The 72,089-nt window shown below is 43.5% G+C and overlaps 1 protein-coding gene across 1 annotated transcript; it reads left to right on the top strand.

The window, feature by feature from the left end:
* Positions 1 to 48,451: 48,451 nt before the first annotated feature.
* LOC133894950 (zinc finger CCCH domain-containing protein 43-like) lies at positions 48,452 to 64,150 on the top strand. Its single transcript, XM_062335149.1, has 8 exons — positions 48,452 to 48,522; positions 48,604 to 49,209; positions 54,428 to 54,511; positions 54,679 to 54,864; positions 54,973 to 55,035; positions 61,686 to 61,790; positions 61,942 to 62,208; positions 63,472 to 64,150. The coding sequence occupies exons 2-8, from the start codon at positions 48,673 to 48,675 to the stop codon at positions 64,009 to 64,011; spliced, it is 1,782 nt and encodes a 593-aa protein (XP_062191133.1). The 5' UTR covers positions 48,452 to 48,522; positions 48,604 to 48,672; the 3' UTR covers positions 64,012 to 64,150.
* Positions 64,151 to 72,089: the final 7,939 nt, after the last annotated feature.

Genomic DNA, 72,089 nt, shown 5'->3' with positions numbered 1-72,089 from the left:
GAACCGACACTGATACATCTTCAGTATCGATTACTATTGAACTGGCATTGATGAGACGCTATATATGTGGTGTTCTATAGTAATGAGACCTACTTTCACTACTACAAAACCTATTTTCCTAGACACCTACTGAGAAAGTGACTGCGGCCCCGTGCGGCTGAGGACTACCTGTGAAAAGTAATTTCCACAGGCGGTTCCTTATGTGCACCGCCTATGAAAATGGATGTCATTTGCACAGGCGGTGCACATTAGAAACCGCCTGTGTAAATTAGTTTCCACAGGCGGTTTCTTATGTCGACCGCCTGTGCAAATAGTCCATAAATGCTCCTTCTTCTCGGCCAGCTCCATTCAGACAGGTTCGAAACAGTAAGCATTTACTGTGGCGACCGATTTGGAAAATAGGTGGGGAAGGTTTTGTTTTTGATTTCCTTGGAGAAGCCAAATAAGGTATGTATATCTCATCCCTAGCTTACATTTTTTGAAGTTTAGATTTAGATTTAAGGCTAAATTAGAGTTTCAATGTGATCTAGAGATGCTCATGGTTCTTGCCATTTAGATCATCAAATTAGCTCAAATTTGTTGCAATATTGATTTAATTGTGTAGGTTCACATGATTCTAGTATTATATTTTAAAAATGTAGCTAGAATGTGATGTTTTTTTAGCCTTAGGAGGTTTCATCATGAATGGGGATTTTTTCTCTAGATCTAGATCTAGATCTAGGGAGAGGGAGTAATGAATTCACATTATTTTGAGTCATAAATTTACGTTAATGTAGATTCAATTGCGTAGACATATTATAATCATAACAAGCCCATGTTTTCCTTTTGTAAAAAAAATCTTTTTAATTCTGATTTTCATGGTTGAAGTTAAAGATGGACAAAGAATGGATGTATGATGCGCCAAGACATGGAGAAATATACATCAAAGGACTCTTTGTTTTTATTGAAGCCGCAGAGAATGACGCTTTAACTAAGAAGAAAAAGGAAATATATTGTCCATGTTCTGACTGCAAGAACCAGAAATTGTGGGACAAATCAAGTATAATCAAATCACACTTGATCTTGAGAGGTTTTGTTGAGGATTACAAATGTTGGTCCAATCACGGCGAACCACGTACAAGCAAACCAGACCAGGACATCGCTGCTGATCAAATAGATGGTGATGATGAGGGAGCAGTCGAAGGCGACACTGATGTTATGATGGATGATGATGCCGATTTTGATCTGGATGATGATGCTGACTTTGATCTGGAGGAAATGCTGCGCCACGCAGAACCGCATGTTTTAAGGGACACGAGAGGTTTAGATAATTTCGAGGCGTTACAAAAGGCATCAAAGGAACTTTTGTATGAGGAATCGAAGGGCTGTGATAAGGAGTTTACGGTTTTGCATTCGGTGCTTGAACTTCTAAGGTTGAAGGCCAGCAATGGATGGTCCGACAAGAGTTTCTCGGATCTGTTGAGTCTCTTGGCAAACATGCTTCCGAAGCCTAACTCCTTGCCCACCACCACTTATCTGGTGAAGAAGCTTATCTGCCCGTTGTCATTGGATGTGCAAAAAATACACGCGTGTTCAAACCACTGTATCCTCTACCGTAAAGAGTACGAAGCCTTGGATAGATGTCCAGTGTGCAATGCGAGTCGGTACAAGAGGAATGATGATTGTGAGGACGAAGATGCTTCCGCCAACATGAAGAAGAAGAAGAGTAATGCTGGTCGTGATGAAGAAGACACTTCTTCCAACGCGGAAAAGAAGAGAAGAAGTCATGCGATGGTGATGTGATACCTACCAGTGATACCCCGCTTGCAGCGCCTGTACTCGAACCCTAGGGACTCTGAACTGATGCGTTGGCATTTCGATAAGCGCAAGAAGGATGGAACTAAGCTTCGACACCCCGCTGATACTAGGCAATGGAGAAAGTTCGATGCCATGTATCCAGAGTTCGCTGAAGAACCAAGGAATGTAAGGTTCGCATTGAGTACCGACGGAATGAATCCTTTCGGTGACATGAGCACCTCACATAGCACTTGGCCAGTGGTCCTGGCCATCTACAACCTTCCTCCATGGCTATGCATGAAGCGGAAGTACCTTATGCTGTCCATTCTTATCCAAGGACCAAAACAACCGGGCAACGATGTAGATGTGTTTCTGGAACCATTGATGGAAGATATGGTGAAACTGTGGAACGAGGGGGTCCGGGTGTGGGATGAGTTCCGACGATAGTACTTCACGCTGAAAGCAATGATTTTTATTACCATCAATGATTATCCCACCCTTTTTAACCTATCGGGACAGGTTAAAGGGAAGCAAGGATGTGCAGGGTGCTTGGATGAAACCGCGTCTGTGTACCTTCCGTACTCACAGAAGGTAGTGTACACGCGACACCGACGGTTCTTACTCGGAACTCACAGATACCGCAATATGAAGAAACATTTTGACAACACGGTTGAGAAAGATACTAGCCCGAAACCTCGCAGCGGGGCATGAGTGTTTCAAATGGTCAGTAGCATCAAGGTTGTTTTTGGGAAGCCGCCGAAGGGTAAAAAGAGGAAGAAAAGTGAGACGCTGACCAGCACGCTGTGGAAGAAGATGCCAATTTTCTTTAAGTATTTTCCCCGCTGGAAGGACTTGGACGTCCGTCACAGCATCGATATCATGCACGTTGAGAAGAATGTGTCTGATAGCATCCTTGGCCTCTTACTGGACATACCAGGCAAGACAAAGGATGAAATCAAGTCACGTAAGGACTTGGTGCATTTTGAAATTAGGCCAGAGCTACACCCTGAAGACAGACCAAATGGGAAACATTATCTTCCGCCGGCTAGCTACTCTCTGACACTTGAGGAGAAAAAGGCACTGTGCAAGTGCTTACGTGGGGTGAGAGTCCCGACTGGCTACTCATCCAACATTAAGAACCTAGTCTCGATGAAAGATTTAAAGCTAATCAGCATGAAGTCTCATGATTGTCATGTGATGATGACGTAGATGCTCCCTATTGCAATCAGGGGTATCAAGCCAAGATACATAAAGGTGACCATCACACGGTTGTGTCACTTCTTCAACGCAATTGCTCAGAAGGTGATCGATGCTGAAAAACTTGGTGCTCTACATAGTTACTTGGTAGAGACTTTGTGCCAACTTGAGATGTGCTTCCCTCCATCCTTTTTCGATATCATGGTACACCTCTTGGTTCACATCGTGAATGAGATAATTGCGTTGGGCCCTGTATTCTTACATCAAATGTATGCATTTGAGTGGTACATGGGCATTCTCAAGGCTATGTACGGAATCGTGCTCACCCAGAGGGTTCCATGATCAAGGGCTACAGTACCGAGGAAGTTGTTGAGTGTTGCATCGATTACATAAAAGATTCTAATCCGATTGGTGTACCTGTATCTCGACATGAGGGAAGGTTGTCTCGGAGAGGGACCAAAGGAAAGAAAAGATTCAGCGATCATGATTACAAAGCAATGGAAGAAGCACATTTCACCATCTTGCAGTAGATCCAGTTAGTGGCGCCGTACATCGAGCAACACCTAAATGAGCTCTACACAAAAAATCAAGGCCACTCGTATGGTTGGATCTTGAAAGAGCACAAGCGTCGCTTCACCACATGGTTCAAGAACCAAAACCTTCTGGATGGTGAATCTGTAGATTAAAAAAATGTGAAAATTTTAGCTTGTGGCCCATCAAGTTTAGTTACGTCATGGCAAGCGTATGACATTAATGGGTACACGTTTTATACCAAAGCAAAAGACAAGAAGAGCACGACCCAAAACAGCGGCGTTCGAACAGAAGCCTATGACACAACAGGGGAAAAGGTCACCTACTATGGGTTCGTAGAAGAAATCTGGGAACTCGACTATGGAGTGAATCTGCAGATCCCCATCTTTGAGTGCAAATGGGTCAAACACCCAAATGGCGTGGCGGTGGACAACTACGGCTTCACAATTGTCAACCTTAGCATTGTAGGCCACAAAGATGACCTATGGGTACTCGCTGATCACGTCGCACAAGTTTTCTATATAATCAACCCCGCGAATGAAAAGAAGCACGTAGTTGTTGCCAGAAAACAAAGAATTGTCGGAGTCGAGAATGTGGAGGATGAGGAAGAATACAATCAGTTCGACGACGTGCCGCCTTTTGGAGATCCAGAAAAGATCAAACTTGTAGAAGCAACCCTCGATAGATCTGTGATGCCGTACATGCGTCTGGATGGTGTAGGGAAAACAGTTCAAGGCAAATAGTGCCATGTTATGCGAATTATTTTCCAATGTGACAGAACCCTGAAATTTGTATACAATTAGGATAAGCTTTAATTTGTATTAAGGACTTGTATGCATTTAAGATGCTTTAATATGTAATAGAATAGTATTTCCCAAACAAGGGCCTCTGTGCCGGGGAGGCCTCTATTGCTACATCTGACATCCTGCTTGCTTCTGGTTTCTTAGGGGTTACTGTCCTCTTCTGCCCCATGGTACTTACTCGACCACTGGATTATTGTTTCCTAGAAAAAACTAACAAGTATGCAGGAGGTCGGATAGGGGCCCAAGCCCACACCAGCCGTCCTCCTTCGACAGCAGCAAAGCTTGGGCTCGTATCATAGCTTGAGCCCTGTTCTGTGCGATCGGGAGATCCGACGTCGGGAAAGTGACAACGAGTACGATCCCGCCGAAGAGGTATTTAGTTGAGTCAATGCATTTTATACTTCTTAAATGGAGGAATATCTTCTATTCATGTCAACTCTCCTTTTTTTTCTCTCTAGAGGGTGAGAGTGCAAAGATCTTTGTGTCGATCATCTGTGCCACAACATTCTGCGCCACAACCCACCGCTACATCTATGCCTGAAACTTCGGGTCCCTTTGGGCCGACGTTGAAACAAAGAAGGGGCAAGCGTAGCAGAAACAAGTTGCCGCCCGGCATTTATACAATAACACAGGTCGGTGTTGAAGGGGAGCCTGTTGCACCTCGTGAGGCCTGCGCCAAATCCTGCAACAGTTGCGGATTCCTTGTCAAGGGGTAAGTCCCAATCACTGTAACTGATTGGCGGTCGGTGTCGGATGAGACGAAGGAGTTCTTGTGGGCAACATTGCATAGAACCATCCGATTCCCCTCGGGAACAGAGGAAGCAGCCAAACAGAATGCATTGAAAACTATGGCAAAGAGCTTCCGGGGCTGGAAGAGTGAGCTCAATAAGGAATTCGTGAAGAAGAATCTGGTACCCTTTAATAAATACGGAAAGATTACGTCAGAGCAATGGGCAGAGTTTGTTACGCAGAAGACCACACCTAATGCCATCAAACTGGGTGAATCGTTCAAGCACCTTGCGAAGAAGAACAAGCACCACCATCACCTAGGCTCGTCTGGGTACGCCCCCAAAATTCCTGAGTGGAGGAGGCAAGAAGAAGAGGTTGCCTGAGCTGAGAAACCCAACCCTTTAGAAAATTGTGACGAGCGAAGTAGGAACTGGGTCCATGCTCGGTCACAACGAACCGAGTCTGGGGACATAGCCTTCAATAGCCCCGAGACCATGGAGGTGACCCAGACCATCCAAGGGCTTGCTAAGGATGGGTCTCTAGAGCCCGACAGGGAGAATGACCTGCTTACCAAGGCCCTGGGGAACAAGGAACACCCGGGTCGCACTCGAGGCATCGGATCAAAAGTGGGCTGGAAGCATGGGTTCCCAGACGCTGCGGGCTAGCATAAGACCCGTAATAGATATAAGAAGACCCTAGAGGAACAAATACAAGAATAGGTTGAGGTCAAATTCATGAAGATGTGGAATGAAAATGAGAAGGAAAGGGCGGCATTAATGCTGATAGAGCAACCAACCAGCCCAGGATTTCGGAGTAGCGTCGGGTCCACTCGATAGCCAGAGATATCCTGTGGATGAAATCACAGAGGCTACCCCTTGCATTCTTCATGTTCCAGTCGGCAATGGAGACTTCACTGTCAAGGCTACCACTGGCTAGGCCATTCCAGGCCGTGTGTTTCGTAGTCAAGATATTCTGGCCGGTTATGCCAAGGTACAAGTGGACTCGGTGCAGCCGATTTTCATGAAGTACAAGCTTGAAATCAGCACACCTGAGGGTATTGAGATTCTCGATGAGGTTGTTGGCAACTTCATTCTGTGGCCTAGATGGGATATCATATTCAGCTGTCAGAAGTCACAATCGCCAGCGTCACACCTGTCCCAGCGCCCAGCATCTCTACCTCAGGCACCTCTGCCCTAGAGCCAACCCACTCCGACTCTGGCACCTCTGCCCCAGAGCCAACCCACTCCGCCTCAGGCACCTCTATCCCAGAGCCAACCCAGTCTGCCTCAGGCACCTCAGCCCCCGCACCAACCCTCTCCGCCTGAGGCACCGTCGCCCCCGCGCCCGGTATCTCCACCTCAGGCAACTTCGCATCGTGCTTCACCGTCTACAACTCCGGCACCTCTGCCTCCAGCGTCTTCGCCTCCGGCATCTCCGCCTCCGGCACATCCATCACCTGAGCATCGGAGAGTTCCTACAATGATTACCCCATATGAGAAGATTGATCTACCTGATCCGATGAAGAGGTGGCTTATGTCCTCGTCAAAACCAAAGGCATCATCCGCTCAGGAATCTCCAGTGAAGGGCGATCTCACAAAAGAGATCGTCAAAGCATTAAGTACCTCACAGATAGATTTCGTGCCTACACTGGATGTTCCCGAGAAATAGGAGCATGGCATGCCATTTCTGCCATCGTTTCAACTCCAAGAAGGTCCGTGGGAGATGAGGAAGTTCCACGAATGGTACATGAGGGCATGTCACGCGGGGCTCTCCGTAATCACTGCTTCTGTCCCCGCTATCGTTTATCTAAGCGGAGATAACTACCTCATGTTGGATTTTAAGGACATACACGCTTTGTTCTGCCTCGACAACTTGACATCAATCTCATAAGCGTGTGGTGCCTGTAAGTGTCAACAATCTACCCCTACGTTCATATATGTACCAATATATGCTATAGAAGCTAATGACTATTGACTTGTTCTGTAGATGCAATTTAATGATGCGGAAAAGTTAAAGAGGCCTGTCGGATTCATTGATCCGCAACGAATTTCCCAGTCCAACATGGTCATGAACATAAGGACTGATGACCCTAGGATTAAAGGGGAAGAGTAAAAAGGATAAAGCACGGGTCATAAAAGAAGCAACCAAAACAAAAAGGCTCGAAATGTTAACCTACATAGGAAGGGCTATGCTAGAAATGCAGAACAAGGGCTGCATCTTCGCTCCCTACAAATTTAAGTAAGTGTGATACGTTATGAATCTAACATAAGTGTTCGACTTAGTTGATTGATCAAGAATCTAACATAAGTATTCATGTAGCGATCACTATATTTGTATAATGCTGATGCCGAAGTCGAGTAGACTCGTGGTCCTTGACTCTGCCGATTTCTAACAAAAATCCTACCAAGATTTCATTGACGTTATACAGAGGTAAAGGAAATCCCCCATACTTAAAATTCTTATACATTATTTATGAATTGATAATTACTTGTTGGCATTCGAATAGGGCCTACAAGTGGTACGTAACGAAAGGTGGGATACAAGATGCGGACAAGTCGGATGCGTTGACGGTCTGTACACACTTTCCGGTAATAACACAACTTCTAATTCTTGTATCCCACTATTAATGACGAAGAGTTTTATTGAACTAACGAATATATTGCGTTTTTATTTTTAGTGCCACAAGCAAGGTTTCAATAGCGTTCTTTGTGGATACTATGTTTGCCAATTTCTTAGGATAAACGGGAGATACACAACGAACCCTGAGGACGTAAGTCATCATTGCGCCTGCACATTCTTATTTGGTTATGCTTCCGTTGTCAGTAGTGTTTTAACTCTTTTAGTTGTGTTTTCAAACCAGGCAAGGATGATCCAATGTGCCAACCAAGCTCTCACCGATAAAGAAATCCAAAACGTCCAACGTGACATGTGCCGGTTTATTATGCACGAAGTCATCCACAAGAACGGAAGATTCTTTGATCACGGAGGTGAATTAGCTAGCCATCCGAGACTTTGTGTGTGGGAGAGCGACTCTTAGCTATATAGGCTTGTGATGTTGTGAATATTATTGTACTTGTGTTAAATATTGAAATATGTGATGCTATTCATATTGTTATTGAAACTGTGTGAAATCTGGATGGAATAAAATATATTCTAATTATTTTTTTTGAAAGAAATGCATATCACAGGCGGTTCTCTTACGGAACCGCCTGTGGAAATCTTTATATCTAAGGCGGCAGCTAATGCGTACCGCCTGTGAAAATCGATTTTCACAGGCGGTTGACATAAAGAACCGCCTCTGGAAATCTATTTCCACAGGCTTCTTAAGCCAACCGCCTGTGGAAATAGATTTCCACAGGCGGTTGACATTAGGAACCGCCTGTGAAAATCGTTTTCCACAGGCGATTCTTTATGTGGACCGCCTGTGGAAATCGATTTCCACAGGCGGTCACTTTTGCGCCTGTGGAAATCGTTTTCCACAGGCCTTCAGTCGCAGACGGGTGCGCTAAACGCCTGTGAAAAGACGTTTCTACCTGCCTGTACAGTATCGTTCTGTACTACTATTTCATTATAGGATGCATGTCGAAGGTTGATGATGACATGCACGTGAGCATCGGAAAATCTCCTTGTGAGAACTTTATGCCCTTTTTTGTGCCGAACTTAGAAGCCAAGTGATCATAATGTTCAAAGCTCTCACTTGCTCGTCAATGATCAGGAGCAATGTCCATTCTTTATACATAAAAGTACGAGCCAAGGTGTGAATATGTTTCACAGATGACAAGTTCTGGCAAAATGTCTTTGCATCATTGCATGTGAAAAGGTCTTGGCAATGTATTATTTGTAACGTTGAAAAGATTTTGTCCAAACATGTATTGAAGCCCAGAGTATATATTGGATTCATGAAATCTGGACCTGTCCTATCTGAATGGATAAAACCCCTTTCTCTTATTGTTTTCTAACAATTCATGGCAGATGACAAAGCGCTATGAACTGGACTTCAGAGAGAAGGCAGGAAGGATGGGGTACAAGGTGCAGACATCAGTGAAGAACTTCCCGATGTACTGCTGGCGCCGATGTAATGGTGTATGCTAACGGCTACGCTCCCGCTTTGCTGTTGATTGCGAGCGTGAAGTATATCAGTATCGTCGTACCCACGCTCTACCTGTTAGGACAAACAATATCTGGTCAGACTTTGATATTGTCAGTAGTAAAACACAAAGGCAAATGTACCCCCAATAGCTTTCCTTCAGTTTTATAGATGCTACTGTTGATATGTGGATGTGATACATGTCAACAGACAAAACTGTCTGTTGGTACATTCAGCTTACATGTTGGGTCATGCATTCTGACTAATAAATCCAGTTAGACCGAAATCGAAGTTGTGCACCAAATATTGAGGCAGACTAAAATGACCACTAATGATAAGAAAACACATCAGGTTCTTCAAGTGCAATTGATCTGCACAGAGTACGGGCAATATGCTGGAAGCTGGACAAGTGAGACTATTAGATATCAGATACATGAGATCAGGCATTTTCTTTGTGTACATTAACCACATGAGTATTCATCCCATGAAAGAGGGTATTTATGGCATGTAATCTATGCAACTAATCTCAGACCAACCAAGGAAGAATAACCACCGACAGAATAGCATGACATCACAAAGAAGAAGCCACTTACAGCGTTGCAAAGAAGAGAAGAATTTTATGAGGGTTAATAGATGTGAATCGGTTAAATATTTTGCTCCTGCGTTCCCCAGAATCAACAAGAACAGGTGTGCAGGGAGTACAAAATGGAGCAACCAGAGACTTGTTCTGAACCAGGGCCTGCTCCAATTGAGATGGCACAACTGTGGAGAATCATATTCAGGAAAAGCATAAGCACCAATAGTTGCAGCTGTTGCATACAATCTCACTACGTGAAAAACAGATAAAGAGACATGAAATTAATGACGAATCGTAATATGACACGTCGCTTATGATAATAGTGATGGGTCGTAATCTGTCACTTATTATCAGTCATAAGTGACAGGTTATTCTATGCCAGTCATAAGTGACGGGTCAGGTCAAGTTGTGACCCGTCATTAATGACCAACTCATCAGTGACGAGTTATCCTAGAGAGTCATTAGTGATAGGTCAAGTTGTGACCCATCACTAATGACCAGTTTGATGAAACAGAGCAGATGAAGAATTTTAATTAATCAATCACTAGATGTATTAGTCAATTAGTTTCCTATCATAACTTAATTTTTTTCATATATAGTAAATATGTACATAGCATGAGGCTACGATTTTTTTTCTCACCTCAGCAGCACTAGAATAGGAAGTATTGTATATTTCTGCTCAAGTTTGATGTAAGGGGTGGTGGACATGGACACAAACACTCATTCCAAAAACGGTGTAGAAACTTCAGAGGGAGAGAACTCAATCTTCTAGGCTATTTTTGACCTCAAAAAATTCGCCAAACTCGATAAAGTGAGGGAGAAACGGATGTAACTTTTTCTATAGATATTCATATAATCGAAAAACGTTGAAATCAGAGTCTGTATGAAAAAGTTTTATCTATTTTACCAAATGTCACTCTAAGTCACCTATCAAATTACAATCGAGCAAAAAAGCAGTCATAAGTGATGGGTCATAACCGTGACGCGTTACTTATGACATTCGGTAAAAAAAATATTAAAAGGATAAAAATAATTTGGCAAAAAATGGTCATAAGTGATGGGTCATGGTTATGACCCATCACTTATGACCTTTGGTAAAAAAATATTAAAAGGATAAAATATCCGGTTTCTTTTAGAATGCACACGAGGGTGCGGTGGTAAGGAGGTTGTGCGTGTGAGGGGAGGTTGTGGGTTCGATTCCTATAGAATACAGAGTTTAAAAATAGTGTGAAAATAGCATGTGACACGTGGCGAGTGGTGACGACCACTGCGTTGGGATAGCTCGGGTGAAAAATTATTTTTTGACTTTTTTCGTGTCCAAAAAACACAAAAAGCATTAATAAGTGATGGGTCATAACTGTGACTTTTTAAAAGTGACAGGTCACTTATGACCCATCACTTATGACCTTCATTAGTGGTGGGCTAAGTTGTGACCTGTCACAATGATCTCCCTTATGACCACTACTACAGAACTGGTCAAAAGTAGCGGCACATTAGTGCTGGTTGTACAGTAACCGCCACTGAAGATGTATCAGTGCCAGTTCTTAACCTCCCGCGACCGAACAGTGATGGAGCCACTATCAGTCCATATCAGTGCTGGTTCGTGTTATAAACTGGCGTTAATACAAACGATTAGTGTTGGTTCTAGTCACAACTAGCACTGATAGTTCATTTGGTCCTGAAATTTTAATCCATTCTAATTTTGGCTCGACCAAACATCTGGCTCCAATTATCATTGCCGGTTATAGTCACAATTTGCACTAATAGTCTCTATGAATCTGAAATTTTATTTCAATCTGATTTTGGCTCAATCAAGCCCAGCTCATCCAGATATTTTTCTCTGCTCAAGTCTGGCAGTCTCTCTCTCTCTCTCTCTCTCTCTCTCTCTCTCTCTCTCGTTCCCCACCGCCCCTCTCAGATCTTGATCTCTCCTCTCTTTCTCGTAGTTCATCCCATCGCCGGCCTTGTCCCCTCTCCATCTCCTTCTCCCTCCCACCGCTGGCCCCTCCCCATCCCTCATGGCTGGTCATCGCGTGGGACGGCGGGATCCAGCTCGCCGGCGGCCGGATTCAGCTCGGGAGCGTTAGGATCCAGCATGGAGACTGCTGTCGACCACGTGCTGGAGGACCCCCTAAGCACCGAGCATGGAGGCTAGAGGTCTAGGCCGCATCGGGCATCCGCCGTGCTGAGGTTCATGGCATAGGACGTGGGCATCCACCATCGACCACATCGCCATGCTGAGGTTCCACCTCGGCGTCCAACGCGCACTACAGTCCCAGCCATGGCGACTAGCGAGGGCTCTAGTGGGTAGCCACCACCTCCCAAAGGTCCTGCGTGTGGAGGCCAGAGGTACAACACACAGAGGCTGGAGCTCCACAGGCACGGCGATGACCCAAGCACCCTCCAAGTCCAGCATGCATGATATTCGTCGAGTTGATTTGTTCTTTTGTTGTGTTCTTTAGTTGAGATGAGATGTGATGAGTACTGCATGCATGCATCGTCCAGTTCACACATTGACCATTAAATGATCTTGAATTGAGATGCAGGAGATGAGTACTGAAATGTTCTTGACTTATGATCTTGAGTTGAGATGCATGAGATTAGTACTGAAATGTTCAAACTAACATGAATGAGATGGACGAGATGACTCAATTTGAGAATGCTACGGTGGCGGCGGCAGCAGGAGCACGACGGCGGTGGCAGTGGCTGGAGTGGCAGCCGAGCTGGCTCGTTTATTTTTTTTGCTTGGGAACCTATTTTAGTGCCAGTTCTAGACCCGCCACTGATAGTTAGTGACTATCAATACCGAGTAAAGAGTGCCGACTGAAGCCATTTTTCAACCAACACTCTTTATGACTTTTTGCAGTAGTGGACTAGTCATCAATGACACGTTGGGGTGACCGGTGCGAAACTCGTCACCCATGACGGTTATCACCCATCCCTTATGACCCTTTTTGACGTAGTATCTGAAGTAGACTAGCTAAACAAGAAATGAAAAATACAGAATTTTTATTCACGAATTTGAAACCTATTTTAAAAGCAGGATAAGTTAGTTCGTTTGGTAGCCATAAGATAGACATAAAACTTGTTTTAGCGTAGGTGGACCAAGCCAATATTATGCTGGCTAAACGTATAGCTGTAGATGGAATTAGGTAGATCTCAGACTGAAGGCTAGGATATAGACATATAGTCAAAAGCAATAGATCTTCTAGATGAAAATACAAGTTATCTTACTTAGGAAATAGATGCGCTGGCAAACAGGATGATGCTAGATACAGTGAAAAAATGACCAAGATCAGCAGGTGTAGGACAAAGATTTTGATCTTTGATCTAGAGAAAACACATGCTTGGATTTAAGGTGCACATAATTAACCAATGCCACCGGTCCCCAGTCATCAGCGCCTCCTTCAATCTTCAGGCGACTCCATCCCCTGCACGAGTTTGTAGCTAACACTGATTCCCCATGAGGAAATCGGAGACGGAGAAGGGAATATGATCATCTAGAAGGACTCAAATGGAATCTTGAGGATATGCACAACCGATTAGATGCTCTATCCAAAACCGAACCCCTTTCAAATATAGAAGCCGATGCGGATAAAACTCACCGCCATCAAACCATAAAACGAATCGATCTTTGTCCCTACCTCATCCCCGAGTATAAATAGATGGCCCATCCTTCCCAAGGGCTTCTCCCCACCCCAGCGCCTTAGAACCCTCACCCGAGAGCCACCCCGACGCCGCCCGTAGCTTGCCTAAACCTCTCACCGTCACCACGCTGCTGAGGAGTCATCCGACGCCAAAGACCGTATCAATCGAGTTCTTTGTCACCCATAGGTCGTGTTCTGCCGCTCGTCGGAGAAGATCACGCTGTGGAACGTGATTTCGATGAAGTCTGGTGAGGAGCTGCCACAGGGAAGCTCGCCGACACTTGTTGTCCAGTCGGTGAACAAGGAGGAGAGCCACAGCCGTTTGATAATCATCATGTGTCCTAGATTAGTTCATCGGACTTAGGTGAGCAGGTGGAGAACAATAAGCATGACCTGATATACAATTTAAACACATCTATACTAATCTGTATTACACGTGAATTATACAAAAAAAATAAATTTCTTTAACATATTTGCAAAGTGAGTCTGAACCATGATGGCTGTATTTCATTGCATAGTTGATGTGCTATGTTTGAAGATGAGTAACATATAATTAAGTTCAGTGTGCCAAAAGGACCAAAATCATATATAACATTTTTATATATAAAATTACAGTTTCAGTGCAATGGTTAAAAATAGGAATTGTGGTATCTACAAGATGAAAATTAGGTTGGGAGTGTTAAAAGTGTGATATACAGTATTCTCTTAACGTAGAATGATTGTATGAGTTCTTGATCTGCAGGAAATGCAGATACAAACTTGTTAATTTTCTTGGTCAAGATAGAATTAGTTGATAAAATCATCTTAACCTGAGAAGTTTGCCACACTAAAGATATGAAACTTACCTGCCATGAATCGTAGGCTGCCACTACTACAAAACTGACCTTATATGCTGGCCCATCACTGCCGGTTCCTAATGGGCCGGCAGTGATGGGGCATCACTGCCGGTTCATAAGTCGCGCGGGAAGAATCAGCCGTCTTGGCTTATGAACTGGCAGTAATAAGGGTCATCACTGTCGGTCAATAGATTGAGCTGGCAGTGATGCACTGCTCCCTCATCACTGCAGGCTTAATCCACCGACCGGCAGTGATAGCATAACATCATTGCCGGCTGGTTAAATGAGCCGGGAATGATGTCCTGGCTATATAAAAGTCGCCCTCTCCTTCCGCAAGCTCGAGGACAACAAAGAGGAGCTCTGTTCTTGCTCGGTGGCTGCCATTTTTGCTCACCAGGATCTTAGTGGCTTCAAAATTTTGAGAAATCCTCATGCACTAGGTGTTCCAAGGTGTGTAACTTCCTCTCTAATCCATTTCTATTTGAATTTTATTTGCTAAATTGCTCTAGATTTTGAAATGATGGAGATAAACCTATGGCCATGATGTTTTGAGACAATGTAGATGCAATTATACCTCATTATGATATGGAAGCTTCAATTCTGGTGGAAAGTTTCTTTATTATTGATTTACATTAGCTATATGTATGAACATATTTATTTTTGGTTTTTAATGAATTAGAAAATTTAGCCATGATATTAATGTATATAGCAAACACCAATTATATATTTTATATCTTAATTAATTAGCAAGCTCCAATATAGAAACTTTAGGTATGAGCATACTTATGGTTGATTTTTAGTGAATTAGAAAAATTAGCCATGATATTTAGGTATGTAGAAAGCTCCAATTATATTTTTTCTATTTTAATTAATTATTATGTTCTTAATATGGAAACTTTAGGTATGAGCGTATTTATTTTTAATGAATTAGAAAAACATTTCATGATATTTAGGTATTAGTAAAGTACAATTATATTTATGTATGAGCGTATTTATTTTTGATGTTTACTTAATGAGTCATAGATAAGGTGTTGAATAATAAAGAAAATTTCTAGGGATGGCACCAACAAATACTTAGTGCTGTAATTGAAGGCAAGCAACAGGTGGTCTGATACAAGCTTCACATAGTTGTTACTGTTCTTGAAGAAATTGCTTTCAAAGGAAAATGTGCTACCAAGAAACATGTACTAGGCCAAGCAGGTTGGGTGCCCATTGTGGTTGGAAGTACAGAAAATACATGCATGTCCAAATGATTGCATGTTGTATCACGGAGAGCATGTAGACATGCAAGCGTGTCTCGTCTGTGGTGCAGCACGGTACAAGCGTGACGGTGATAATATCGATGGTGAAGGAAAGAAGAAAAGGCGTCCCGTGAAGGTGATGTGGTATTTTCCTATAGTCCCCCGTTTGGAGTGTTTATTTGCGAACAAAAGGCATGCCGAACTGATGCGATGGCACGCCGATGAGCGCAAGGATGATAGAATGCTGAGACACCTTGCTGATTCTACGTAGTGGAGAAACATCGATAGGAAATACAAGAATCCCTTTGCTGAAGATGTGAGGAATATAACATTTGGGTTGAGTACGGATGGGATGAATCCATTCGGCAATATGAGCAGTAGTCATAGCACTTGGCCTATGACTCTATGTATCTACAACCTTCCTCACCGTTGTTGATACCAGGGCCGAGGCAAGCTGGCAACGATATCGATATCTACCTGAAACCATTAATGAAAGATCTTGTAATACTATGGAACGATGGTGCGCAGGTATGGGATGCATACAAATGAGAGAACTTCACCCTACGCGCAATGTTGTTCGTAACAATCCAAGATTGGCTAGCCCTTGGCAACCTATCGGGCCAGACTGTCAAAGGCTACTGTGCATGCATGCATTGCTTGGATGAAACAAAGATCTTGTGGCTGAAGAACAGCCGAAAAATGGTGTACTTAGGTCATCATAAATTTCTTCGCAAGGATCACCCGTACCGCAGAAACAGTCCTTTTGATGGGAAAGTTGAGACTCGATCACCTCCTAACCATCGCACTGGGAGATAGGTATATGAGATGGTAAATGGACTTAGGGTTATCCTTGGAAAGGGACGCTGGAGCACACTGGTTCCGAAATATAATCTTAGAGCTCCTATGTTCAAAATGAAATCTGTCTTTTGTGACTTAGCATATTGACCAGATTTGGTGGTTTGACACGCAATCGATGTCATGCACATTGAGAAGAACGTGTGTGATAGCTTGATTGGTACATTACTAGACATACCAGGTTAAATAAAGGATACACTCCAAGTACCGAAGGACCATATTGATTATTTATTATTGACCATATTGATTTTTGATTTTAGGTATATACAAAAATTAATTTTGGTATATAGCAAGTTCAAATTTAAATAAATATGTATTAGGTCTGCTTTGTCAACTTAATGTTAATAAATATAGATAGTACAAACTCAATCGAAATCACCTGAGTAGCTCAGTGATTTGTTCAGTCTTGGTTGGTGTAGGGCTTGGGTTCGAGTCTCTGTGCGTGCATGCGAAGCTAAAACAAATTTTTTATACCCCGCGGTACCAATAGTGAAAGGGGTTTCACTGCAGGTGGATATATTGGGCCGGTAGTGAAACTACTTTCACTGTCGGTGTACTTATTGAGCCGACAGTGAAAGTAGTTTCACTGTCGGTTGTCCTAGTGAGTCGGTAGTGAAGGTACCATTTCACTACCAGTGGTCATATTGAGCCGACACTGAAAGTCCTCACCTATAAAATACCTCCACGCCTCGTGCCCTTTGACACTTAGAAATTTTTTCCCGTTCCCTATGTCGTCCACCAAAATGCCTCCCGAAGCTGAGGAGCCCACACCACCGGAGTTCCACGAGCCCGTGTCATCCTCCTCAACACCGTCGTCCTCCTCCCCGCCGCCGTCGCCGTCCTCCTGCCCGGTGCCATTCCCATCCTCCTCGACGCCATCATCCTCCTCCCCGCTGCGGTCATCATCCTCCTCCCCAGCGCCATTCTCATCCTCCTCGATGCCGTTCCCTATCCTCCCTAACGCCAACGTCCTCCTCCCCGACGCCGACCCCATCCTCAGTCCCCAACACCGCCTTCCTCGGAGTTGCCTGCCTCTACGCCGCCGCCCCGTCCCCGAGGCCACGTTCATCCACGCGGTTGTCCCCGTCGCTGTCGTCCTCGAGCTCCAATACATCATCATGGTGAGTACTCCACTGCTCACCATCTCCCTCCACCTCCCAGACGATGTTTGTGGTTGCTACGAAGTGATAGGTACATTGAGGTTAATGGTTGATTTGGTAATTGAGTTCTGGTTTCACCATTGGGTGGTTTAGTCAATTGAAATTGAGCCGAGTGAGCTCGGTTCTAGTGTTTAGAACTTTGGTGCTCAGGCAATCGATTGGTGGTGGTGCTGTTTTGGTGGAGGTGCTGTGTTGGAGGTGCTTATTAACTATATTGATTTTGCCTTCAGCCGAATTGCACTGTGAGTATTTCAGTTTTCTCCTCCCTTTCATTTCTGCTCTCTGGACGGCTTGGTGATATGCTCTGTGATGATCAAATGGAACACTGAGGTTAGGTTAGATGTCTAAGTGCAATAGGTGCTAAATCTGTTTGTTCTCTATTGTTGGATTGGCATAGATTGCCCTGATAGTAGTGGTGCATTCCATTGTTCATTCCCTGTGCTTATTTTTGGTAGTCTGTTCATTGCCAGTTAGGCTTGATTCCTGGACTAGGAGGTGCTTTATTTGTCAATTCAATTAATCTTGTTTTGATTGAATTCTGGAAGAGCAGGAAAACCTTTGGTACTGCTCTGATATTTTGCTACTTGGTTAGTGTTTGTTTCTCAAAGAGTAATCCTCTCCCTGTCAGCTTTTATATCTAGCAGCTTTGTCCAGGAAGAAAGCTCAATTTCAAACAATATTTTTTTAGTTTTACATCTAGTTGTAATCTTAGCTTCTAGCCTAGCTTGTGATGTGTCAAATGGACAATTAGGGAGCAGGATATCGTAGTCCTGGGCCATTTGTTATATTTATCTGAGAGAAATTTTATTCAATCATCCATAAGTTGTTCAGTTCATTATCTTGCTTGATGGGAGGTGGTTTTGCTTCTATACTTATGGTACTTACGTGTATGTTCATGTTCAGTGTATATGAACTACTTTGTTTCTTGATTTTTATATTCAGGTGGTCCTCAAGCATATTTTGCAATCGCAAATGATGAAAGGAGATAACTATTTACCATACATATGACTGCAAAGCTCTACTAGTTTGGTTATTACACATGCACCTTGCATGTCTTTTCACTCTCCCAGTCGAGCTTGCAATCGTATATAATTATCTCCACAATCTGAAGTGGATCAATCAAATTATAGACTCTTTGTTGGATGGTGGATGCATATGATGGTGGTGAATGATTTTTGTTTTTATTTATTGCTTTTCTTCTTACACCCTAATATATAGATACTGATGCTATGCTTATTTTCGTACTGATCAATGCACCCTAATGTATAGACAACCTCTCTCCCTCCCTCGTCAGCTTTATCTCTACCTCCCTCCTTTCTCAGCTCTCTATATGTATACTACTCAACCGCTCATTGTCATCGCATGCAGAACTTCCAGGAAGGAATGGCACCACCAACCACCGATCCGGCTCAGGTGCCAGAAGGAGATGTAGTGCCGCCGTCAAACATTGAAGAAGGTAGCCCGAGCCACTACCTCAACCTGGAACAAATAGGCGCATGTGGAGTCGTTGAAGTAATTCATAATTAGATGAATGCATCTCTTCTACATATTATCGTATAGGTTCCCAATAGTTTTTTTGAATCTGCGCAGATGCTTGATGCTCCGGAGGGTCACGACAATGAGCAATCCCAGGCATGGCATCGTGTCCGAGATCCCTCGAAGATCCCTACTAGGCGATTAGTGATCACAGAGGTCTCTCCAGCAGGGGAGCCAACTACACCTGAGAGAGTTCTGGGGCCATACAAGTCAATTTGTAGGATTGCTGTTAAGGATCACGTGCCCATCAGCTACAAATTGTGGACTGGCGAACGAGGTGATCCGCATGTGGTTCCTGATTCGATCAAGAATGACATCTTGTGGCCCAAGATATTAGAGAAGTCGGACTTCCCTGAAGAGATAGATACGGAAGTAGTTAAGCGTAAGATGCTAATGATCATGGGCCTTTCATTTAAGAACTGGAAGGGCACACTGAACAGAACATATGTGCAGAAAGGTACAATGCCAGATTTTCGCTAGTGGTTGCAACTGGAAGATCATTGGAAAATCTTTGCGGAGTACAAGTCATCGGAAGAAGCACAGAGGTTGAGTGCGGTGAACAAAGCAAACTCAAAGAAGAACCTCTACCCCCACAAAGTCAGTAGCCGTGGGTACATGAGGAAAGAATGGCAGTGACAACAACAACTAGATCAACTGTGAGAGGGAGGTGTCGCACCTGAGACAGAGGACTGGAACGATCGATCGACTCACTTCCTTCTTCGGAGGGGTGCTTCTTACTTGTTTGATGGAAGCTTATGCTTTACAACCTCGAAAGATCAGGAAGTGATGCAAACGTTTGCAAAAAAGCTTGTGGAAGCCCACGAGCAGTCTGCAAAAGGCTCTTTCAAGCCAAACAGGGATAGGGACGAGCTCACTTTAGCCCTAGGAAACAAGGAGCACGGTGATAGCACATGAGGCATTGGGGTGATGGGTTGGAAATATGGATTCCCCGACAAAGTCGATAGTTACAAGATCCAAAAGAGATCCCAAGCAGAGCGAGATGCAAAACAAGAGGCAGAACAAGCTAGGATGATGGAAATGCTTGAACAAGTACTAAAAAAGGAGATGGAACATACAGAAGAAAAAATAGCACAAGCAGTAGCACAAGCCCTCATGCGTGAATGAGGCACCATTGTGAGCCAACAGGAATGGCCGACAACATCTCCTGAGGTTGTGCGCTCTAGCCCCGGTGATCGTCGAAGTAGCTGTGCGTCCACGGGAGTTCTGGGAGCTAACTCCATCACTTGTCTCGTGGACCTCATCACAACACGGACACCGTGTGAACTACACATTGGTTCTAGGAACATTACCATCAAGGTGGCTTCCAGCGTGGCTTATCACCGTGGATCCCATGAACATTTCCATGGACGTCTGATACCGGAGGGCTATGCTGCGGTCGAAGTAGATGAGGCAGTTGACTAGTACCGCCATGTTGAGGTGGACTACCCCGCAGAGGAGGGGGCGAACACTATAGGAGAGAACGAGCACACATTCATCGCCTGGGAGAAGGTCTACATAGTGTTTCCACCAGGGACAGCTCCCGAGACTCTCTACTCTCCACTACACCCTGGTCCGTCGTCGCTTCAAAGATCTCCCTCTCCTCAGCCATCTCCCAAAAGAAGTCCACCTCCTCAGCCATCGCCTCGAAGAAGTTTATCGCTCAAGAAGCCAGCACCATCAAGAAGCTAGCCATCAGCTCACGGAAAACAAGATCTGGTTCTGCAACATTTAAGTAGACGACATCATCTAAGGAGTCTGTGGCATCTAAGAAGTTGGCGGAACCCAAGGATGTCTATTCACTCACTGCTGAGGAAACAAAAGAAGTTGTGGACGTCAATGTCACGTCTCATTTCCATCCTCCACCACCTCCATCGAAGCCTATTGTGCCTGAAGATACCTTGAATTTTTTCATGAAAATGCCCAAAGCTAAACAGACCGGGTCGGCTTCAAGTAAACCGCCGACTGACTATGAATGCATTAGCAAGATGCAGGCCAAGAACAAACCATGCCCAATCATTAAGGATGCTCCAAGCATTGCGGACTTCCTGGCTTCTTCTAGATTAATAGCAGAAGAACTAGCACGACTTACTGTGGGAATGGATATATCAAAGTCGGATGTTATATGGCCGTTTGAGTTGGGTAAACCTTTGGTCAAACCAGATATGGAAAGGAACCTTACAACTCAAATGTGTCGATTACATCAATAGTACATGGAGCAGTCCAGGCAGGGTTTTCAGGCGTTCCCTGTAAGATACAAAGAAGAATATTTCCTCAACGGGGAAGGCTTCTTTTGGATGGAATTCTTGCACTTGTATGAACTATACAAGGAAGATGCCCTCAATGTGGCTATAGTCAGAGCGTGGACTCTGTGAGTGACTTATGTATATAATTCACGTTATATGATCTTGCACCTTGTAATTGCATAGCTAACTTCTCTCTTTCGTGGAATGAAGATACAAGCATACAAGCAACACTTAGATAAGAAAGTAGGATTCATCGATCCTAGCCTTGTGAACCAGAAACTTGTAATGAAGAATCCAGACTTCACCGAGGCCTACTTATTAAAGTGTCTGCTTCACCACTAATATAAGAAATTCATACTCTTACCCTACAGCTATGAGTATGTGTTTGCGTGCAAGTGCGTCCTCATTTTATGAGCAACTTAATTGTAGTACTAATTTGCTATGGTGACATATTCTGCAGTTTTCATTAGATCCTCTTTGTCATCCACCTAGACTTGAGCAAGATCATTGTGTTGGACTCAACAAAGAGAGATCAGACGACTTACCAACACCTCATCAGCATGCTAAATAGGTTAACTCGATTATTTAATCTTCTTGACGATTGCATCTAAGTTTTATTGGTATTCATATTCACGTATAGGGTGTACAGAAGATACCGCAAGAAGAGTGTTATCCAGTTTCCATTCAGGAAGGAGTATGCTGTAAAAACCAACTTTCCGATACACAATACATATTCATGTCTTGCATTTCCTACTGAATAAAAAGGGTCAATTCATTCCATTGTTGAATCCTTTCCTCTTGAAGTGTATGAGGCAGCCACCCGGCAACAATCTCTGCGCATTTTATGTTCTTACTTTCATGCACGCATTCAGCCTAGAGGAAGACGCTGTTTGGTTTATTGACCTTGAGGTATGAAATAACATATCAATTCCTTATTTTCAATTTCTACACGTATTCAAGGACTAATTCTTTCGATTCTTCAAACGTAGTGCTCCAAACTACGCACAAGTGTGTTACAACCTACCGAAATATATGACCTTCAAGAACAGATGGCCGGGTTCTTATTGGAACATTTTATCAACCCAAATGGCGAGTTTCATGAACTGATCATGCCGTCCACACGTGCGAGACCTTCAGATGACACCTTACCTTCAAGCAGAGAGTATGCGACAAGGAGGAAGGCTACCAAGGGGCTTGACAATGTATTCTATTTTTGCAATTCAGACAATATTAATGAATGACATTACCAGTTCTACGATATACCACCGGTGTGTCAATGACATGTGGGACGAGGTCCCACTTGTCATCCTCACAATGGATGTCATATCGTAGAACCCACACTTATTGAGTTGTAAATCGTAGATTTTTCCATTTATTAATGAATTATATAAATTACTATGTATGATGCGAAGTTGGTATCGTCAGATGATTCTTGGACACAATGGCCTTCCAATGATGATACAAAGGAGGAGCAAAAAGCGGCGTCTCGTAACATGCCCAAGAGGAGGAGGATGAGAGGCTAGCCCATGAGCTGTGCACTACGGAGGTGCAAGAAGCAGTATCCCATAAATGCGCCCAGGAGGTGGAAGACGAGAGGGTGGCCCGTTACTGTGTTGCGGAGGAGGCCGAAGGTTCAAAACCTAAAGGAGTTCAGACGTCAGACTTCGATGTCTTTGACATGCCAGCGAGCCTGGAGCATAGGCGACGCTGCGGTAGATCATGCGTTCTTGGGTCGTCCGCTCCACCACCATCGGCCCCCTGACGTCCTCGGACGTACTCATGCCATCAATCGTCAGTGCAGGGACGTCATCGCGGGAGAGGTAGAGGGATACTGGACTAGCTCAACTCAACCGACTTTTCATGGGGTGACTTGTAATATTGTGTGTTTGTCGATGCCTGACTTGTAATATGTGTTCATTACTATGTATTAATGAAGGTATTTTTATTATTGATTTATAGTAAATATATGCATCATTGTATGCATGTATTGAGAGAGAGACGGAGAGATTGAGGAGAGAGAGAGGACAGAGAGGAGGACCGTGGAGAGGGGAGAGGGAAAACATTGCCGGCTCAAACCTTCGGCCGCCAATGATACTCAAGACATCACTGCCGGCCGAAGGATACAGCCAGCAGTGATAACCCCCTTCACTGCCGGTCCACCGAGCTAGCACTGATAGAACTCGACTATCACTGCCTGTTGCCCACTGCTAGCTCCAAAATCGAAAGTGAAGGGGTTTTTGGAGCCGGCAGTGAAGGGGTTTTCTGTAGTATTGAATAATGATGCCTATATAACTGCAAGGAATTATTGTACCCATAAGTGTCATCTATAGAAATGCTCCAAATGAAAATACTCCTTGATGCTAGTTACTGATCTCTTTGAGTAATTATATGCAAAGTTTTGAACTTTCAGTTTGAGCAAAGATGTGATTTTAGTATTATATGCTTTAATTAATTAAAACAATTGTTTTGTTTTGCTTATACCAACCACCCTTTTTGTCAGGCCTTGGAAGTCATTTTCAGAATAAGTGGTCATCTCAAAAGTGTGGTAGCACTATGGGCACTTTGGGTACAAAGATTAACATGTACCAGACTAGTAGCCGTAATTCAAGAAAGTTCAAGAAAGTGTGACTATATGAAGCTTTTGTAATTACAATTCTAGAGTTTTATATGAACCTCTAAGATTGGCACTATAAGAGCTTGCAATACTTATAAGTTAGCATATAACTGATGTATCATGTGCATGTGAAAAATGCAGTTTTTGTGATCATGGCTAGATTGTGCTGGCTTGGACTGATACTTTCTCTTTCTTTTTATGAATCAAACTATAGAAGTTTTACATGCCGTAGTTTGTATTGGTTACAGCCATGCTTTATTTTGGTCTTCTAATGGGACATCTAATTGCATGAATCACAGATTTTCCTTTGGTTCTATAAGTTTTGTTTCACATGTTATTTGTCTAGGTAGTAAATTAGACAAGAGCGCAAACTATCAAATCTTCTAACCTAGGTTCAATACTTCTTTTGGACTTGTTCACAGAATGATTGAGTATTACAGATCATATAATTATATGTTCCACTTAATAAACATATTTAAAATCAACAAACATAAACATCATTGACTTAGTGTAACTCAATGGGACTTCTGGTGATTGAAACAAAATTCTCATTAAATTTAAGAATTGAATGTAGCACTAGTTTGAGAATGGAATAAGCATAGTTTTGAAAGTAGATATAATATGCATAGTTTTGTTTATGGAACAAAGATCATAATCAGTAAGAAAGCAGATAGAATAATCAATATACTCTGAGATGATGGAAACTCAGCAGAAGTAACTTTTATACATGGCCATTCGAATGCGAGTAGGAGTAGGACTCTATCAGAGGATTAATCAGTAGGTGCAACATCATATTGACAATAAACATACCAAATGAGTAGATGCTTATAAAGTTTCTGCCTTTTAAGTTTGATTAGCATAGAAAATTAGTTATAAACTTATAATATTTTTAGAATTTTTATATAGGAATGACACATACAAAATCCAACCATCGTGTATGGCCCTATCTCGTCCCCCATCTGATATAAGGCCCCTCCTCAGATCCGGATCTAGCCTTGGTACAAGATGAGTCTGCAAACATGGAGCTGGACCATACAAGAGGTGGTAGCCCGAGTGCGTACCTCAACATGTATCAGTTTGAATTAGAGATAGTCACTGATGCTGCGTAGGGCACGACTGAAGATGATGAGTCCGGATGGTCAGGTCGATCTTGATGGTGATGCTCTAGAGGGTGAGACGTTCGGAGAAGATAGGAGTGGATGAGGACCTAGCAGGGTGCCCGAGGGACGTTTCATGATCACAGAGGTCAATTCAGTCAGGGAGCCCACGAGACCTAAAGTTCTTTTGGGGCCGTTCAAGATAGCAATCGGGTGTCTCATGAGGGACCATGTTGCAGTAACATATAGAAGTTGGAGAGGCAGCCGAGATGACAGGTGGGAGGTTCCTGATAACATCAAGGATCTTATGTGGGGCAAGTTGGTGGCAAAGTTTAAATACTCTGAAGGATGTAACATGGCCAAAGCGAAGAGTCATGCCATATCAACAATGGCCATCATGTTTAGGAATTTCAAGGGTAAGCTAGGAAGAAATTATTACTTGGTGGGCCGGACACTGAAATGGGATGATTATCTCATGGTGGAACCATTTTGAATCGATTTCATAGAGCATAAGCGGTCAGAGGAAGAACAACGACTAAGTGAGGTAAACAAGGCCAACTCCCATAAGAATTTGTACCCCCACAGAACTGGCTCGCATGGGTACATGAGAAAATATGATGAGTGGGAAGAGATGGAAGAACAAGTAATCCGCAGTGGCTCCAAACCTCAGACAGCTAACTGGATTGAACGAGCGAAGCACTACTTGTACGCGAGAGGGGTGACTTTGTCGACAGATGGTAGCCTAATCTTCAAAAGCGACAGAACAGGAAGTGACTCAAAGAATTGCAGATGCCCAAGCCCAGTCTTTCCAAGGCTCTTTCAGGCTAGAAAGGTAGAAAGACTAGCTAACCTTGGCACTGGGAACCAAGGAGCACCCAGGTCGCAGCAGAGGCAAGGGGGTGATGCCTTGGTAAGTGGGATTCCCAGAAGCCACCGAAAGTTATAGAGTCAGAAGTGAAGGAGAGAACAATTGGAAGAGTTGCTGGCTTTAGTACAATAAGAACTTGTGCAAGGGCGACAGAAGACGGACGCCAAAATCAAAGAAGCATTTCAGGAAGGAAATAGGTAGCAGCAAGCCAATGATAATGTTGAGAGCTCTGGTGGTCGTCGGAGCAGCTGTGTGTCTATGGGGTTTGTAGAAGAATAATTGGCCCATTACCCCATGGACGACATCATAGAAAGTAAAGTGTGCAAGCTTTTTGGGCGCACCTTGAACATTACCACCACTGTGGCTATGGGGCAGGTCGACCAATGCATGGAATGGGCTCTCTTCAATGATCTCTCGATACCGTGGGATACGCCAAGGTCCACTTGGAATCCATGTGACATGGATCACCCAGCATAGACAGATTACAAGAGGCTTAGATCAAATATAGGTGGCTTCGTTCTGTGGCACAAGCACTACATAGTATTTGAATAAGAGACAGATGAGTCGTTTGATGCGGAGTCGGACCCACCACATAGGAGATCTCCAACTCCTCCACGGTCGCCACTGTCACCAAGAAGATCTCCAACTCCTCCCTCACAGAAGTCACCACCAAGAGAGAGCCAACTCCTCCCCCTCTGAAGTCAGCACCACTGCAACTAAGAGAGCCAACTCCTCCCCCTCCGAAGTTAGCACCACTGCAACAAGGGAGCTAACTCCTCCAGTTCCGAAGTTAGCACCACCGCCACTAAGAGAGCCTACTCCTCCCCCTCCGAAGTTGACAACATGTGCACAGTCTAAGAATTTGATTTCATCTCAGAAGTCAGCTTCATCCGAGAAGCAAAGGGCACCTAAGAAGGTGACATCACCTGAGAAGTTGCCTTATGAACAAACTAAAGAGGAAATCAGAGTGATAGTGAACGCCAGTGTCAAGAAATGGATGCAAAATCCATAGCCTGAGAAGAAAATTCCAATGTGTGCAGAAACGTAGAAGTTTTTCTTGAATATGGCCACACCTATTGAGCCTAAGCATAAATCAGACTACGCGCGCATGAAAAGCAAGAAATACTTGAAAGAGTCCTCTATTGAACACGTACTACAAGAACAAAATTTTGAAAGGTTTCTTGAAGATGCCAAAATGACAAGAAAGCAATTTCTAGACGAGTCCTTGGCACCAAAAGCAACCGAGAGATGGCAATTTAAGCTGGGTGAACTGTTGGTCACGCCAAGCATGTGGGACAAACTAACATTTCTACTTCAAAAATTCCATGCATGGTACATGAAGGAGTCGAGGGAGGGTAGAGAAATGTTTGAGGCAAGGTACACGGATCGAGATTCCCTCCACGGGGATGGTACTATTTTTATATTATTTGAGGAAATGTAACGAGTGTACGAGCAAGATACCGTCGATATATCTATATTGAGTTCTTGGACTCTGTAAGTGTCGTATCTGTATAACTAACAATATACATTTTTGTACCATTGGATTGAATGTCTGAACTCATTCCTTGTGTAGATTGAAGGTACAAAGATGCAGGACACAAGGCATCCAGCAAGTGGGATTCATCAACCTACATCATGTAAACCCGATAATGATCGAATCCGATCAAAAAAAAAACCAAGGACTATGCATTAAAGTGTATTTTGGAGCTACAATTGAAGAAATATATACTTTCACCCTACCACTTTGGGTATGTGTTTTCCTCCATGATTGTTCTACTCTTTTTTAGCAATGCATCATTAGAAATTAGGACCAACTAACCTACGGTGATCTATGTGCAGTTATCACTAGATACTCCTTATCATCCAGCCAGATATTAGTAGGATCGTTGTCTATGATTCACAAAATAATCCAAAAGAAAACCTACCAATCTGCCATTGACTTGCTATAAAGGTAAAATCTGACCATTTTGTTATTGCTCTTGTAATATTTGACTTGATTGAATCTAAGTCTACTTACGGTAATAATCACACACATGCAGAGTGTTAGACACCGGCCATTCACGAAAGAATGGATAGCCTGACATGACTTTTCTTGTAGGAAGCAGGGTTTGGGCAATAATATATGTGGTTTTTATGTAATAGAATTTATGCACGGATTTAACGGAGATGTGCCGCTCCCAATGGCCGATGTTGAGGTAGGTCCCAATGGCCGATGTTGAGGTAGGTGGAACACATATTGATGACTAATTTTCAGGTCGGATATGTGTTTATAAGGATTCATTTATTCAATTCTTGAAATTACAGCTCCTCAAGTTGTTCAGAGATCGTCTCATACTTATTGAAATCAACGCACTTCAAGAACATCTCGTCAAGTTCATCAATGACCAAATTATCAGTCCAACCAGCGAATTCCATCAAATTGGCACCTCTCTCTTGTTACCTTCATCCAATAAGAAAGGGTAGAATTCAGAACCTTCGATTAACAAGAAACCTTAAACTCTTTATTTTTGTTGGAATGAACTTGATATGTATACGGTATATATATACTATGACGAGACATGGTATTTTATGACTTAAATTTATATGTGCTTATGTGTATATGCTGCGATGAAACTTCACATCTCGTGAATTAAATTTATATGTGTGACTAAAAATATACCGTATACTATTGGCAACGGTAGCCAAAATTTAAAAATAGGCACGGTATTGGCATTAAATGTCAGATTTTAAAAAGGACGGAAAACACCTATCAGTACCGGTTGGATCCATAAACCGACATTAATAGTAATTTTCACTGCCGGTTTTATACCCGATACTGATACACAGTGACTGTCAGTACCAATTATGATGATTTTAAACGACCACCGATGAGAGTTTCTGTAATAGTGGTCTCGGGCAGGTGTAGATACAAATGCGTGTGCGTGTTATGTGGGACTGCATATGTACCTACGCACTGGAGGTGGCTTTCGCTCTCTATCCTAGTACGTGTAGGGCACAAACACGCTTAAATGAGTCGTGTGTGCATTCTCCATGCATTTCTGAAAAAGTAATGAATTAAATTATTTAGAAAGCGGTGAGTAAATTTGCTAGTACCATCACAAACAACTACAAGTTTTTTTAAGAAGGCAACATGGCCTGAAGGGCCTACGAACTCTGCATTAAGTGGTCATAGTACTTTACAAAAATAACCAGGAGAAAATATGAAATTACATCATGCTTGTTCGCCACAAAGGCCTTTTTTGACGGTTACATCGAGGATGTTGGAGTAGGTCTACGAAAACCTTTTGTTCAGCTCGCTGAAGATGAAGTGAGTGGCTGGTGCATACCTTTTAGTAGAGATCGATGGGTGGTGTTGCTCAAAATGAGCCTCCTGGCAGCCAACAAAATAATGATGCTTGATTTTGTTGCGTGGCGTAGGCGCAACAGCATGCACCTGGCAATCGCTAAATGGAGAGAGCATTACCAATTTTAGGGTCTCCCATAAGGAGTTCGATATATAGTGCCACTGATGAGTACGGGCACGGACTGTTGTGTTGATTGATATGGTGAAATAGAAGTGTGGAAGAACTAATTGAAACACCGTATGAAGAGTTTCATAAAAATGGGAGAGAATACATGGCGGGAAGAAAGGCCAACCCACCGGCAGGTAAGGAGATAAACTCCAAAGCTACAGTGGGAAACATTTTATTTAAACTGCAGGAGGGGAAGGGGTAGAGTACTTTACTGGCACCAATATAGGAGCAAATCGCTACCATGAAAGAGACGATGATGAACGGCAGTGTTGCTCAGGAAAACTTTAACTATACACAGAAAAAGATCGAAACAAGAACTGTCACTGCTACGAAAAGGCATATCAGTGCCATTGAAAAATAGATTTATTTTCAGTTTTTCAACCGGCACTTTTTAATTGGCATTAATAGTCAATGACTATCAGTGTCGAGCCTGGAACTAGTACTGAAAGTTCTTTTCAGTGCTGGTTCGTGCTTCCAACCGGCACTGAAAAGGTTTCCTGAGCAAAAAAATAAATAAGCATGTTCTTCACTCGTGATTTTTGCACAACCGACACTAATAAAACATTACTTATGATTTATTCTATAGTAGTATGGTCCTTAAAGGAATGGGTCCCTCACTCCTCACCAATGCGTGCAGCAAGCTGAAGAAGAAGGGAACGGGCCGATCTGACTAGAGTGCGAACAACTAACATGTGTAATGTAGAGAGGGGAAGGAGGTTTATGATCTGACTTCATCTACACTTAGCATCCCAAAGTTGAAGACCACCATCGTGATGATGTGCACCGTAAAATGCCATGGTAAATGGATAAACTCGGAGGAATGTTGTTGCCATAACAATTTTGGTCGAAAGGGTATGATCATGACTTCTAAAACTGTTTTGACTCAACACAAAAAAAGCCTAATTCAATTTCTATCTAAATGTGCTTTAGACATTTCTAGTGTGTCTAACGTAATACACGAACAAGTATGACGAGAGCCTCTTCTAGAGAGGAGACTCAAGCTTGGAGATAAAGTGGAGCGGGAGGAATATTAAATATGTTGATAGTAAAAAAGATTGGTCCCTAGCCTGATGGCCATAGGGCTATATTTATAGTGCCTTTCAGGGTGTAAGTATACAAATATGCCCTTATAGAGATAACGATGCAAGTTACCGCTACGCTACAGGGACTTGGGGCAAGTGAATTACATAGCCTGGTTTCAAGTAGAATATATTTACCCATAATAGGAAGATATTATCTACTAGGGTAAATACAATGGTGTAGGTGACCCGAGGGTACGATACTCGGCTGGTCATCAATTGCGGCATGGCACCGTACTGTCCCGAATGTCAGGATGACCTCCACTTTCACTGGGATGTCAGGGTGGTCATCACTTCCACTGGCATTAAATACCGGTCACTTCCTTGCAGGCGGAGGATGGCTCGTTGGCCCCCTCTAGCTAATTTTTCTCCAAGGCTTGATAACCCACTCCCTGGGCTTCGGGGACTAGGGCTCCGGGAGGCTGGGGCTCTAGAGAGCTCTAGAGCCTGGAGACTCGAGAGACCTTCGGGGATCCACGGTTCATAGGCTAGGCTGATGGGGCCAGGGGCATCGGGGGTCCATAAAGATGGCCCCCACAATCCCTTCTAGAGATCGACAACGACCCCTTTCTCGAGAGGCAGTAGCCAGAGGGGTTCACGGTCTTTGGAAGCCAGACTTCTGGAGAGGATCTGGAGCCCTGGCTTCGGAGGAGCTCTTGATGGCAACCCTCTAGTAATGTCTACAGGATGGGGTATTTCCCCCAACAGTACCCCCTCATCCGCTGGTACAAGGTATGGAGGGACAAGCGGATAAAGAAAGAACTAGCTCCAGCTCAGCATCATAGTTAGTATATCATAATATAGCTTGTCACCATTCAGAAGTCTCTTAGTGGTGACTGTGAGTGATGATGGTGAAGCTTGATGGCGACGGCGTAATCTGGAGGAAACTGCATGGTTGACAGGTACGCTGAAGGAGGGAGTCCATGACCCCTCAAAGGTTTACCGCGATAGGGCCTGACGGAGTCAATACGCTCCGGGGCCTATGCGAAGTAAGCCCTTCAGCTCTGTTGATGGTGAGTCCTTTGGCTGCTTGCACTATCATGGTGGAGGTTGTGTGTAGCAGTGAGGTATTCTCCTTGTTTTTTGGTTTAAGTAATGGATGACGTGCGGTGATGGTAGTGTGTCTCATGGGGTAATGCACAGGTTCTCCTAGGGTCCTGTGCCCATGACCCTTGCATGTGACGAAAGATGATTGAGCCATAAGTGCGACAAGATGTGAGCACAAAAAACCAGGGTGCCACCACAAGATGTCACCACGTGGACGCGGATTTACTCGGGTGTGGCTGCGGGCACCCCAGAGGAGTAATTGGGAGTACCACGAAACGATGCCTGTAACGATTCCATTTTCCTCCCCTGGCGTGTGCAAGAAATTGGCCTGGCTATAAAAGCCTGGGGTTCACCTAGTTGATCCTTCACCACTATGTAAGGGAGTGCCTCTTCTTGGCTTGAGTATGGTTTCGATTGGCTCATCGCTTTGGACGCGTGCATCAGTTCTGCCTGCTATGGTGCCTCCAGGGCCGTGCGGTCCCACAGGCATGTTTGCAAGGTTAGAGCCGATGGCCATCATTCTTCCATCCTTGCGGAGGGAGCCCCCTCCCCCTGCCACTTTTTCTCGGTCCCCAATCCGACCAACCGCTCCAGTCGAGATTATCGATATTTCTGATGATGAATGGGAGGCTGATTGGGATCTTCGGGCGAAGGAGGTTGACATGGAGGAGAAGGTGGAAGCGGAGAAGGATGCATCCCAGGCAAAGAAGAAAAAGGCCAAGGAGGAGGGAAAGAAGGCTATGGAGGAGTTCTCTTCATCCTTGTCCTCGTCCTCATCCTCTGACGGCTCGGGGGTAGGCTACTATATCAGCTTCCGTAGCGATTGGTCGTAGATGAAGCGGATACATCACTTCATGCACTGCTACTTGGGCTTGTAGTTTCCTTGATAGTCACCTTGTTCTCTTTCTCCCCCTGGTTTGCTCTCTTAAGGTTTGTTTCCTTGTCTGTCACCTTGTACTCTTTCTCTACCTAGTTTGCTCTCTCGGCGTTTGTTTCCTTGTTTGTCACTTATTTGTCGATGCTTCTTTTGTGTACACATATGCCTCCATGTCTCACATAAGCCTTCCGTGTCTTTGTGTACACCTAAGCCTCCATGTCTCACCCTTCCTGACCCCCCCATACGCTGTGATTTTCTAGCAGGCGGAGGGTGGGATGGTAGGTATGACTATAGGGTACTAGGTGCGACTAGAGCGTTGAAGTCTCACACAAGTTTAGGCCTAAACACCACAGCAAGTTCTATTAAGGTGCGGAGGATTTGGATCCTGACGCTTTTGGCGGAGGACATGGACCTTCTCATTCCTAGCGTCTGAGTGGGCAGCCGCTTGTGAGGGCATGAGACGAGTTTTTTGACAGAGGTGAGGAAGTCTTGGAGCCTAGTGACGATGGACAGAGGCAAGGCAAATGATTAAGGCCGAGAGGGGTAGTTTGTGGCCCGCTCAGCCCTGGCTGTTGCTAGGTTGCAGCATGATATGAATATTCTTTTGTCCGATGCCGGTATAGACTCCTTTCCAAATTTATTTCGGATTTCCAATTCAAGGAAATTTATTCAGAGCCGGGCAGTAGCTGTGGCCCTAGGAGGTAGTGCGCGGCCCCTTAGACGTGGCAAGTCTCTGGAGGTGGGGACATCTGGAGCCCAACGGTGGTAACCCGAGGTGACGCTGATGACTAAGCCGAGAGAGGCACTACGTGACCCTCTTTGCCCTTCGCCATAATGAGGCTTTGGAGGTAGAGCCATCCGGAGCCCGACGACGATGGTCGGAGGTGATGCCGAGGGCTAGGCCAAGTGAGGCAGGCCGTGACCCGCTTGGCCCTTAGCCACAATGAGGCTCCGGAGGTGAAGCCATTCGAAGCCCAGCAGAGATGGCCGGAGCTGACGATGAGGGCTAGGCTGAGGGAGGCAGCTCATGACCCACTCAGCCCTTAGATGCGACGAGGCTCCAAAGGTATAGCCATCCAGAGCTCAATGATGATGGCCTGAGATGACGTTAGGGAGGCAGTTTGTGACCCCATCGGCCCTTAGCCGGGATGAGGCTCCAGAGGTGGAGCCAGCCAGAGCCGACAGCGATGGTCGGAGATGACACCAAGGTCTAGGATGAGGGAGGCAGTCCGCGACCCCCCTTAGCCCTTAACCGTGATGAGGCACCAGGGGCGAAGCCATCTGGAGCCCGGCGGCGATGGCCGAAGATGATGCTGAGGGCAAGGCCGAGGGAGGTAGGCCGCGACCCCCTCGGCCCTTTGCCGTGCAAGGCTTTGGAGGTGGAGCCATCTGGAGCCCGACGGTGAAGGCCGAAGATGACACCGAGGGCTATGCCAAGGAGGCAGCTCACGACCCCCTTAGCCTTTAGCCCGAAGCTCGGCAACGATGGTCGGAAATGACACCGAGGGCTAGGCCGATGGAGGCAGTCCACAACCGCTTCGGACCTTAGCCATGACGAGGCTCTGGAGGCAGAGCCATTCGGAGACCAGCAACGATGGTCGGAGATGATATTGAGGGCTAGGTCGAGGGAGTCAGCTCACGACCCCCTCGGCCCTTAGCCAATATGAAGCTCCGAAGGCGGAGAAATCTAGAGCCTGATGGCAATGGCCAGAGAAGACTCCGAGGACTAGGTTGAGGGAAGTAATTCATGACCCCCTTGGCCCTTAGCTGGGATGAGGCTTCAGAGGTGGAGCCATCTGGAGCCTAACGGCGATGGCCGGAGATGACGCCAAGGGCTAGGCGAGGCAGGCAGTCTGTGACCCCCTCGGCCCTTAGCCGCGATGAGGCTCCAAAGGTGAAGCCATCCGGATCCCAACGGCGAAGGCCAGAGATGATGCTAAGGGCTAGGCCAAGGGAGGTAGCTAGCGGCCCCCTCACCCCTTATTCGAGATGAGGCTCTAGTGGCGGAGCCATCCAGAGCCCAACGACGATGGCCGAAGATGATGCCGAGGGATAGATTGAGGGAGGTAGTCCACGACCCTCTCAGACCTTAGCCGCGACGAGGCTCTAAAGGTGGAGCCATCCAGAGCCTGGCGACGATGGACGAAGATGACTCCAAGGACTAGGCTGAGGGAAGTAGCTTGTGACCCCTCGGCCCTTAGCTCGGATGAGGCTCCAGAGGCGGAGCTGTCCGGAGCCTAGCGGTGATGGCTGAAGATGACACCGAGGGCTGGCAGAGCGAGGCAGTTCATGACCCCCTCGGCCCTTAGCTGGGATGAGGCTCCGGAGGTGGAGACATCCAAAGCCTGGTGGTGATGGCCGTAGATGACATCAAGGGCTAGGCTGAGGAAGGTAGTCTGCAACTCCTCGGCCCTTAGCCACAATGAGGATCTTGAGGGGGAGCCATTCAGAGCTCGGAGATGACTCCGAAGGCTAGGCCGAGGGTGGTAGCTCGCGACCCCATCGGCCCTTAACCGGTATGAGGCTTTGGAGGTGGAGCCATCTAGAGCCATGCAACGATGGCTGGAGTTGACGACGAGGGCTAGGCCGAGGGAGGCAGTCCGCAACCTCCTCAGGCTTTCTAGCGGCGAGCAAATAGAGGGCGTGCATTGCACCTTTTATGTAGTGTGCATTGCACGGAGCGTCATTCCCCAGACCCCCTTGCATCTTATGGTCGCGAGCAGGCGGGGGGTGTGTTTCGCACCTTTGTGTAGTGTCTATTGCACGGAATGTCATTCCCCTAACCCCCTTGTGTCTTGTGGTCGTGAGCAGGTGTGGGTGTGTTTTTCCAGGAGGCTTAGGTGGGGCCTCCTACATCGAGGGCCTGCTGGACTCTGGTATGGCTAAGGTTGTTGGTGCAGCTTAGTCATCATCGCTGGTGTATTGTATAATCGGTGGCAGAGTAGGGGAGGTAGAGCAGCCCAAGGGGGCTCGATAAGGTCCGGAAATCTACTCTGGCATGTTCCCATTTTATGACCCCTAGATTGTCTATCGCCAACTTTTTCCCTTGCTAGGTGTTCTGCTTGCCTTCTGATATACTCCTCCTGGAAAGTAACGAGGGTTTGGTAGCCATGTGTATTGTCGGCACGCCCATCCCCGTGCAGGATGCAATGGGACCCTTCTGGTGACACCGGAGCCTACGGTCGGCGCCCTCGGCTCCGGTGGGATTTGTGCGCACGTGAGGCTGTAGTCTCCCTGGAACCCGCTCCCATCAGGGGAGGCTGAGGAGGTTGCCGAGTGACCAGGCTCTTGGAGAACATGGGCTCCATGAAGTTGCCTTGGACGTCGTTACAGGAGGCATATGGGGGCAGCAGGAACCAGGCACGAGTGCCCTTGGGCTCGAGCGTCCAGAACCACTGGAGGGCATTCTATTTGGCTACGGCCTTGGTCGCAACCTCCTGGGGTGTCACGAAGTCCTCACCGTGCCACTGCCGGATGGCCTCCATGCCGGTTTGGACCTCCATGCCAACCCAAGCTATTGGGTCTGCGTTGGCTGGAGGGTCACCGTTCTGCCCAACTATGAACCTAGTGGGGGCACATCGTGTTCTTGCTACTGCCATGCATACCTCTGCATGGGTGCGGCGATGGAAATGGCTATTTGGGTTAGCGCCTTGGCGGTTTTTGGTGGTGTCCTACCTCCCTTTGTACTTCTATATTCAGATCCCCACAGACGATGCGCTGTTGGCGGACGAAAATATCTTTCACAAACAAGTACAACGAGAGCCTCTTCTAGAGAGGAGACTCAAGCTTGGATACAAAGTGGAAAGGGAGGAATATCAAATGTGTTGATAGTAAAAAAGATTTGTCCCCGGCCTGATGACCATGGGGCTGTATTTATAGTGCCATTCGGGGTGTAAGTATACAAATATGCCCTTACAGACATAGCGATGCAAGTTACCACCATGCAACAGGGACTTGGAAAGTGAATTACATAGCCTGGGTTCAGGCAGAATACATTTACCCCTAAAAGGAAGATATTATCTACTATAGCAAATATAGTGGTGTAGGTGACCTAGAGGGTGCGATACTCAGCTGGTCGTCAGTTGCAGCATGGTGCCACACTGACCTGAATGTCAAGATGACCTCCACTTGCACTAGGTTGTCAGGGTGGTCACCACTTGCACCGGCATTGAAAATCGGTCACTTTCTTGCAGGAGGAGGATGGCTCATGGGCCCCGTCTAGCTGATTTTTCTCCAAGGCTTGATAACCCACTCCCTAGGATTCGGAGGCTAGGGCTTCGGGAGGCTAGGGCTCTGGAGAGTTCCAGAGCCCAAAGACCCGAGAGGCCTTCTGGGACCTAAGGGGCCTTTGGAGATATAAGGTTCACAGGTGTAGGCTAACAGGGCAATGGGTGTCGGGGGTTCATAAAGATGGCCCTCACAATCCCTTACGGAGACCGACAACTACCCCTGTCTCGAGAAGCAGTGGCCGGAGGGGTTCACAATCTTTGGAAGCCAGACTTCCAGTTGAGGATTCGAAGCCCAAGGGCTTTGGAGGACCTCTTGATGGTGACCCTTTAGTAATGTCTGCAGGCTAGGGTATTTCCCCCCAACAGCATCAAAGTTTTGCATCTTAGGTTCCAATCTTAACAACTACATATGGTAATTCTGGAAAGGTAAATGTGAAAGAAAAATGGTGCAATGTGTAAATATGGAACGCAAATGAGTTAGATAGAGAAAATTCAGTGTGAGAACTTTTTCCCAATGTATAAAAGAGTTGCCACTCTTTTCTAGTCACATTGGAGCTCGCTATATCTATGCTTGTGGGCCACACAAAAGAACTTTAATAGAGTCTCCACATACGTCTTGAATTGGGTAGCACTTCACCAATCTGGTGTGCTGTGGGGGAACACTCCAAATAATATTTTAGGTAATCACCAAGTCGATCATTTATATAATTATGACTTTAACGATTAACCAGAATATCATTCCAGTAGTCCCAACACGTATTTTGTGCCCAAGATCGGAACATATGCCTTTCCAACATAAGCAATCATAACCAAGCTTAATAAAGAGCAAGTAATTAAATCATATTAAAAGTTCTTAACCATTTACAAGTTTAACAATTTACAGCAAAAGAGATCTAGGTGGATACTAAAACTGATCAACTCCTAACCAAAAGAGAGACTACACGATGGAAACAAAAGCTAAAGACGGAAAAATATGGGTGAAGCCATATGCCCTTAGGCTTCACCCTAAAAGCGCGACCTCCAAGTAGTTGCCTACTCATTTCTCACCGCTAGCATCGGCGGGCGTGAAGTAGCCAAACACCGCTTTTTCCTCACCTGCAAAACATGTAGAGCAGCTGAGTATGAAGGTACTCGCAAGACTTAATCAATATAGGGTACATATAAATAACCCAACTCCAAGGATTATGCATTAGACCATTAGCAAGGAAAAAGGCCACAAGGTTGATTAGAACATATGCGCCCGCAACCTAGACACATCGAAACATAACCAACATACCCTTCCAAACCTATAACTATCAACCTGCACATGAATGTAAGTGGAACTATAGTAATACATCAATAGCTAGGCATCAACATTACCCAATATACCATCCAGACCACCATCCCACATTCGTAACTCTACGACCAATGCAAATGGACAGAAGCAGGCTCATGACCGAGAGCGTGGCAATTCAAATTGTTTTTACACCCTGCAGGGGGTGCTCCTTTACCTACATGACTCGAGGACTATGCGGCTCACGTGTCCACATAGTCCCACGCGAGGGGGTATTCTTGTCAACCTTTCCTAATAAACCCCAACCATTTGATCATGCACCAATAGGTGTGGGGGTCATCTAGAACTACTCTCGGAGCAAACTATATACCCCTACAAGTCCGCTCGCTCACACCATCGACTCGCACATTAAAAGGTCACAGCTACAAAGGTATTTGGTTTATCATTCCCATATGCGACATGTAGTAAGCACGGAAAGTGCTAAAGCCAACTACACCGATGGACGGTGCTTAACCGATGCAAACTGGTCTGTGGTGACTGGGCTCCTCTCCCGAACTACCCTGAGGAACTCCTCCAAAGCAGAAGACACCCCTAACATTGCTCACATCTCATCTCATCCGCACATCTTATCCAACCATCAACATCATAATCAATATTCATGAAAATAAGTATCCCTAAGCTCGTGAATAATGGATGCACTATCGCTCGACTTCTACCGAGGACGTATGCATTGCTAAACATTTCGAATAACTTTCAAGTTAGACATCAACAATGTTATCAAGGCTACTAGGATATGGATCATCAAATAACCAAGGTAGGACAATGCATTGCATAGGTTCTACCCATATAAGCCCGACATTGACTCATTGAATATGCAAACTTACATAAAACATAGTTTATCAATTTTAGACTCCACAATTCAAATCAAAAGGCGCAATATGCTTAGATGATTTCCTTGCTACTCTGCGGTTTGCCTGATACTTCTCACACAACACTCGCAAAACTCCAGAAGGTTGGCGTCGCCTTCACTCGCTTGGACCAGCGGCGTAACGCCCTCTAAACGAATCAAAATGCAATGCATAAACAAACGAATGATGGAAAAAATGCACAAATGATGCATGCTTGAATTATAATAGAGTGCCGAGCTTCAAAAACATTTGCAAAAGACCGCTAAGTGATTAGGGTTTCGAAGTTTGAGATCCCGGACAAGGTAACCTAAGTATATCTAGTTTTAAGAGGCTAGTAGTCAGACTGAGATAGAGGTGGTGGTCTGACTGGCAACTAGTGGAGAGTTTTGGCCTCTGACGATCTGACCATAAGCATGGTGGCGGTCAGACCACCCACCAATAGGCAGACCGGTCCAAGTGGCAGTCAGACTCATGTATAAGTTTTTAACTCGGATTCCCCTATCCCAACTGGCAGTCAGATTGGCCCTAGCGGCGGTCAGACCGCTAGGCCTTGCTGGTAGCACCTTTGCGGGGTCACCGTCAAGGATTCCGGTGAAACCTTTGACAATGAAGGGTACTAAAATACTCTATAGGACTAGTGGAGTGCTTCTAAAGTGATTTGGTCATCATTCACCGAGCTAAAATCAAAAATACCCCATGGATTGGATCTAGGCTAGGTTGAACTTGGGCCTAAAACAACACGAGGATCGAATCGAGCTCGAAAACAATGGGGAAACGGTTTGGGATAGTTCACCTCAGCTTATGAAAGCTTTCTATTGGATTGGAATGCTTCATTGAGGCTCCAATTTGTGGATCAGCTCCTGGAGTGGGGGTGAACCTTGCGGTCGATGAAGGGGTCTTCGGTGAGGGAGAAGAGAAGGGAAACTTGGGAAAGTCCTCCGGAAAGCCTTCGAATGTGACGAGTAGAGCTCTCTTTTTCTCTCTAGGGTCGGGTGGAGAGAGGGAGAGTGAGAGAAAAGTGAGAGGAAGAGAGCAAAAGGAAGTGATCGATCCACTTAACCTGAGCATCTGTGTGCTGGCGGTCAGACCGTGAGCTCGGGTGGTCAGACCATGGGAAATCCGCATGGCAGTCCATGTGGTAGCGCACTTAGCAGTCAGACCGCAGGTGACACTGGTCAGACCGCAAGGGGTTCTTTTGCTGAAATTTTCCAAAGTCTCCCCTCATCATCCTCCTTCTATTCTTTTCCTTCAAGGTATGTAGGGATTCTCCAAAGTGCTCTAAACCATATCTAAGGTATTTGAGACATGTTTAACCAGTTTTTGATAGACAAACACATGCAAGCACATGCAATGATGATTATGCATGCCTAATTACGTAATTAGCATTTTGGGACATGACATGTGTCATGGTCCAACCACTCACAAGCTCCATGACCACTCCACAACAACCATTTGGAGGTACATGCATGACTCCCCACCACCAAGACATCTAGGTGTTGGCAAGAACCAAGAGTAAAAACTATGAATCACTCACTTGATCCAACTATAGGCTAATCACATAGCTATGATGCAGACTAGACCTAAGCTACTACTAATCTAGTCTTTAATCTTGCACTAATTGCCTTGAACTTCAATGATATGATCCAAGTACTCCACTACCTATCCACTATGTGTCTATGCCTTCCAAGTGAAGTGGGAAACCTCAAATGGCTGGTTGGGTTGGGTATTTATAGCCTTAATATAAAAACTAGTAGTTGGAGTGGAATCTTGTTGATATCTCCATTTTCCAGAACATCTAGTCCCCTCATCAGAACATCCCATATGGTGCTCCAACATTGAATATATTTGATCGTTGGACCCACCAGAACTTACAGTTCTATGACCGGAATATCTAATCCATGTGGACACCGAAACATACAGTCTTAACATCCGTTCATATGACCATAACTTCTTGTCAATGCAATCTTCGGGAACTTTTCCAATTCAAGCTACTTGAGTCATTCTAGCTTCTTTTCTTCGATGTCTTGGGTCTTTCTCTGGTCTATTAGAGCTAGCCAACCCTAGTGTACTCACCACTAGTCAACTAGGCTAAACATATTATACCAAGTTATTAAATCCAAACCTCTCTTTATAGTATAGCCAAAGGAAAATAAAACTATCTACACTTGTTATGTTCCTGGCACCATGATCGCTTGTTCTTCATGAAGCTCTTCCTTAACCTTGAATAGCATGAGGTGATTGGTTCCCCAAGTCCATCGTCTAACACATATGACACTAAAACCATGTATTCTAGTAAACCATGTTAGTCCTATTTATCATGTTGACATTAATCACCAAAATTACTTGTACTCTAAACTAGGGCCATTGATCTTACATTTTTCCTCTTGAATTTTCTTTTTCTTTCTTATGGCTGGCCCCACATGGCGGTGAATGGGGAGAATGAGGTTGCTTCTGTGTTGTTCCCATTGAACAACATTGGTAAGGGAACACCATGAATCTATTTGAGCTCACCAATCTAAGTTGTCCCTGAGCTCACCAATCCATGGATGCCGTCCCACACCATGCTGATAAAAAATCATCCACGTCACATAGGGTTGATATATCCTTCCTCCGTAATCCTGAAAGTAATTTGATATTTGTGATAGCATAATGTGAAAATTGAACTTCATCTTCTTTGACTCCATCAACCATCACCTCCATAGCTAACCATAGCTCTGATGCTATGACTGCCCAAGTAGTTTGCACCACTACATGTGCAGGGGCAAGGTTGAAAAGTGGGGGAAGAGCAGGGCCCATGGTGGAAGAAGGATGATACTCGCAGCTTCCCCATCACCCATTGGCCGCCATATTCAAAGGAAACTCTGACCCCCTTCAAGCATTCTAAAACATGATGGCAAGCTTGCAATGGTTGAAGAGCATCTACATTATAGGGTTGGTGCAAAAGTCTTCCTAGAGAATGCTTACATTTCTAGCATTTTGAAACATGATGGTGAGCTTGCAATGGACAAAATGGATCCTAGCCATGACATCATCAATAAAAGGTGGATAATTATCTAGAGCATGACATGGTAACGATGGATACCATATCTATTAATTTTATGTTAATATATATGTGGCTTATGCTTACGACAAATGTTTGCTTTAGGTATTCATTCCAATTAACATCACACGATACCATTGGTACGTAGCAATTGTGAACGCCCAAAAATGCGAGATACATGTTCTCGACTCGCTAGGGCCTACAATGGACCGCAACAACCTCATTCTTACCGTGAGTATTTATAACTTCAATACTCCATTTCCGTTATAACATGATAAGACTGTTTTGTTATTATCTTTCCTCTGATGCTATTGTTTCCATTTAACAGATAAGTGGATTGGAGAAATAAATAAATATTGCATCACAATTGAAAGATCTTAAATACCACAAGTGGCAGAACTTTAGTGTTGGAACATGGCCTACTATAGAGAAATTCCCAGAGGCAATGCAGACTAACGGGTACACTAAAACATTCTTGCTTGCTGAAATAATTACCTTTCATTGATTGATTAAATTAAATTAATATCTGTATGAAGTTTCTGCAATATGTAGCATCTCTTATGGTCTGTTCATGCTAAACTTCATGGAGTATTGGATAGGAGATACACTATCTGATAGTGTGACTCGTGTATTTTAAGCTTGATCATAAAGGTTTGCAACATGTTTAATTAATTATGTTATATTTAGATAACATGTTAATTTTAATTACAATTTTGTAGCGTGATATGATGAATTTCAAACTAAAACTAACAGCAATTTTGTTGGACAAACAACTAAACACGAGGAAAGAACATTCATATTCCAAACATGGCAGCAAAGAAGAAAAAAGTTCAGATGATGTTGTGATTGTAGAAAGTCCTGCCAAGCATGGCAAATCTTTGAAGGCATCACATCAAACTGAAGATGAATCATTAATATGTGTTACTCCCATTGTCATCATGCCCAGAAATGCATTTGAGTTAATAGGTGAGCTTTACAAATTTATCATGTCTATGGACCATGCTAAGACTTTGGAATACATCTATCTAATTACATATAATATGTAGTGTTTATATATATTATTCTTATTTGTTATTGTACCTAATGCAATACATTATTTTATAGGAAAGAATGGATTCAGAGCTCTAAGCCTTAACCAATTAGCTTAAGCCTAAACAAGGTCCATGAAATAATGGATGTGCAAAAGCCTATTGACAAAGATTGTTTCAACATGGGTGTGAGGATGTTCGCTTGTGACGAGATCAACCTGTTAATGGACACCCAATATCCCTACAAGGACCTTTAGTTCTAAGTACGATATAATATATTCATCTAATCATCCTGTTTGCACTTAATCTTATGAGCTCTCTTATTTATCATAGTTGTTGCATGAATTCGATGAGAACCAAAACGTAAAAGGAAGCATGATGTCCAATTGTTGGCAAAAACATTTGATACATGGCTTTGGATCGAGTACAATATTTCACAGTGCAAGTTGGTATGTTTTATCATATTCCGCTGTTTATTTGTTTCAAGGTTTAGTTTCTCTTGACAATAGTGACTATTGTTTGCAAATTCTATTGTTGATATGTCAGCACGGGCATTTCATACTAATTGCATTCAACATGGTGGCTAGAAGTGTATCAGTTTTGGATCCACTGCCTATACCAGATTGGTTTCAAGGACACGAACCCATATTGCACTATCTGTTGAAAACTCTCAAAATTTCTAATAAATTGAATCTAGCTCTAGAAGTAGCAAACCCCCTGTGGATTGACGACATATGTGATTGGCGTTATACAATACCAATTTGTGTTTCAAAGATAAAAGATTGGTAAATTTCTTACAACATTGGTTCTATCAATTAGATTATCCATATAGATGTAACAATTTATTCTTCTGGAGGTTCGACTCGCGGTTCTTTGTTATTAACTTTATGCACACATGGAACGGAAAACAACTACAACCACTATCGGTAAATTAGGAACCGGGGGACCCCGAATCCTGAGGCTAGGCCAGCAATCCGCCACGTGGCGCCATCCCGTGGGGTCACCTCCTCGAGGTAAAGAAGACTAAGTCCCAGGAGAGGGCGCTCGGGGCCACAGTCAGTGGTCCCCGAGTACCCGGGTTCCCCGATAAACTACGAAGACTAAGTGACCGGGAAGAAAGTGCTCGGGGAGGTGAACAGCGACCCCCGAGCACCCAAGTCCCCCGACGACTAGGAGAACCGAGTACCGGGAGAGGTGTGCCCGGGGCTGCGAGCAGTAGCCCCCCGGGCACCTGAGTGCCCCGAGGATTCAACGAAGGAAGTTTCGGGAGAGAGTGCTCGGGGCTGCGAGCAGCGGCCCCCTAGCACTCGGTTCCCCGAGGATCCGTACAGTCAAGACTGGGAGAGAGTGCTCGGGCCGTGAACAGTGGCCCCCGAGCATTCGGTTCCCCGAGGACCAAGAAAGGGCGTTCTCGGGAGAGAGTGCTCGGGGAGGTGAACAGTGACTCCCGAGCACTCGGTTCCCCGACGAGCCAGGAAGCCCCTCCGTCAGTGACCCCCACAGGGGTCCAGCGATGAGGTGTCAGTAGGTGAAAGGCCCAAGGCTGCATTTAAGAGAGCACATGGCCTGTCACCTCCAACTGCTCCCACCATGCTCGGTGTCAGTTCCTGCCATATTCTGGCAGAAGGGCGTGGGGACATTAAATGCACGGGTCTCATCCCGTGCCATCCGGCGCACCTCGGGATAACGTTGAAAGGCCCGAGGTGTTCCGTCTGCCGCGCTGCTGTGGCAGGCGAACAAAGACAACGCGGGCACGCCGGGCTGCTTTGTGGCTGCCCGGTGGGCCCTCTCCACGGCGCCCTTTGCCAATGCCATCATGACGACTGATGACCGGGCGCGGGGCGCATTTTCAACCCCCGTCACTTCGCACAGAGGCTATGATGACGTCCTTTCCATTTATGATGCCTCGGAAGTCGTGCCCTCCCATTCGGGGCATGCTACTGTCAGCGGGTATTTAAAGCAGCCGGTAGCACGGACAAAGACAAGCGAAGTAAGTTGAAGCACTCAGGCTGAAAGAACTTGGCAAGCTCTGCACGGTTGAAGGAGTTAAGGAAGTAGAGAAGATCGAGAAGTCCAAGAGCACCCAAAAGCCAACAGATACACACAGACCGAAGAATAATGAGCCCCAGGTTCTAGGATAGACAAACATTCTTGTAACTAGCACATTCCTGAGAGACATTCTCAGGACATTTATAGCATCCACACAGGAGTAGGGTGTTACGCCTCCGTGTGGCCCGAACCTGTCTAAACCCCAGTGCATTTACTTCATTCCGCACCAGATCATTCCACCCCACGAGCCATCGCATTCATATCCATTTATTTCTCCGGCAAACATATTCAGAATCATCCCCCCGGCCGAATCTCTAAAAAGGGGTCCCTCAGGATCCCTGCGACAGGAGTTAACCCTCCGACAACCACCGATTTGCATCGTGAGTGTTCTCAACGGCATTGTGGTTTACATTAAGCAATTGACCATCGGGTTATGCACTTTTTTTGACAATTACTATGAAATATAATGCGCTTACAGGATGTGCATGAACTAACAAAGAAGTTCTTGGTTAACCTACTGAAATGTAATGGGAATGAATCTAAAGACAACATCCCTAAAGTTGTACAAGAATTTGTTAAACGGATCAGATAGTGCATCATTTTGGAATGAGAGATTAGTTGTGCTATTATTTTTGCTCATGACTAATTGTGCCTCTTATTTTTCTCCTTTACCTATGTTTTTGCTCATGGTTATATACAATTGTAATTTGTGACCATAAACTTATACACCGTATTTTGTTTTAAATTTCGACTCTCACTGCAATGTTACTGATTTCTTGCATGTGCACACTTACTAGTATAAAGGGAGGGAGGGGGTATGTATAGGAGGGGATATGGTCTTATTCTAGACCAGGCAAGTCGCTCATGATATACAAGCATACGTCGCTTCTGATTCCACCGAAGGAAGTCTAAGCCCAAGGAGCCCGAAGAAACTCATCGAGTAGCCTTAGGTTCAGATCTAGATAGAACCCATTGTAATATGTGATCTTTAGATAATACAATCCAACACCAAATAGGACATAGGGCTCTTACCCACCTAGGAGCTTGAGCCTGCATATAGTGGTATCCGTGCGCTTGCGGATTTAGTAGGCATAAGAACCGCCAACACTTGTTACGTACCACCGCAGAAAGCAGTTGGTTGCTTGGCATGGCACAGAATCTTCAATATATGATTTTGTCAAGTCTTGTCTAGTTTTCTAATAGGGTAAAACTGGGTGCACAAGGTACCCTGCAGCCATTGGAAGTTCCATCTTCATCTTGGTAGGTCATTTCCTTGGATTTTGTTGAAGGATTACCTCGACCAGGGATTGCAAATTGCATTCTCAGTACGCGCATGTCATTCCCTTGTGCCATCACTTCACTTCTGCTCAGATTGCCTGTGTTTTCATGGATCATGTGTACAAACTACACGCCATGCCTAAGGCCATCATCTACGATCGAGATTGGGCATTCACAAGACGTTTTTGGCAAAAATTGTTCACTTTGGTAGGCGTCTAGTTTTGCATGAGTATCATGTATCACCCGTAATCTGATGGTCAAATGAAGTGTGTGAATTAGTGCATGGAAACCTTCATCGATGCTTTTGTGCAAGCGTGTTAGTCGAAATGGAATCAATCAGTGGTTGGCCCTGGTAGAATTCTGGTAGAACACCAGTTTTCATTCTTCTTTCGGGCGTTCATCATTGGAGACCATGAATGGCCATGCTCCATGGATTTTGGAGTTTTCTTCAGCTGCTTCTCATATCTCAGATTTACTGAATGGCTCCATGAGCACTCATTCATGACTGAACTGATCAAGCAGCATCTATATGTGCACAGTGAAGCATCAGGCCGACAAGTGCCTCTCCGAATGCCCATTTCATGTTGGTGACCATGTTTTTCTGAAAATGCAGCCTTATGTGCAATCCTCCTTTTGTGCAATCTTCTTTATTTGAACTTCATGATCCAAACATAAATGAGGATGACCAAGAGGTGGCGAATGATATAGTCATAACATGTAAGAAGGAAAACAATTAACCAAGGGCAACGGGAACCGTTAAAGGGTCAGTTCCATGTCCTTTGAAAATTCCTAGGTGGGTGAAAGGAGAACACGGAGGCACTCGAGTGAGGCAATAAGCGAGTACTCTATGGGTTTATACTAGGGGAAATGCAACAAGTGGAGGCACTCAAGTTCCTTGTGTTCTTTTGTGATTGGTGCTTCCTTGATTAAAGCATTCATAAGATGGATTTAGAATCTTGACAAGATGCACTAATCTCTTTCCCCAAAAAACAGGACATGGGCTTTAAGGAATGAGAGAAGCGGTACATGAAGCTAGATGGATGAGTTGATACTACTATGCACCCACCATTGCACCTTGGGAATGTTCTTGATGCACTATTGTCATTAATAAGTGAAATTTCAGATATCAACAACAACATCTATGACCCAAGCCACTATATACTCTATATACTCTATATAAATATCCACGAGGCTCAATACAAAGCCCCATCAATTATCGCACTATATTAATCCTTGTACACTATCATCTTTGTAGATGATGGGCGACAATAGATTGCAGTAGTTGTGTTAGTCCTGCAGCTGTGGAAATAGTGATGGTGGTGTGGCTGAAGGAAATTTGCTACGGATGATGGACCCATGGAGGGATCTGGCAATGGCGGAGCCTTGACCAAGTTCGAAGGCACTGAGCAAGACTGGGTTTTTCTTATCCGCATCTTGGATCTCTACGGCGTACAATCATTTTTGTTAGCAACGATGCCACAATTCCTACGATAAAAATAACTACAGGTACAATGTCATCCCCTTGTGCATCATGGTGCTGCAGGTGGAGCGAAGTTGAGGCACAACAACTACAGGTACAACGCGATCCCCTTTGTGCATCATGGGGCTGCAGGTGGAGTGAAGTTGAGGCACACGGAGGGGAAGGATATAATGTGATTATGGATGGTTGAGGAAATGGCAAAAGCCATTTGGATCAAACGTAGGAAGTGGTGACAACGGGGTGGGTAGTGCAGGGAGAGGAAGCATAGGCAATGGCGTGGGGTGAGAAAGGGAGGAGTGAGGGAGGAGGTGGCAGCGCTCGAGGAGGGATGGCTTGGGAGGTAGTGCAGGGTTCCCAGGAGAGATGGGGGAAGAGGTGGTAGCGGTGAGAGTTGGATTAGGGGATGTGACCTAGGGAGAGAGAATGATGGTGCAAATTGAGGGCCGGGGAAGCTATGATAGTGGCTGGGGGATGTTGATGTAACGGCTGAAATTAGATGGAAATTGAAATATGATTGCTCCTGTTTTTCCATGTGCTTTATTCAGACAAATATACCTAACATGTGTGCGTTGCAACACTCGCTATTTGTTTTGTAGCAGAAGAGAAAATATTGGCCAATCAGACCTTGCAGCATGACGCAGGACTGCTAATTTTCCAGGTGCTTTATCAAGACAAATATACCAAACATGTATGTTGCAACGCTCACTATTTCTTTTGTAGTAGAAGAGAAAATATCGGCCCATCAGACCTTGCAGCATGACGCGGGATTGCTCTTCATCTCTCCCTTTCCCTTTTCTTTGCATGGACCAACGAGCCATAGGCAGTACAGCCGGTACCTATAATGCAAAGAAGCAAGCTTGCCCTCTGCCTTAAGGAAAGAAAGGAGAACAGAAGCACGCTCATCTTTTGTCAAAAGACATTGTTCGTACGTTTTCTTTTCCCCATTTACTTTCTCTTATAGGCACCCATGCTCCTTCTGACTGCTTTTCACTGTGTTTTTCTACAGCATTATTTCACAATATAATTTCCCTCTCTGCTTGGCCGCACTCTCCTCCTCCCCTAAGCAACGCAGAGGATGCGAATCCCCCAGACAACATCACCCAGGCTCCATCACTGCTCCTACCACTACGTGACATTCGGGAGCTGCAAGCACGGGATGAACTGCATATCCCACCACCCTCCGAAGCTCTCTGAACCAGAACGGCGTTACCCTGCCGGCGACCAGCAGGAGCAGGTGCCAGAGTACCCGCAGCGACACGGGGAGCCCGACTGCTCCCACTACGTCAAGTTTGGCAGCTGCAAGTACGGGATGAACTGCATGTTCAACCACCCTCCGAACCCCTCTGTAGCCTTACGCCAAGCCCACGAGAAGCAGGAGCCGGAGTACCCACGGCGCCCTGGGGAGCCCGACTGCTCCCACTACGTCAAGTTCGGCAGCTGCAAATACGGGATAAACTGCATATTCAACCACCCTCCAAACCCCTCTGGATGGCAGGAGACGGAGTACCCGCAACGCCCCGGGGAGCCCGACTGCTCCTACTACGTCAAGTTCGGGAGCTGCAAGCATGGGATGAACTGCAGATTCAACCATCCTCTCCGCAAGCTGGTGATGGTAAGTACGTTTGTCTTTGCACGAACGTAATTATTCTTTGAGAGAAAACTGGAAGAAGAAGAAAATAGATTAGAACTGTGCAGCCAAAACAGCTCGCATGACCTTCATATATATAACGCAAAAATAGACACCAAAAACCAAGACGTGATCAGTTACAAATTACATGCATAGAGAGATAGAATGAAACAAACAAACGAAACAAACGAATATATGTTTCTATCTATACACGTTAATACCCTCCCTCAATCTCATACTGGTAGCACCATGTTGAGATTGCGACGCAGTGAAGCAAAGGAAGGAGCAAGTAGGGCTTTGGTGAAAATATCTGCCGTCTGATCACCGGAGGAGATAAATTGCACCTCCAATGTCTTCTGCGCGACTAGTTCTCGTACGAAGTGAAAATCAACTTCGATATGTTTGGTACGCGCATGAAAGATTGGGTTTGCTGACAAGTATGTAATACCCAAGTTATCGCACCAAAGGATCGGTGGACACGGCTGATAGATCTTCTGCTCTCCAAGCAACGATTGTATCCACACTGTTTCTGCAGTGGTGTTGGCCAAAGCCTTATATTCCGACTCAGTGCTTGAACGTGACACAGTGGGTTGTTTCTTTGAGCTCTAGGAAATGAGGTTGGATCCAAAAAAAACAGCGAAACCACCGGTGGACCGCCTATCATCCAATGAACCTGCCCAGTCCGCATTCGTGAATGTGCTGATGAGGGTGGATGCCGACTTCTTGATTTCCAGTCCTAGTGCAGATATCTAAGTATCCTCTTTACTGCTGTTAAATGCACTTTGGTTGGCGTCTCCAGGAACTGGCATACCTTGTTTACCGAAAAAGCAATATCGGGTCTCGTCAAAATAAGATATTGAAGAGCCCCAACAATGCTTCGGTATTTTGTCACCTCACTAGCTGATCGATAGCTGATCTCCGGCATCCTTAGTGAGTTTATCTGCCACTGCCATTGGAGTGACAGAGGGTTTGCAATCCATCATATTTGCCCGTTTCAGCAGATCCTCAATATACTTCTGTTGAGTTAGAATAATCCGGTCTTGCTTCTGTGTAACCTCAATACCAAGAAAGAAGTGTAATTCACCTAGGTCTTTAATGGCAAAATCTTGCTTGAGCTGAGCCAACAATTTGTTAGTTGCTTCAGGAGAGGAGCTGGCAACATTAATGCCATCCACATATATAAGCATGTAGATTGTGACTTCTTGTGTTTGGTAGACAAACAGAGATGTATCAACCTTGGACACCATGAAACCGAGTTCTTGCAGCTTGGAACTCAGTCGTGCATACCTCTTGGTGCTTGTTTCAATCCATATAATGCCTTGTCCAACTTGCACAAATAATACAGCTTGCCACAGTCTGCATACCCTGGCGGTTGTCTCATGAACACCTCTTCTTCTAGTACCCCATGCAAGAATGCATTCTGAACATCAAGTTGGCATAATGACCACCCCTTGGATACTGCAATTCAGAGAATAAGGCGTACTATCACAAATTTAACCATTGGACTGAACGTGTCTTCATAATTAATGCCATATTGTTGCTTGAATCCTTTTGCCACAAGCCATGCTTTATAGCGATCAATAGTGTCATCTACCTTCTTTTTTACCTTGAACACCCACTTGCAATCTATCACATTCACCCCCTTCCGTGGTGGAACAAGGTGCCATGTTGCATTCTTGAGAAGAGCACTGAACTCCTGATCCATGGCTTGCTTCCAAGCAGGATGCCGCATAGCTTCAATGTGATCAGCCGGCTCAACAGAGCAAAGAAAAGCCCGCTTATTTGCCGGATAGAACACAGTACCATCTATCAAGGTCTTGGGAACACGTATGTTATCTTTGAGTCGTGTCCTCATGGCATGTTGATTCGGCTGCTGTAGTTGTTGTTCTGCACCTTCCAGTGGCAACTCATTAGTGGGAATGAGTCCAGCTGCTGATTGCAACGAGGCAGATGCTGGCTAAGTTGACGTGATGCTAGCAGCACCAACAGAAGTCATCTGTCCGCCGGAGGAGTGAGCAGGTCCAGGAGAATCAACTGGGCTCGCATCAGCGTCTGCAGGCAACTGCACACCACCAGTTGATGGCAAATCATCTATAGCTGCTACGTCTGTAGATTTGCAGTAGCCATGTTATGGCAAATTGGAGGTTTGATAGTACCAATATCCACGTGGTCATGAGGAATAGTTAGAGAAGGTAAAAGAATAGATTGTTCAGTAAAGCTTGATGACATAGGAGACTCAGGTGGTAGTTTGGAAAAGGGAAAATTATGCTCATCAAACACTACGTCTCACGAGATATAAACACAACCAGAGGGAATATGAATGTATTTGTATTCCTTGTGCATGCCGCTATACCCTAGAAAAACACACTGCATAGAGTGAAATTGTAGTTTGTGTTGATTGTATGGATGTAAATGAGGCCAACATGCGCAGCCAAAGGTGTGAAGAAGGGTATAGTCAGGCAAAACACCGAAGAGTTTATGCATGGGCGTGTCGTTCTGAATGACCCGACTAGGGAGACGGTTGATGAGATAACATGATGTGAGGAAAGCCTCATCCCAAAATTTTAGGGGCAAATTGGCTTGGGAAAGAAGGGTTAAACCCATCTCGACAATGTGACGATGTTTGCGTTCAACGGCTCCGTTTTGTTGATGAGTGTGTGGGCAAGAGACATGATGTTCAATGCCTATATCTTGAAAGAAGTTATTTAACTTTCGGTATTCACCGCCCAATCAATCTAGACACAAAGAATTTTCTTGTTCAATAGTCGTTCAACATGACCTTGAAAACGAAGAAATATTTGAAAGACTTCAGATTTATTTTGAAGGAGGAAGAGCCATGTAAACTTGCTGAAATCATCAATGAATGAAACATAGTATTTATAAACTCCTGAAGAGATGTGGGCAGGACCCCAAACATCTGAATAAACAAGTTCTAAAGGACATGAAGAAATAGAAGTCGATCGTGGGAATGGAAGTTGATGACTCGTTCCTTGTTGACAGGCATTACAAACTGGATGTGTAGGCTATCTAACAGAAGAGACTAAATTATTCGAATGCAAAACATGTTGAAGGACTAAAGACGACGGATGACCCAGCCAACAATGCCAATCCTCATGGGAGACTTTGACACTGGAAAAGGCCTGTTTATTCTTGGGGACGATAGGGTAGAGACCACCTTCACATGCACCTCGAAGAAGAATTCTCCTCGTGACCCGATCCTTCACAACAAAATGGTTCGGATGGAATTCAAGAAAAGCATTATTGTTAGTGGCTAAACAATGGACGGAGAGCAAGTTTTTGGTTACTTGGGGCACATGTAGAATATTACGAAGTTTTAATGGTCAAGACAGAGTTTCAAGGAGTGAATGACCACGATGGACAATGGGCAAACCTGAGCCATTGGCGGTGTTGACTTGTTCTTTGCCGTTGTAGCGCTCATGGGTGGTTAGCTTGTCAAGCTATCCTGTGATGTGGTCGGTGGCGCCGGTGTTGGTATACCAGTTGGGGTCAATCGTGTAAGAAGGTGCTACAGATGCTAGTGCAACCATCTTCGTCTCCTCCTCTTGATACGAATGATCAAAACGGTGGTAGCACTTGAGTGCCACGTGACCCATCTTGGCATGTAAGCCTAGCCATGTAGTTGCCATTCTGTTGGCCACCCTGATTGTTGCATGCGAGCTGAGTAGCAGATTGCCCACGGCCGCGACCTCCCTTGCCGCTGTACCAAGGGCCCTTGTCACACGACACAAAGTTCGCCGAGGCTCCCGAGTGTTGCAGATGGGCTTCATTGTGTTCCTTGCGCAACTCATAGCTGATGAGGTGTGAATAGAGATCTCCCAGTGTCAAGGCATCGACCCTCATTGTTACAGAAGTAACAACAGGGTCATAGTCAGATTCAAAGCCGCTCAGGATGTAGGTTGCGACTTCTTCGTCCTGCATTGGATGGCCAGAGGAGGCCAAGGTGTCAGCCATAAGCTTCATGCGGTTGAAATACTCATACATGGACAAGCTCTTCTTGCGGAAGTTCGCCATCTCCATTTAGATCTGCATGACCCGAGCCTTGGATTGTGTGGAGAACATTTTCTCCAAAGCCTCACAAACTTGATGTGCTGTACTCATCAGCAGCACTTGGGCAAGCACGTCCTCAGATAGGGACGAGAGAAGGACACTGAGGACCATCTGATCCTGCAGAATCCAAATCTGGTATGCCGGGTTCGGCACTTGCGTCGTCTCCGTCTCCGTGGTCTGCGCTATCATCAGCGGCGGCGTAGTGATCGATCCGTCGATATAGCCGAGCAGCTGCTGTCCTCGGAGGTACGGCAGGAGCTGCGCTTTCCAGAGAAGATAGTTCTTCCCGGTGAGTTTCACGTTGACAAGATGAGAGAACGATGGCATCGGCAGAACAGCCATTGTAGGAGTCATGGCGGACGCAGCAGCGATCGTGGTCGAGGTAGAACTTGTTGTCATCTCGTTGGAGTTATAATGGCTCTGTTACCATGAGAGAAAACTGGAAGAAAAAGAAAATAGACTAGAACTGCGCAGCCAAAACAGCTCGCATGACCTTCATATATATAGCGCATAAACAGACGCCGAAAACCAAGGCGTGATCAGTTACAGATTACATGCATAGAGAGATAGAAAGAAACAAACAAACGAAACAAACGAATATATGTTTCTATCTATACACAAATCTATTTCTATCTATACACGTTAATATTCTTTATGATAAGTACAACCTGTTGCTTTTTTTGCAACTATGAGTACGATGACTTTGTTTTACTCTTGTTTTAACTTGGTGTTTGAAGTCTTCTGTTTCTGTTTTTCTCTAATTAATGGACAGGAGTACACTATATGTATGTGCCTTTAATATTGCTGAACTTATGGAACAACTCATTAATCTTTTTTTTTCTTTTGCGGGAACAACTCATTAATCTTTGACAGATACCAATCTTTGTTCAAAGTTTGCAATATATTCAGTGAGGGTGAAGATTAAAAATCTTGTAGATTTAGCTTCTGTCCATTATTTATTTTGAACTGAATGATGGATGGTAACGTGCAAGCCCAAATATTTTCTTCACTCTTTTTCTCACTTCCCCAGAAGCATCAGATATTTCAAGACAAAATATGACCATTCCTTACCTTTACAAATTAATACATTATGTTGTTTAGAGAATTCTGATTTTTAATACGAAATGTTTTTCAGCATTTTCCTGGGAGAGCATGCAACTGCAACCACCACGAAGTTGAGAAAGTGAAACTGAACTTTCTTGGGCTTCCACTTCGTCGAGTAAGTATTTCCGGTTCATCTAGTTTATTTTTTTGTCCACTAAAAATTTGACATGATAATTGTTCGATAGGGCTTCCTTCTTCGTATTTTCCTTGCATTGTAAACATATTAGTTCTTTAACGAATTACAATTTTGTTGGTGAAAACCTAATGCATTTTATCTAGCAGGGGACAGGACTGTGTTCATACTACATGCGTACTGGAATCTGCAAATTCGGCACTAACTGCAAGTTTGACCACCCAGATCCTGAACTAGAACAAGAGAATTGGGATGCTATTCAAGGATCCTCTCAACAGAACTTTTACTCGGTGCTTGACCGTGAAGAATTGCATGAGCAACCTGTTCCCTTCATGGTAGTGCATTTTGGTTTCTGGGCTGTCCAATTATTTCTGTGAGCAACAGATGATAACTATGGTTTCCGTACTTCTATGCTATGCTGACTTTGACGTAATTCACTGCAGCTTCGAGACTCGCCTGTTGAGCGAGTCCGTTACACTAGGAACCAACTTCTTCAGCTGCGCGAGGTATTTGTTCTTTGCTACTTATTTACTTACTGTTTATCTGGCTGCTTATTTCGTCATATGAAATTAATTCCTGTAAGTGACATTTGGTTAGCATATCGTGCTGATTTTATTTTAAATTCTTGTGGGAATAGACCAGATAAAAACTCCGGCCTAGGACCCCATGCCCAGGCCGGGCGCTAGAAGCCTGGCTGGTCTAGAAATTTGAAATGGCAATATAGAAATTAAACATCTTGTCGTGCTGGGCACGGTTTATTTCAGGCTCCGGAGGTGCTGACTAGCCCTGGCCCGTTACGCTTATCGGGCCTTATTGGGATAGGCTAGTAAGTTTTCTCTGGTCTATATGAACTACTAATATTAGAGCGATGTCATTCGCTCTCATCTGCCAGCGTTCATGCCCCATTCAGAGGTTGGTATCACATTTTTCAGTCTAGGCATGGTCATGGCTAGGTGCCCCCGGGATTAGTCTCGGGCAGGTGTGGATACAAATACATGTGTGGTAAGTGGGACTGCATATGTATTTGCGTACCGGAGGTCGAGGGCCTTCCGCTCTCTATCCTCCCGTAAGGAGTTAGATATATAATAATGGGAAGATAGGCCAATCCGCCGGCAGGTAAGGAGATAAACTCCAAAGCCACAGCAGGAAACATTTAATTGAAACTACTCGAAGGGGAGGGGTAGAGTACTTTACTGGCACCGATATGGAGCCAAAAGCCGCCATGAAAGAGACAATGATAAACGGCAGCGCTACTCAAGAAAATTTCACCTATACACAGAAAGAGGCCGAAAAAGGAACTGTTCCTTAAAGGAATGAGTCCCTCACATGTCACCAATGCTAGCAGCAAGCCGGAGAAGAAGGGGATGGGCCTGATCTGGCCAGAGTGCAAACAACTAACCTGTGTAATGTAAAGAGGGGAAGGAGGTCTGAGAGCTTCGGCTTTATCTACACATAGCATCCCAAAGTTGAAGGACACCATCATGATGATGTGCATCATAAAATGCCACGGTAAATGGATAAATTCTGGAGAATGTTGTTGCCATAACAATTTTTGTGGAAAGGGTGTGAATTGTGAAATGACCATTTTTCCCACATTCTTTCTGTAAGGGCCAAGATGCCCTGATGGGATGAAACAGGATTTCTAAAACTATTTCGACTCTAAAAAAATGCCTAATTCAATTTCCATCTAAATATGCTCTAGGTATTTCTAGTTGTCTAACGTAACGTAACAAGTTTTGCATCTTAGGTTTCAATCTTAACGACTACATATGATAATTTTAGAAAAGTAAATATGAAAGATAAATGATGCAGTGTGTAAATATGGAACGCAAATGAGTTAGACACAGCAAATTTGATGCGATAACTTTTTCCTGAGGTATCGAAGAGTTGCCACTCTTTGCTAGTCCACATTGGAGCACGATCTCTATGCATGTGGACTTTCTCCGTCTCCTTTGCCACACAAAAGAACTTTGATAGAGTCACCACATATATCTTGACTAGGGTAGCACTTCACCAATTTGGTGTGATGTGCTCCAACCACTTACAAGCTCCATGGCCGCTTCACAACCACCGTTTGGAGGGACATGTAGGACTCCCTGCTGCCAAGACATCTAGGTGTTGGCAAGAATCAAGAGTAAAAACTATAATCACTCACTTGATACAACTATAGGCAAATCACATAGCTATGATGCACATTAGATCTAATATTACGTGAAAAATAGATAAATGAGACATAAAATTAGTAAGGGGTTATAACATGACCCGTCTCTTATGATAAGAGTAACGGGTTGTAGTTGTGACCCATCACTAGTGACGGGTTGTAGTTGTGACCCGTCACTAATAACTACTCAGGAGTGACGGATTATCCTAGGCCGGTCATTAGTGATAGGTCAAGTTTGTGACCCGTCACTAATGACTAACTTATCAGTAACGGATCATCCTAAAGTAATTATTAGTGATGGGTCAAGTTGTGACCTATCACTAATCACCACTTGAGCAAAAGACTTTTAAAGTAATTACAAATCCTGATCTAAACATTTTCGATAATATTATTTTGGCCACGCATATGTTGATGATTAATTCCACCTTTCGTGTTGCAAAAATAAGATGTGGAGTAGAGTGCAACCCCTAGACAGCAAAAGCCAAATTCTTATGGAAAGAAAAAGCAAATTAAAGGCACAATAATTATATATATATATATATATATATATATATATATATATATTGCAAAGTGGAGAAAACATGTATGCATGATTATTAGGATGAGAAAACCCAATCTGTTCATGCCCAATCAATCAAAGCATATGTGCTTGCTTCTCCAAATTTCAAGCGTGAGAACAAGCTTGATATATAGTTATATTTTTTATTTATTTTTTTCTCACCTCAATAGCACTAGAACCAGAACCAGTGCATATTTCTACACAAGTTTGATGTATGGGGTGGCGGCTATGGATACGAACACATGTTTTGAAAATGATGTAAAAACTTCAGGGACCAAGAACTCAATCTTCCAGGTCAAATTTGGCCTAAAAAAATTGCTAAACCTAACAAGATCGGAGAGAAATGGATGTAACTTTTTCTGTAGATATTCGTAAGTAAAAAAAAACCATCAAAATTGGAGTTCATATGCAAAAGTTATGCCTAATTTACTGAAGGATTTCCGGGTCACTTATCAAATTGCGATAGTTTGCATGAAGAAATATTAATACAAATTTGGACAAAGAAAAATTTTATATGTAAATTATAACAAGTCACTTATCAAATTTTATATATAAATATTAATACAAATTTATATGTAAATATTAATACAAATTTTATATGTAAATTAAAAAAATAATTCATTAGTGATAGGTCAGGATTACGTTCCGTCACTAATAATTCAAAAGTGACGGGTCAAGGTTCTGATCCATTACTTATGACCTTCAGTATACAAGCTAAAAGGATAAAATATCCAATGTCTATCATAACCACAGGATAGGTGAGATGGTAAGGGGATATGCGTGTGAGAGGGAGATCGCAGGTTCGATAACCACGGAATGCAAAGACTGAAAATAGTGATAAAAATAGCAAGTGACCCATGGCAAATTGCGATGGGCGTGCGTTGGGATGGCTCGTATGATTTTTTTTTTGCCTTTTGTGTCAAAAAATACGAAAAACGTTCATCAGTCATTAGTAATGGGTCAAGATTATGACCCATCACTTATGATAAGTCATAAGTGACGGGTCGTAACCCTTCACTAATAACTAGTCATCAGTGACGCGTTTATAGTAACGAGTGCAGGAGTTGTCACCTATAATGGTTATCACCCATCACTAAACCTTGCCCTGGAACCCCTTCAAGAGGTAGAAATACTTGGATAGGTCGAGGGACAGGCGCATGCTTGGGAAGGCCTCGCATAGATGTGTGAAAACACTAAGCATGACAATGGAGTTGGTGTTGAGGTGGATGAGTTCAAGGCCATAGAAAGCAAGCACCTTAAGGAGAAAGCTTGAAGAGGTAAAGCGGAAACCGCAGCGGAAGAAATCAAGGAAAACTATGGTCCAGGTGGTCTTTGGACTTGGGATCCTCTGCCCCGCCATCGGTGTGCAAGCGATTAGAGCCCGTCACGTTCTCTATCTTCATTCAACCTATGGCACTGGAAAAATCGTAGGTGGAAGGTTTGTGGGGGTTTTTTTTTTTTGGAGGCAAACGAAAGCGAGAGAGGGACAAAGAGATAATGGCACTACTACAAAAAATGTCATCACCATGGGTTCAAAAATGGTATCACTGTTGATGATGCCATTTTTTAACCAGTTGTGAATAAGTGGCAGTGATACTAGGTACTATCACTACCAGTTTTGGAACTGATAGTAATAAAGATATCACTGTTGGTTGGTGTTACAAGTCAACAGTGATAATCAATCCCAAATGCAATGTTTTTGGGACCAAATTTTTTTTTCACTCGACGAACGAACCCCTATGGCCCTGCGGCTTTTCTGACCTATGATGGACCCCCCGTGACTTCTGTGGTGTCAATTCATTGAATATAGCAATTTACATACCTGAGTAGTTTGTGGGAGTCGAACCCGTGACCTCACCTTTTTGCTCAAATTTTTAGAGGATTATTTGGGCATATCGATTGATTTAAATGAAAAATTTATCAACTAAAAAGTTTTACATCAAATTGAGAGTTACAATTTTTATATAAAGTTTGTCTGCAGTCGATTTTGTATGTCAAAGTTTCTCTCAAATCTATACATTGTTCGCTAAAACAGCCATAACTTTTGCATACAGAGTCTAATTTCAACGTTCGATCTCTACTTTTGAAGCTAATGAGGAGGTGCTTCTTAAAAAAAAATACACGTGTTTACACTTGTGCATTTCTTGACCCCAAAAAATCTCAGAAGACCTTCGATAGGACCTCTAAAGTTTTTAGTTGAAAATTGACCTTCTCCAATTTGCTCGAAAATTTTTAGAGATATAATGCTACATCTGAAAGTCAATGTTGTGTAGATGTTTCATCAATCTAAGTTACCAAACTAATGATAAAAATCTTTGAAGTTGCACTATTTAACTGTGTGGCCCTGTGTGTGACTTTTTCAATCATTCCTACTAGTGTAACACCAGATCCAACAATTTACTTTATGGTTCAATTTATGATTTTCCTTGACATTTTTTAGATGATTATTTGGGCATCTATATTGCTTCAAATAAATATGTCAACCACTACAAAGTTGTAGATCTCGTCAAGTGCTACAATTTTTATATAAAGTTTATCTCCATCTGACTAAGTCTGTAAAAGTTATGAATTTTCAAACATGGGCTGCATTTTAGTATCACTATTGGTTAATAATGAACCAACAGTGATAATCAAGTATCACTATAGTTTTTAATCAAACCAAGATTGATACTTGATTATCACTGCCTGTTTTTACCGGATGGACTATTACTGCTAATGTTTAGTAAGAACCGACAGTGATACATTATCGCTGTCGGTTATTTCGAACCAGCAGTGAAAATGGGGCACGAATGACCTGTCCTGTAGTAGTGCGGGAGGAAAACGACGACAGGAGGGGGTGGGGATGAACATTGCATGGGCTCCCTTTCTCACTTTATGCGGGGTGGCAGACCTCATAAATTGCTCCTCAACTGACGTTGTGGCATGATTCAAGGCCACGATCTCTTGCTTTATCGTCATATCTCATTTAATGCCCGATGCATGCAGGAGTAGTAACCCAGGGACCCGGTGCACTACACCACCATGCACGTGCGTTTTTCCTAGTGTAATCATGATCTCCTATCAGGTAAAAGATTCTAATCACTACCCGAAATCTCCACTGTGACAGTCCAACTAGCAATAAATCCTATCGTCCTTATCCTTTCGAAAGAATGGGATGATATTTTTTCGGGCAACTCAAAAATTCTGCTCAGATGGAATACCTTCTTGAGGACTCACTTGAGAACTTGGAAGCACTCAGAACCCCGAATAGATGATCTGAGGACCGAGATCCCAGTTGAACGTGCCATCCTAATTAGAAACCTGAGTCTTACTCGATGACACGGTCAGACAAAATGCTTATCTTTGCTGACCAAGTATTTTACCTATCGAAGCCTCATTTCACGTACTGGTGGGGGGCTTGATGATGACTAGTATGTAGCTACTATATCCGGATACCCTAGGGTTTTCCGTCACTCTCGGGGCAAATCTCTATCTCTGGGAAAGAGATCTCTAGATGAATAGAAATTGCACATAGGCACCTGGATATCTTGTAAACAACGAAGTTTATCTTCAAGAACGGAAAAAAAGACTCCAGAGGATGTAGTTTTGATGGTAAATTGGGTCGGGGAGAGCTCCAAACTACAGTGGGAAAGACCGAGTATACACCAACCATACTTTGGAGTGATAAGGAGATCCTAACTAACTAAATCAGGCATCTGATACTATGCTGAAAAGTCCCGTTTGGTCACTTTTCAAAAGAAGGATGCACCGCTATTTTATCATCACATCTGGCATTGCTTGATATGGAACAAATTTATTCTAAAACAACAATGTGGCTTCATAGAATTCATATCATTTTAGTTTTTGGATTTATGAAATGAATTAATGTAGCGGTAATATTTATTAGTACACATTTTCTTCTTTTCTCATATTCCTACCTTACCTCGAATTGGAGGGACAACAAAACAAGTATATGGATAATTGAACAATATGTGCAATAAGAATTAATGATTTGAAAGTGGAATTGCAATCTAGCCTACACTCGTAACAGTTTCGTGGGTGATAGCATTTTTTATATGTCTTTGTTAAATGTGAGGAAAGAGAAATGATTTTTTATTTGAACAACTTGTTCCTTTATTTTATGTGTTTATTCCTTTGTGCTATCTGAATTATGGAAAACGTGCTTTATTTTAGTGTAATGTTCCCTTGCATAACATATTGTCCTTCATTGGGATGATATATGATTCCCTATAGAGGAGAACATGACGCTCCTTTTTGGTTGCAGATATGTATGTTTCCCTGAGAGGTGCAGCACAATGTATTCTTATCTATCAATAACTGTTATTACTATTTTGTATTTATATCCAAACATTTGTTTAATTCATTGTATGAACATTTTAATTCTCTTCCTGAATATAATGTGCCATCTTTTCACATTTACATGTTTCAATTATAAGGCTTCACAAATTGTTGATGTACCTAAGGTCATCTTGGAACTCAAGAAAGACATTGATGTAGAACTTCATGATGAAGATCATAGTTGGGCTTACAATGACTGGAATGTGAGAACTCTTCCTTTTTTATCAGAGGCCATCTTATTTCATTTCGTTTGTACTGCTCTAATTTTCATTTGTGTTACCATGTGTTGTCTGTCACAGTTTGACCATTGCAGTTTTTCTTTTCTTTACTATAACAGTTTTTTATGTTGGTTAGGTACAAACTCAGTCATACAATCGCTACGATCTGGCAGACAGCCGTGAATGGCGTTCACATTCTCCACAAACTCAGTCATATAAATGCTATGATCTAGCAGACAGATGTGAATGGCGTTTACGTTCTGCACAAACTCCTGTGGCTGTTAGTGAAGAGAAATCTTGGAACAACATCCGTGAAGAAGAAGAATCCAATGATTCAAGCGGGAAGCAAGAACAACTTTACAAGCATGGTCAATTGTGCTTCCAGTTTGAATCTAATAATCAGGTACTCTTACCATAAAAGCGTCCATATTATTGCTATCAGAAGCTTGACTGAGCTTTCTTGTTCTCTAGAGTTTTGTCATCATATATTTGTAGGATTGGTACCGACTAGTAGGGGAGTGGGGTTTGGTAATGAATAGGCACTTTCAAATTTTCTACGCTCTCAATTGGTGTTCTTAAACTCTGGCTCGTAGAGCTATGGACATGGAACTCAAAGTCTAGAACCTAAATTCAAAAGATAGCAGAAGCAAAGCACTCGAAAACCAAGTTAGTAGGGATTAAAACTCTTGTTATGGCAGTTGGTTCAGCTAGACAACATTTTGTGTTTCGCCAGGAAGGTCTGCCCCCTATTCGTGAAAATCTGCAATCCTTTTTAGCATAAAAAAATCTGACAAGAAGAGAATACTTACAAAATTATTGGTTCATAGCTTCATGTCCCTTGAAATTTGAGCTTTTCTTTTTACCATCCATGCAGAGGTAACAAGAGGTATCACTAGTTATAACGGGGATGTACCAAAAAATGGTAGCTTAATTAGTACCAAATTTTGGACCTCCCAAGTTATAACTTTGGTACTACCTCTCAAGGACCATGAAAAAGCTCTTGATAAATCATATAAAAAAAACTTGATCCTGCAGGGAGAGATGTCCCTTAGGCATTTCTATTAAAGGTCGAGAAACCCCCCGAACACGGCACCTCTACCTACACGCTCAATTACGATTGGGAGAGTATGCAACGAGGCGCATAGGTGAGGGGGATTTTTTGTGAGAACCGGGCTTTGAGGCTAGGCCGGTCGCTCCACAACTGGAGGCGTTACCGCCACGCTGCCCGTGTTCTCAGATAAATCATATAAAAGTTGGGAGCTTTATTAGTTTTACTCCAAGATCCATAAACAATGGGGTTGAGACTCAAAAATTAGGATTCACTCATGAGATGGACCACAACCGGATCATATAAGATGAATTCTCACATGCCATCCCTCTAAAAGCTTTGAATACTTCAAAACTTTTGCCTTATTGGCAAGCTGCTGAAGCAAAAAAATGGTCACAGATCACATTGTTCAGGTACATAGGCAGTTTTTAGGACCCTTCAATTGGGAATACGAGAAAATTGAAAGCCATTGGTGCAAGATTACGGCCCGTATGAAAAAATGACAGGCTGATGGGATGGATCCTAAAAAGAATATCTGCAGTGGAAAAATATGAAGGCATATATTCGTTTTCACCTATAGCTTTACTGAACCATGTTATCCTTACAAATTTTTTTCAGCCAATGTTGGATTGCGAGAAGTTTCGCTTTACACCACTAGAGAATGTCCATGTGCCAAATATAATGTTTGAGAATATGCTGGATTCAAGTTCAACAGCGCCTGAAGCTAATTTGGCTATCAATACTACTAATGGAAGCAAGCAAGGTTCCCGTGATGCAAGCATTATTGGCACAAATGATAAGGATGTTCATAAGAAATCTGAAGAGGCAATGTTAAGTAAATCTTCTAATCAAGAACCAAATTCAACGAAGCCTGAGAAAAATTACATGCACGAAGAATTCAATCATCTGGTTGACCTTGGTGATAATGTGAGCCCAAGCAATTCTTCGGCATTATTGAGGATCAATCGAGTCGGATGCAGTATTTCCGAGATTATGGAGTTAGTTATTGAAGCTGGAGCTGAGGAAGGCAGTGATGAACATTTCATTGCTACCCAATTATTTATTAGATCAGAATATAGGGAAATGTTTCTTACTCATACTACTAAAGGAAGACTTGGGTGGCTTAAAAGGATGTGCCAATTGAAGAAACAACTATAGGCTCTTCGTGCAAGTGTGCCTACTTCTACCCTAAAAGAAGTTGATGAGACCATTTAAAAGTGATGTATTCAATAATGCTACTTAATTTTTTTCTTGGTAATTTATGATGTAGCTTATCAACCCACCTTTATGTTTGATTTTGTTTGATGCATTGAGCTCTTACGCTTTGATTTGTGTTGCTAAAGAGGGTGTGTTGATATCCTTTCATTGTCCCCATTGCCTACGCCTGATTGCTTTCCTTCTTTCGATAAAGGAAGCTTTATTGTCTCTCAATGTCATATCATGATGATACAGACCAAAAGTACACTTTCAACCTCTGTATAGCTAAGATGCAAATGGTGCAACAAAACAAAAATCAAAAGGAAAAAACAAACTATTGGTTTTTGGTGGAGGAGCCTCAATCCGTAGCCTAGACTAACATCCAAACTGGGTAAAAAGCTCCCTGACCACCCGCTCGAAGTGCATGCATGCCATCGTGTCTGGGTCCTCCTCCTCCCGCAGAACAGACCATGTCTGGAGCCAATATGTACATGTATAGATAACCTGCAAAGGAGAAAAGTTCATCTTCTTGTTAAAGATAATGTTATTTCTGCAAATCCATAACGGCTAACAAAAGGTTGCCGCAACCACCATGATTTTGTCTTTCCATTGTTTACTAATACAACGTAGCCAAGTTCCGAATTGATTTGGATACTATGCGGTTGGTAAAGATTCGAAGCTACTTGGACGATAAACATGCAAATCTGGCGAAACAACAGTAAGAAAAGAGAAGCTTAATTGTCTCATTTTCATCACAAAAGAAACACTTCCGACTTTGTTGCCATTGTCTTTAAGCTAGATTCTCTTTTGTTAAAAGAACACCTCTACGGAGGTACCATAGAAAGATTTTAATTTTTAGAGGTGTTTTTATTTCCACAGTTGCTTGTTCATTGCTAGCATTAATTTTGCTATGAATGAGAGCGTGATATAGAAAGTTGTCACAAATTTTCCCAACTAGGTCAAATTCCATCGAAACTCATCACGTTCTTGAGACATATTAATATGGATAAGACGTATTAATTCGTTCCATGCTACCAGTTTATGTCCAATCAGATCCTTATGGAACGATACATCCAGAGGGAAGGACCATAGCACTTTGGCAACTAAGTCATTCTTGTGTCTTGCAATGGAGTATAGGCTTGTGTATTGATCTCTTAATGACGAGTTTCCTAACTAGCGGTCTTCCTAGAACCGGATTTGAGATCCATACCTTAGGATGAAAGAACCAAAACAAAAGAAATCATGTTTCACTTTCATGAGACCAGCTCAAAAGTGGGAATCACCTGGTTTCCAATTGGCTTGGGATAGTGGTTTGGAACCTAGATATTTATTTCTTAGTAATTATTACCAGATCCCTTCTTTGGTTTCTAGTTTAAAAAGCCACTTGAAGCAAGGCCGTATTTTGAACATCTATGTGTCGAATCCCTAAACCACCCTGATATAACGCACATGACACTCCATTTCGCAAGACGATACTTTTTTTTACACTATCGCTTTGCTAGTAGAATTTGGGGCATAAGTAGTCAAGTCTCTTTAGTATGCCTCGTGGAATAAGGAAAAAAGACATCATGTATGTAGGAAGATTACTCAGAACTGAATTAAGAAGGACAAGCCTACCTCCTATTGATAGAAGCTTGCCTATCCAACTACTCAATCTCTTTTCGATTGTACCTTCATCTTGTTCTGGGTAGTAAATATGATTGGAAATATTTCATAGTACTATCACCCTAGAGAATATCATTCACTTTTGCTCCTTGGTACCATTTTATCTCCTCTTCATGGAGGAGTTTAACCAGTTTCTCATTAGCCTATTTTTTTTGCTCCATTTCTTGATCCGTCAACCCTCGTGTCTAGTTTATCAATGATTTCCAAGTGGTTTTTCCTCTCATGTTTGTATGCACCAGCGGTGTTCGCTGCCCAGCCTTTGAGATTACGTCTCAGCGAGCGAGTTGAGTTTATGTGTCCACCGTTGCATGTGTCTTTGGTCTGTGGATGGTCGATTCCACACCTCTGAGACGTGTTTTGTGAATCCCTCATGATTTAACCAGCCAAACTCAAACTTGAAAGGGTTGCGACCCACTCAAGTGAATGAGTCTTCGATGTCTAAGAGGATAGGAACATGGTCCAATAAAGTCATCCGTTTAAGAGCCGAAACTGTGACCAATGGATATTTCGTTTCCCACTCTATGGTAATTAATGCTCGACCCAACTTCTCGAATGTTGGTATCAGTTGGTTGTCGACCTTAGAGTTCGATTTGTCTGAGATCCAAACTATCAATGACTGCATTGAATAGGAAAGGCCATATGTTTTGGAACCTGTCATTATTTTTTCCCTATCGAAACCTTAATATATTGAAATCGTCTCCAATCAACAATGGGAATGGATTATCACGACATGCATTGACAAGTTCTTTGAGGAAGGTAGCTTTGTGATCAGCTTGAGCCTATCCATACACAGCCATAAGGCTCCATTTGAGCTTGTCAACTTTATTTTGAAGATGGAATTTAACCAAAAATTCCCCATCAGAATTGTGGTTAACATTAATAGAAGCCAAGTTGATTCCTAAAAAGATACCCCTGGACCTACCATGAGGAGGTAACACAATGCCACATAATGTCCATACCCCTGGATAGGCGGTTAAGGAACCCTATGTCAACGGCATGCTTTCTTGTTTCTAAGAGAGCAATAAAATTAAGAAGGTAGTCCAAAACATAATCGAAAATAAAATCTGAATTTAGCAAAGTTACTAAGACTTCTACTATTCCAAAACAAGTCTTTCATCGAACACCATTGGATTTTTTTTGTTTTCTTGACTTTTTTGGCCAATTGACCATGCACGGCCTTTTTTCTTATAGGATTGTGATTTGGATTTTTGAGGGGTAGCCTTTAGGTTGGATAGTATGCTTCCAAGCTCCACCTCATCCATATCCTCCTTGGAAATCTCTTGAATTAGATGAGATAGAAAAGAACCATTCCTGGCGGTATCCATATCAGCCGCACTTATCTCCGGTTTGCTTTGTTTCGAGATTTTACTGATTGGCATCGTTTTATCTACTATCATGTGTTTAATCGCACTGATAGAGAGTTCTATTTCTGCCTCATTATGTCCCATAGAAACTCCTAAAGCACTACAATTAGAAACAATGCGAGAGTTATCAATACACAGAAGAGAAAGGATTGGTGATGTACCTGGCATAGCCGCATAAGATGCCATATCCAGACGTGGGAGCTTGCTCGAGGCACCCGCTGATCTGCCATTTGCCGGTGCGTTCAGTTTCTTGTTGGCCACCCGTCGTGTCGCTAGCTCCATTGAATCCCCTTCGGTCACTGCTGGAGTCTTGTTTAATGGTGCAGCCGAGTGAAGATCTTTTGTCTTGGCCGGCAAACCGGAGGCAGCGCCTTCGTGAGGATTGATGCTCTGCTTGGGTGCAGGAACCACCGTGGCAAGGATGGGCACCGCTACGTCAGCCGCCCTAGCTGTGCACCTGATTTCCTTTGTCGTTTGCACACCCTTCTTGGGTGCCAGCCCTGCTGCCGCATTTTCAGAAGCCGCCTCGCCTGCTGCACCCGCCTAGCGCCCAGCCTGGTGTGCCACCTCAGCTGGCTGGAGAGTCATCCTATCGGATTTCTTGTTGCTTGTGCAGGTAGTCGAGGAAGAAGAGACAGCCTCGCCTCCTGAGTTGCAGAAGAAGGCGGCTGGCTCTATTTTGTCCCAGAGGTGATGGTATAGGGTGAAGTGTTGGAGGCTTGGAACACCCCCTTGAGCCAGCTGGCTCTGGAGCACCTGTTGGGGCAGCACCACATGCTGCAAGGCGTCGTTCTTCTTTTGTAGGACTGAGAACGATGACTAGAGAAAGTGAATAGGTGTCATGAGCTCATGTTTCCTTTGGATATGATTAATACCGCTAATAATTCTCAAATCATACAAGGTCCAATTATAAGAGCACGTGTACGATAATTATACCATCAGGTAACTCGTTTCTCGCTGTTCATTTTCCTTTGATGTATTACTACTAAATTTTTGTCATATTTAATTGCTTAGGAACGTAGGAGAAGCACTACAATCTTATCCAGATGTCACCCCTTGAAGGCCAAGTCTACTTGGACTCAAGGCTGAGCTCTACTTGAAGTCGTGGACATGGTCGTAGTTGAGTCTCAAGACAGCATGTCAGTAAATCGAACATAACTCTCTCATACGAAGTCTGTTTTAGGCGTTCTTGGACTTGCTGGAAAGCTTATGTCGAGCCCTTTACAATGGATCTATACTTCACCAAATATTCCTTATAGTTTAGTCAGAGTCAAAGGAATAAGGTGTTGCGTCACCGTTCTGGACCCTGTCCGGTTTTGTAATCATGTCGAGGTCAGAGTTCATGTTGTGCACGCCTCTTTCCACGGCTACACAACCATATGTTGACCATTTCATGTTCCCCTATAAATATACGGTAGCTGTAATAGTTTAGTCTTGGATTTAGCTTAGAATATTCTGTTTTAGCCAGTTTTGCCGTTTATCGGTTTGTTGAACCCCAACTCAAGCACTTCATTAGTAATTAGCAATATTCAGATTACATCTACTTGTTCTTGTTTGTATTCTTGATTCGCTTGCAGGAAAAGCCTTCTTGGCGAGATCAACTACGTCTCGGCACGGTTGATAACCATGGAGTAGTGGTGTAGTGGTTGCGAGGGTTCTCGATCTGTTCTGGTCAGAACCTTTGGATCATCAATGTTGAAACTCCACCAATCGACTTATCATATTACCTTCGGAAGATTGGGCAAATGCACATCAAGGAATCTCAACAATTTCTTTTAAAAAAGATAGCATTCTTCTATTTTGTCACCTAAAGCACCTAAAAAATTGAACATCAAATTTTGATTCCGAGAGCAACTTTGCCAAATCGTGCTGCATATCGGACCAACCCGGAAGAGACTAAGGAAATTCAACAACAAGTCCAAGACCTTTTGGACCGCGGGTATGTCCGAGAAAGTCTTAGCCCTTGTGTTGTTCATGTTCTTTTGGTTCCTAAGAAAGACAGTAGATGGTGTATGTGTGTTGATTGTAGAGCCATCAATAATATTACTATAAGATATCGTCACCCTATCTCTAGGTTAGATGATATACTTGATGAGTTGAGTGGTTCTATAATTTTCACTAAAATTGACTTGTGAAGTGGATACCACCAAATTAGGATGAAACTTGGAGATGAATGGAAGACTGCGTTTAAAATTAAGTTTGGCTTGTATGAGTGGTTAGCAATGCCTTTTGGGTTAACTAATGCACCTAGTACTTTCATGCAATTTATGAATGAAGTTTTACATTCTTTCATTGGAAGATTTGTGGTAGTATACTTTGATGATATCTTGATTTATAGTCAGTCACATGAGTCACACTTTGATCATCTACATGCTGTTTTTAACGCTTTGAGAGATGCACGCTTTTTTTAACCTCGAAAAGTGCATCTTTTACATGGATCGAGTTTCTTTTTTTGGCTATGTTGTTACTCCACAGAGAATAGAGGTGGATGAAGCAAAAATTGAAGTCATAAAGAGCTCGCCAACCCTTGAGACTGTTACTCAAGTGAGAAGCTTTCATAGTCTTGCGATTCTTCAGCACCATTGCTGCCCCATTGAATGAATTGACAAAGAAATGAGTGATTTTTAAATGGGGACCTACACAAGAAAGAGCATTCAAATTATTGAAAGAGATACTTACCCATGCTCCTTTACTCCAACTCCCTGATTTTGGTAAGACCTTTGAACTAAAGTATGATGCTAGCAGGATTGGAATTGGAGATGTGTTAATTCAAGAAGGTAAACCTGTTACTTATTTCAGCGAGAAATTAAGTGGGCCAAGTCTGAATTATACTTATGATAAAGAATTGTATGCTTTAGTTCGTATGCTTGAAAATTGGCAACATTATCTATGGTCCAAAAAATTTGTTATACATTCTGATTATGAATCGCTGAAACATATTAGAAGTCAAGCTAAATTGAATAATGACATGCTAAATGGGTCGAATTTATTGTGTCTTTTCTATATGTCATAAAACATAAGAAAGGAAAGGACAATGTGATTGCTGATGCACTTTCTAGGCGTTATACCATGTTATCTCAACTTGATCATAAGATTTTTGGTTTAGAGACCAATAAGGACTTATATGCTACTGATTTAGATTTTAAAGAAGTGCTTGAACATTGTAAAGAAGGGAAAACAAGAAATAAATATGTGTTGAATGAAGGATTGCTCTATCGTGCTAACAAGCTATGCATCCCAGCTAGCTCCGTTCGTCTTTTGTTGTTACAGGAGGCACATAGAGGAGGATTGATGGCACATTTTGGAGCAAAGAAGACTGAAGATGTGCTGGCCATCCACTTCTTTTGGCCAAAGATGAGATGAGATATCGAACGCTACATGTCCTGATGCACCACTTGCAATAAAGCTAAGTCTCACTTGAATCCATATGATCTTTACATGCCTCTTTCAGTTCCTAGTGCACTATGGAAGGATATTTCTATGGATTTTGTTTTAGGACTGCCTAGGATAATGAGGGGGAGGGATAGCATATTTGTAGTTATGGATAGATTTTCTAAAATATCACATTTTATACCTTGTCACAAGAGCGATGATGTTACAAACATAGCTGATTTATTTTTTAGAGAAATCATTCAATTACATGGAGTGCCTAATACTATCATCTCGAATCCTGACACAAAGTTTTTGAGTCACTTTTGGACATCACTTTGGAATAAATTAGGGACGAAGCTGCTGTTTTCTACTACGTGTCATCCCCAGACCAACGGTCAAATAGAGATTGTCAACCATACATTATCGACCATGTTACAGGCTGTTCTAAAGAAAAGTTTGAGGATGTGGGAAGAGTGTTTACCGCATATTGAATATTCTTACAATAGGTCATTACACTCCACCACCAAGGTAAATCTGTTCTAGGTAGTGTATAGATTTAATTCCCGTGGTCCTATTGATTTACTACCTTTGTCTACTTTTGAAAAACTTAATTTAGATGCTAAGAAAGTTGCTGAATTTATTCTTAAGTTGCATGAAACAACTAAAAAGAATGTAGAGAGCATGACTGAAAAGTATAGGATTGTTGGAAGTAAAGGTAGGAAGGAAATAAAAATTGAACCGGGTGATTTAGTTTGGTTGCATTTGAGGAAGGATAGGTTTCCAGAACTAAGAAAATCAAAGTTGATGTCTAGAGCTGATCGACCATTTAAGATAATTGAGATAATCAACGACAATGCATACAAATTGGACCTACTTGTAAATTTTGGGGTTAGTCCTACATTTAACATTTCAGATTTGAAGTCCTACTTGGGAGAAGAAGACGAGCTTGAGTCGAGGATGACTCCAATTCAAGAAGGGGAGGATGATGATCCCATAACTCCTTCAGGTACAATCAATACCGCAAATAATCCTCAAATTATACAAGGTCCAATTACAAGAGCACGTGCATGACAATTAGACCACCAGGTGAACTCGTTTCTCGCTGTTCATGTTTCCTTGGATGAATTACTACTAAATTCTTGTGATATTTTATTGCTTAGGAATGTGGGAGAAACACTATAACCTTATCCGGATGTCACCCCTCGAAAGCCAAGTCTACTCGGACTCGAGACTGAGCTCTAGTCGAAGTCATGGACGTGGTCGAAGTCGTGGTCGTGGTTGAGTCTCAAGACAGCATATAAGTAAAATGGGCATAACTCTCTCATATAAAGTCTGTATTAGACGTTCTTGGACTTGCTGGAAAGCTTATGTCGAGCCCTTTACAATGGATCTATGTTCAACCAAATATTCCTTATAGTTTAGTCAAAGTCAAAGGAATAAGGTGCTGCATCACCATTCTGGACCCTGTCGAGTTTTGTAATCATGTCGAGGTCGGAGTCCAGGTTGTGCACACATCTTTCCACGGCTACACAACCCTAGGTTGACCCCCTCATGTCCCCCTATTAATATACGGTAGCCATCATAGTTTAGACTGAGGATTAGCTTAGATTATTCTGTTTTAGGCAGTTTCACTGTTTA

This window comes from Phragmites australis, chromosome 16 (assembly GCF_958298935.1).
Source record: "Phragmites australis chromosome 16, lpPhrAust1.1, whole genome shotgun sequence".
Classification (NCBI taxonomy): domain Eukaryota; kingdom Viridiplantae; phylum Streptophyta; class Magnoliopsida; order Poales; family Poaceae; genus Phragmites; species Phragmites australis.
This window is presented reverse-complemented; position numbering and strand designations above follow the sequence as displayed.

Bases quoted from the DNA above. Each gene is read 5' to 3' on its own strand.
- LOC133894950 (XM_062335149.1), top strand. From the start codon at position 48,673: ATGCGAATCCCCCAGACAACATCACCCAGGCTCCATCACTGCTCCTAC. The intron at 54,512-54,678 runs GTAAGTATTTCC...TTTATCTAGCAG, and splicing joins TTGGGCTTCCACTTCGTCGA to GGGACAGGACTGTGTTCATA. The intron at 55,036-61,685 runs GTATTTGTTCTT...TTCAATTATAAG, and splicing joins AACTTCTTCAGCTGCGCGAG to GCTTCACAAATTGTTGATGT.